General features: G+C 40.7%; 1 protein-coding gene and 1 pseudogene across 4 annotated transcripts; one reads left to right on the forward strand and one right to left on the reverse strand.

Annotated features, from left to right (window-relative positions):
* Positions 1–11414: 11414 nt before the first annotated feature.
* LOC120432727 lies at positions 11415–17453 on the forward strand (annotated as a pseudogene).
* A 3663-nt stretch (positions 17454–21116) lies between these two features.
* LOC120435523 (CMP-N-acetylneuraminate-beta-galactosamide-alpha-2,3-sialyltransferase 1-like) lies at positions 21117–29124 on the reverse strand. 4 transcript variants are annotated; one of them, XM_039605291.1, is made up of 6 exons: positions 29031–29124; positions 28382–28650; positions 27067–27266; positions 26784–26951; positions 26373–26418; positions 21117–21726 (listed from the first exon to the last, which is right to left on the reverse strand). In XM_039605291.1, the coding sequence occupies exons 2-6, from the start codon at positions 28631–28633 to the stop codon at positions 21706–21708; spliced, it is 687 nt and encodes a 228-aa protein (XP_039461225.1). In that variant the 5' UTR covers positions 28634–28650; positions 29031–29124; the 3' UTR covers positions 21117–21705. The 4 variants fall into 4 exon arrangements, with proteins under 4 accessions (XP_039461225.1, XP_039461224.1, XP_039461222.1 ...); XM_039605290.1 differs by having other exon boundaries at positions 21117–21736; XM_039605288.1 differs by lacking the exon at positions 21117–21726 and adding an exon at positions 25192–25891.
* Positions 29125–72089: the final 42965 nt, after the last annotated feature.

Below are 72089 nucleotides of genomic sequence, written 5' to 3' on the forward strand. Positions count from 1 at the left end.
TTGGATTTCGATATATTATATGTTTCATTCCATAGTGACTGTTGTGTCTTTAGTTCATTCATTCATGTTAATAACTTAGTTCAAGGAGGTATAAAGTGTTTAGTGGGTCTGACTACAGACTGCAAAAGCCTACAGAATCATTTTTCAGTTCATTTTTTTGTTAATGCTCCTATGATATTGAGTCATTCGCAGTCATTCTTCCACATTACCTTGATTCCAGTTCTCCGTGAGATATTAGCACTCATAATGTCCATACGGTGAATATACGCAGACAAAGCAAAAATCACTTTTGTCTCTTTAAATGAAAAATGTGTTTATAATATGGTGAAGAGACAAAAAAATGACGATAATCTTCGTCAGTTAAACGTGGATGTTGCCTTTCTCCAGGAAACACATCTGAAACATGGTCAGATAAAACTCAAAAAACAAAAGTGAGTTGGTTAGATTTTCCATTCCAATTTTACTGCTAAAGCCAGGGGCGCTGCGATTTTGGTACATAAAGATGTGCTTTTTCAGTCAAAGGAAATAATTTCAGACCCAGCAAGGCGTTTTGTAATAGTTCGGGGTCACTCGTTCTCAACTGCCGTTATTTTAAAATCAGTATACGCTCCAGATTGGGATGGCGAGGATTTATTTCACTAAGCTTTTCACTACTTTGTCCAGTCATAACAGTTACAACATCATAGTAGGAGGTGACTTTAATTGCGTCTTTGTATATAAACAAATGAGGCTTTTTTAACAGTTTTATGAAACGCTGTAGACATCTGAAAGTCAAAGTGATTTCTCCCAAAAATAGTTTTCTTGACAAATTAGCTTTTCCCACCGTTATAGATAATGTGGTGAAAAGTGGTCTTAATAGCTCATTTTAAAAATTATTTTATATATCTTCTTTTATTATTGTGTATGTATTTTTTTATTTGTACAATTGTGATTGTTCCATCTCTCCATGTTCTCACAGTCCTTTAACGGATTGTTGTATCCTTTATCTTTTCTTAATAATAATAATGGATGTTAGAGACCCTCAAAGTGCTTTACAATTCCACTATTCATTCATGCACTGGTGGAGGCAAGCTGCAGTTGCAGCCCTGGGGCAGACTGACAGAAGCGAGGCTGCCATATCGCATCATCGGCCCCTCTAGCCATCACCAGCAGGCAGTAGGTAGGTAGGGTGAAGGACACAACGACCAAGACAGACAGAGCTGGGGAACGAACCGGCAACCTTCCGGTTACAAGATGAGCGTCCCAACCCCCTGAACCACTGTCGCCTTTACCACTTTGGGAACACTCAACTGTAAAAGTTTTGTTCATCATTAAATAAAAACCTGAAACACACACACACACACACACACACACACACACACACACACACACACACACACACACACACACACACACACACACACACACACACACACACATACTTTAGTACAACTCGATTTTTGACTTTGGTAAAACCTGATAGTTTGAGTTCCAAGTACAGTTCTTTGATTTAGTTCATTTTGTTACATGCAATTTTGTTAACTTCTTTTAACTTGTACTTTCTAGTCAGTGTAATAAAATACAGTTTCTACCCAACTGCAAATTGGTTTCTCATGTCCTCCTTCAAATTATTACTTAAAAAAGATGATTTCTTTCAGGAAAAACCAAGGTTATATTAGGAATAACTCGAGTGGATCCACGTAGCAGATCAAACAGACACGTTTGGCAGTAGTGAAACAGATTTAATTACAGTGAAAGAATATTGCAACAATTCAATACCGGGAACAGGGGGGCAGCTGGCGGACATGCTCAAGCGTTCTACGGGGGAAGGAAAGAGAGAAGTGGCTAGTGCACGGCCACGGTGAGAGGGAAGACAATAATTACACGAGGAATAGAGTTGTAGAGCGTACTTGTTACACGTTTATTTACACGCTCGGACAGGGGTGCGTGGAGCTGGTGGCTGAGGCTACTCAAGCACCGGTTGATGGCAGTGCGGGTTGATTGCGGTGCAGGCGGACGGGGGGAGTTTTGCGGCCAGAGAAAAGGGGGCAAGCTGAAGGAAGGAAGACAGGCAAAAAGGGATCCCTTGACCGTCGTAGACTTGGACACTAAGCACAACTGACACATTAGTACTTGTGGGTGACACATAACTCCAACACCAGACGACAGCCGCGCCGCTCTGTAAATAGCCCCAGCTGATAACGCCTGATGCTGCGTCTGTGTGTCGGGGAGTCCCGAGGATCAAAGCCCCGCCCCGCTGCTCCGAAAAAAAGAAATGACAAAAAAACAACAACAACAAAACACACGCCATCCCACCTCCTGATAGATTGTGCCACAAACAGCTTGCTAGAAATATACACGCATTTATTCGTAATAAATTTATTATGTATTGTTTTTAAAACAAAGGCTCCGTTTTATGTTAGAAAAAAAACCACTGAAGTCTTCATTGCCATTTGCACGATAGTTGTAAAAGGGAAAGATGAAGAAAACAAAACAAACAAACAAAACACACACACACCAAATAAAATTAAGCAAAACGATTCCCCTCCCCAAATCCTCATCCACCCTCACCAACCCCTCTTCTTCAAAAATATGCTGAATTGAACATCTCACCTTTAAAACACGAGACTGATAATGTAACAGTCATTAACATTAACAACATTTCGAACACAAACATGGCTGAATATGACAGACAGAACCCTTTGAACAATAAAAAAAAATCTTTACACTTCACTGGAGTGTATCTTAATACAAAGAAGCTATAAAAGAAACAAAAAAAATGTAGTATTCACATGTCTCTTTGGCTGATCCAATGCTAGACTACAGACTCTAACCCTTTCTTTTTGTTTCATCTCCGCAAACAGTTCCTGCAGTACATTAAAAGGTTATTTGATCTCTCTAAGTTAGGATAGTTGAAGTTGAGAGTATACATCAAGGGGATGATCTTAACAGTTGCTAAATCATTTTAAATAGAGAAAAAGGACAGCAAATGTCTCAAAGATGCTATACCCATATAAGGAAAGATTGCCACAATAAAGTTATTAAAAATTTTTCATAATATATTCCAAAAATTGTTCAAAATAGTATGTATATTTTGCATAACTTACTTTGAAGGAAACTATGTGATATTCACCCCTGATGGACATTAAGTTTCTGTTTCACTGCCAGTATAATGTCCTCATTCAGTACATCAATGGGCAGTGCTGAAACCTCTTAACCTGTGAAGTCTGGAACTGGTGCCTTTGCCATTGAATGGAGTAAATTTTTATAACAGTTTGCATGAAGGATTACTCTTTTAAAGAAGCTATGTAAATGGAATGGTTAAATGAACTGATTCTTATATAGTGCTTTTCTACTTTCCCGGAGGGATCGAAGTTGATCCAATGTCTTAATTCACAGAATATTTGCCATGCTGGTTCATTAGAAGGAACTTTGGCTCCAATGAAAAGAGGAAGAAATCTCAGAGGGCTTCAGTTCTCATGTCCATTTCCTCCAATTGTTCTCTTGCTTGTGTAGTTGAGTGGCACAAGATGAAGATGGTTCATTTGATCAGACTACTTAAATGGAAAAGTTACAGTTGCTTCATTTAAATTGGCTAATGTAAAATATTTCTCGGCAATTAACACATGAAGACAAAGGGCAATCTTTACAGTGTTAATTTTTTTCAAAGAGGTCATGAGATATATCTGGGGAAAAACATTAACCCACACTAAAATATGACAGATTTTCTGACAACACACATTTTCTTTTTACACCAAAATGACTAGTTAATTAATTTTCTAATATTTTGGCAAGCAGACTGGAGCAGACGGGGATCGAATGACCAGCCTCGCGGTTAGTGGATGACCTCATCTATCTCTTGAAGTATAGCCACCCACTGAGTTTGAAGGTATTGCTGTTGCTTTTATTTTGGATTTTGCCATGCTCCTTATGTTGAATGCTTAAAATGAGTGGATCTCAAACTGCATCTGTTGTTGGGGAACCTGAAAAGAATAAAAGATTAATTGTTCTCACTGAGAAAGTACTTGCAAACAAAATTGAAACCATCCAAGCAGATTGAAAAAAAGCATGTAAACAAAATGAAAAGTGATATTACATCTCTTAAAGAGCCAATGAAAGACGATAAAAAATATTCAGTTAAATCACAGTTTGATGACTTAACGCACCAGTTTAAGGATGCCAGGGCATTGCATGAATCTCTGCTTTCTTTAATGTCATTTGATAAGAAATATAAGCAAAATACATTCTGGGGAGACAATAACCCAACGGACCAGTTGCAGGAACCCAAAACATGGTAGCTGTATTTTATCATGATTCATATAATACTGATGACGGATTATTGGGCTAATAGTTAGGCTAACACACTTACCTCTCATATTTTCTTTCCTCACTAAACCGATTGTTACACACCGGCCCGGGGGCGCTGGAGTGCAACACAAGAAAAATAATAAAAAGAAGTAAATCACACAGCCACAGCTTTACAATGACTAGTCGTTTTATTAACTTGACAGGTAGCGGCGTCCAGGGTGGGCATGGCCAAAACAACAAACAAAACACACTGGAAATAAATCAGAACTAACTTACCTATAGTGAGTCAACCCCAAAAGAAAAATACAAACCTCTAACCTGTCTCCCTACCGAAACAGGAGAAAAAGGTTGTAAAAGAAATGGCTTCCCACCCTACAGCTACCATGTCCAGATAAACGACTCTCTACACTGTTTTTACTGCAGCCTAGCTCTGTCACACGGCACGAAGGGCCCCAACCGCGCAGCTCACTGGAAACAGGAAGTAGGAGGAGACTGCCGGCCCAGTCAGGTCCCAATTTGTAGCTGGCCTCATTCCCTCTTCCACCAATGGTCAGCCTCCACCTGGAAACTTGCATAACACAGACATCACAGAGTACAAACAATGCCCCGCATGGTGTGACAAGTAACAGCACCACACGGCAACAATGACCTGGGTCATAACACCCCCTATCTAAAATCAAGCATCTCCACCCTTTAAGAGATGCTGAATCTAGGTCTCTACTCGGGATAGTGCATCGGCCACAATATTATCAGCCCCTCGGAGATGATGAATGTCAATGTTAAAGTCCTGCAGCAATAAGGACCAACGCATAAGGCGCTGGTTGTTATTTCGCATGCGAGAAAAGGAAGACCAGGGATTGTGGTCAGTATAAACAACAGTTGGTGCGGGGCTGGAACTGACATACACTTCAAAATGTTGGAGGGCCAAAAGTAACGCTAGAGTCTCCTTCTCAATTGTACTGTAATTCATCTGATGCTTATTGAACTTTTTGAGAAGTAGCACACTGGGTGATCAATTCCCCGGTCATCCTCCTGCAAAAGTACAGCACCTGTACCATAAGCACTGGCATCCACCTCTAACTTGAACGCGCGAGTAAAATCAGGGGCACCTAACACTGGGGCACTGCACAACAGGGCTTTGGCTGAGTCAAATGCTTCCTGACAGTCAGAGTTCCACAAAAAGAGGTGTGACGGACTTGTCAACGCAGTCAAGGGAGTAACCACTGTGGCAAAATTTTGCAGAACCCACGGTAGTAGCCACACATACCCAGAAAAGCAGCGAAGTTGACGCCGTGTTGTTGGTACTGGGAAATCCAAAATGGCCTGGACTTTGGCCGTGAGAGGGCGTACCTGCCCCTGTCCCACCTGTTTCCCCAGATAGGTAACCACAGCTTTGCCGAACTCGCACTTGGCAAGATTCACTGTCAAACAGGCATCCTTCAACCGGGCAAAAACTTCCCATAGCGTGTCCATGTGCTCTGGCCATGTTGGTGAATAAACTACAATATCATCTAAGTAAACCTCACAGCCATGGACACCCAATAGCACCGTATTCATCAGTCTTTGGAACGTGGCGGAGCATTTCTTAACCCAAACGGCATCACAGTATATTGCAGGAAGTGGTCTGGTGTCACAAAGCAGAGATCTCAGCCGCCCGTTGTGAAAGGGCACCTGCCAATAACCTTTCAAAAGATCCAGCTTTGTGACAAATCTGGCTGACCCCACCCTATCTACGCAGTCATCCATACGTGGGAGCGGAAAAGAGTCTGGTTTAGTGACGGCATTTACTTTGCGGTAATCATTACAGAAGCGTGGAGTTTGGTCAGATTTAGGCACCAAAAGGGTAGGTGAACTCCAGGGGCTGAAGCTAGGGACCGCAAAACCATTCTTCAGCAAGTATTCCACCTCCTTCTTCATAACAGCCCGCTTTACTGGGTTGACCGGTAGGCATGCTGCTTAATGGGCCTGTGGTCACCAACATCTATATCATGCTCAAGCACGGTGGTTTGAGTCGGTTTGTCACTAAAAAGCATGGTATGGCCACAAATCAGACTATATATGTCCTGCTTGTGGGGCTCATCCAAGTAAAACAAATGAGCCTTAAGATCCTCCAGGATTTTAGAATTCTCTAAGCGTGCCCCAGAACTTGGTTCCTGGTGCTCATGCAACCCATCCACCTCAGGTTGGTAGGAGGGTGATCCCACCGTCACAACAGGGGAGCCCATGTTGGTATGAGTCTTTTCACGGACCACATATTTCTTTAACATGTTGATGTGACAGACCCGGGACTTTTTCCGCCTATCTGGGGTTTTAATCAGATAATCTGTGTCACTGATTCGGCGCTCAACCTCATAAGGACCACTGAAGCGAGCTTGAAGACATGAACCCACAACTGGTAGGAAAACCAAAACATGCTCACCAGGCAGAAAGGTACGCTTGAGGGTTTTCCTATCATACCTCTCCTTCATATTACTCTGGGCATTAGAAAGCGAGCTACGTGCCAACTCACACGCAGCGTGCAACCTCTCCCTAAACGAACTCACATAATCAAGTACATTGTGCGCGGGTCTCGGCTGGTCTGCAAGCCACCTCTCCTGGAGCAGGCGTGAGGGTCCACGCACAGTGTGCCCAAAACCAACTCTGCCGGGCTAAAACCCAGGGACTCCTGTGTGGCTTCTCGAATGGCAAACAACAACAATGGCAGGCCCACATCCCATTCTGCATCAGTTTCAACACAGTACTTCCGCAACATGGCCTTTAGAGTCTGGTGGAATCGCTCCAATGCCCCTGAGTTTCTGGGTGATAAGCACTAGACACCCGGTGCTTAACAGACAGTTCAGACATAACTTGAGCAAAAACCCTAGACAGGAAATTAGATCCCTGGTCGGTTTGAATGTATTTCGGTAACCCAAATGTAGAAAAAAACTGAACTAGTGCTTTCACAACGGCCTTTGCCCTGAGCGATCGCAGGGGAATAGCTTCTGGAAACCGTGTAGCCGCACACATTATGGTAAGTACATACTGGTAACCTGCCTTGGTCTTCGGCAAGGGCCCTACACAGTCCACTATGACATGTTCGAAGGGCTCACCTATTGCAGGGATAGGATGTAAAGGGGCAGGAGGGATGACCTGATTGGGCTTGCCAGACACCTGACAAACATGACAGGACCGACAATAAAGAGCCACATCAGATTTAAGCCCTGGCCAAAAAAAATAGCGGAGCACTCTGTCATACGTTTTTCTAATCCCTAAGTGGCCTGACAGATGATGCTCATGGGCAAGACTCAAAACCTGGGGTCGGTACTCCGTCGGCACCACAACCTGAGTGACCACATCACCCTCTAACCCAGACACCGGAGTCCACTTGCGCAACAGAACCCCGTGGTCAAATTGGTGGGGACTTGGGACCAGGTGCAGCCACCTGCTGCAAGGCAGCAGAACGGCAGGCAGACAAAGTATCATCAGACTGTTGAGCCTCAACGAGCTGCTCCCTGTTCACCGCCAAACACAAGTCCTCTGATACTACACTAAAAACCTTAGATTTCTCATCGTCTACCTCCGGGGAAGGGCTATTATGTGAGTCAGAACCATCCAAGAACGTCTCAGATATGTCCACCACGTCACTAAGGAGACGAGCCTGAGCACGTGTAACCACACATGCTGGGAAAACTGTGGAGTCGCCAAGTCCAGAAGAGGGATGACACAAAATATCCGGATTAGGACATTCAGTGACTTCAGGAGTGGCCGGAAACACCTTTCCCCCAGCCAAGTCGTTTCCCAGAATAAGATCAATGCCTTCAATTGGCAGCTGATCTTGCACCCCCACCCGCACTATGCCCGATACAAAGGGCGAGGACAAGGTAACAGTATGAAGCGGCATGCGCAAAATACTCATCTTAATTCCCCACACCAACAAATCAGAGCCACAATACGACTGCTGAGAGAAAGGCACAATTCCACGCGCGGCGCCACGGAATGCTTTGCCCCGTATCCCTTAATATGGTGATTGGAACCTGGTCCGCAGGATCACCAGACAGTGACAAAGAACCCACAGAGACAAAAGGTCTGAACACCTCATCTATCGCCACCGGGAGAACCCCATCCGGCACTGGCCCAGGGCGGTCCACAGTAGAACAACACTGCACCGGCCCCACCCCAGATGTGGTTTTAGTCTGCGATACCTCCTTTGTCCTTAGCACTGGACAAAAAGCAATGAGGTGACCGAGCTCATGACAATAGAAACACCTGCGGTCCCCACCCGCCACTGTAGGACTACGCCGTGAAAGCGGGGAGATCGTGCCCCTCCACCCCAGGCAAAACTCTAGGGCCCCGACGCGGTGGAGGCGAAAAACCACTCTTGTGAGTCAAGGCAAACTCATCCGCCAGGACTGCTGCCTTTGCAAGGAGTCAACTTTCTGTTCGTTTAAATAAACAACAACCCGCTCTGGCAGGCACCCCTTAAAGTCCTCCAACAGCATCAAATCCCTCAACTGTGCAAACTCCTTAACCTTGCTAGCCTGACACCACTTATCAAAAAGCAGACCTTTCTCACGCGCGAACTCCACATAAGTCTGGCTAGCCCCTCTCTCACACTGCCGAAATTTCTGACGGCACGCTTCTGGCACCAACTCAAAAGCACGCAACACACAGTAGCCTTAACAACATCATAATCCAAACTATCAGCTGCCGAGACTAGCACACACCTCCTGAGCCCTACCCACCAGCCGACATTGCAGCAGCAAGGCCCAGACCTCCTCCGGCCATTTCAACGCAGTAGCAACACGCTCAAAAGCAGCAAAGAACGAATCCACCTCAGACTCACTAAAGGGTGGCACCAATTTAATGTGCTTACCCACATCAAAATCTCGATGTGGAGCTTGGGTGAGACCAGGTGTGGGTGGCGCAGGGTAGGGCTACGTGGCGGAGGGTGGCGTTCCAGCTCTAGCGCTCTCACCCGAAGGTGCATCGCCTCCACCTCCAACTTGCGATTACTCAACTCCACCTCCTTAATGCGGAGCATCAGCTGAAGCTCCTCAGCTGACGTCCCCACCGTAGGAATAGGAGGAGCCACAGAAGAAGAGGTTACAGGAGGAGTAGGGGAAAGAGCAGATAAAGGAGCTAGCGGCTCCACAGCAGCCTCGCCCGCCCCACTTGCAACTGCCACACCCGCCAACAGGCCCCGCTCACCTAAGGCCTCAGCGATAAGCCGCCGCAAGTCGTCCTTCTTCACCACCACTGGAGCATGCACATCAAAATGGCTGGCAAGCAGCAGCAAATCCTCCTTCCTACACCTGTTCAACTGCTGCAAGGTAGGAGCCTTAGCGAACTTATCCAAATCAAACTCCATTTGCGGCCAACAACACAAACCAGCCACCAAACAATAGGCACACAAAGCAACAAACACCCCCACGCCTACACGAACCCCACAAAACACAAACGGGCAAGGACGAGCCCCCAATTATGTTACACACCGGCCCGGGGGCGCTGGAGTGCAACACAAGAAAAAAATAATAAAAGAAGTAAATCACACAGCCACAGCTTTACAATGACTAGTCGTTTTATTAACTTGACAGGTAGCGAGCGTCAGGGTGGGCATGGCCAAAACAACAAACAAAACACACTGGAAATAAATCAGAACTAACTTACCTATAGTGAGTCAACCCCAAAAGAAAAATACAAACCTCTAACCTGTCTCCCTACCCGAAACAGGAGAAAAAGGTTGTAAAAGAAATGGCTTCCCACCCCTACAGCTACCATGTCCAGATAAACGACTCTCTACACTGTTTTTACTGCAGCCTAGCTCTGTCACACGGCACGAAGGGCCCCAACCGCGCAGCTCACTGGAAACAGGAAGTAGGAGGAGACTGCCGGCCCAGTCAGGTCCCAATTTGTAGCTGGCCTCATTCCCTCTTCCACCAATGGTCAGCCTCCACCTGGAAACTTGCATAACACAGACATCACAGAGTACAAACAATGCCCCCGCATGGTGTGACAAGTAACAGCACCACACGGCAACAATGACCTGGGTCATAACACCGATAGATCTTCAACTTCTTATAAGTGTCTCCCAGCGCAATTCTTAGCATATTTTGGTTCCTTCAACTGGTCCGTCAGGTTATTGTCTCCCCAGAAACACCTTCCTTGTGCTTTTGGAAATCTGTTTTTTCCTATTTCTGGTGTCGTTTTTCCTATTTCTGTTTTGTTTTTTTCCTATTTCCATTGTCATTTTTCCTATTTCCGTTGTGTTTTGTATGCTTTTGCAGCGTTTTTCTTATTGCTGGTGTTTTCTTAAGTTGCAGTCCGTTTGGCCTCCCAAGGCCACCGTACAGAGCAGATAAATGTTGGTTCAAAGACAGTTTTATTAGTAGATGGGAATGAGATTTGGAGAGCAGATGAATGTCAGAGGAGAATGACTGAGTCCGGAGAAGTATAGGAGATGAGTGGCTGACTGTTATCAGAGTGAACAGAGGACATACAGGCTAGGACTGGTTGATGAGGAGCAGAGGAACCAGAACAAACTGTGATCTTGAGTCACAGACAAATTAAGTTTCTTTATTTGTTTCAAATAACACAAAGAGTTGAAAAAAATAAGGTGGCTGTTGCATAGCTACCAGCGGAGTGGGTACAACAATCTGGTTAGAGTCAAGCGGACTGACACAGTACACACAAAGAAATGATAAGGAAAGAAACAGTGTTGTTTCCATTCTTTTCTCTGCATCTCACTCAATACAAGTAAACGATAGGTGTGGCTGTTACCTTCAGTTCAAGAATGTTTGTAGACATTGTCATTTAGAATATGAATAGAGTTTAATACAGGCTGAGGTTGTATTTTGAATATCATTGCAGTAAAAAAGTGTTTTGTTTTCTGAATGATAATGTGATTCTGCATGATCACGTGTTGTCACATGGGTAAATCCTGTGTTTTCTAATGTATCTACAGCATGGATCAGATCCCCATTCAAGAATATCAGGGTGCGAAGATGCTTCCAAGGAAACCATTAGTTTTCTTTGTCTTGCTATGCGTCACTACCATTGGAGTTTTTTCTAGATCTTCATGGATTCTAACTGTGTACCAGGATTCCTTCTTCCCTCAGAATGGAAGTGTTTGTGCCTGCAACAAATGTTTAATGGAACATGACCAATGGCTTAGTGAACGTACGAAAGAATCTCCTGAGCCATTTTTATCACCCACAAACAATATCTCAGAGGATACATTTAACTGGTGGAAGGTAAATGTCAACTTTAATATTTTAAAAGACGCATAATTGTGAAGTTATAATTTATATTTCAGTTGCTCTTAAGAGAAACACTTGAATTTATTGTAATTTATTTAGAATTATTTATCAGAAACATGTAATATATATATTAAATATATTTTGCTGAAAAACGCAAAAAAACTATACAATGTTTTCGAGAAGTCTGTACACGCAAATTTATTTTGCATAACAGAGTCAAACCTTTTCCAATATCATGACTGACTTCAAAGACAATAAGTGATTGTCATCTTTTTACTCTATGTACAGTGCTAATGGGAAAAATAATTTTTTTTTATAATTTATACTATCAGATTAATCTGGCATTACAAAATAGCTAATGAAATCAACAATTTAAGTAATTTCTAGGTGATGTGTTACAGTGTTTGTCATTCTATTCTACAAAGTTAAAAAACATACTTTTGTTATGTCAGCGCATACAGTATGACAGACGCAACTTCGCTTTCTACAATAAAATAGTGGACAAGGTGTTTCAGATCTTCCCAACCAAAGTCAATTTTACAAGATCCAGCCCAGACCTTTGCAGGACTTGTGCTGTGGTTGGGAATTCTGGCAATCTCAATGGATCACATTATGGACCACTGATTGACTTTCATGATATTGTCATAAGGTGAGAGTAAAACACAAACACAGTAAAAGCTTTAAACCTTTTAAAGTCTTCATGCATGCATTACCTCTAAACACCTGTAAGAATTGCTAAAACCTCAAGATATTTTCTTTCCCTACAAAGTTACCTTCACTTTATATGTATCAGAGAATACATGATGAATGTGTACAATATATTCTCTATCCTATTTAGAATAAACCGTGCCCCTACAAAAGGCTTTGAAAGAGATGTTGGAAACAAAACAACATACCATGTGATGTACCCAAACAGTTTTAGAAATTTGGACAACACCACTCATCTTTTGTTTTTTCCATTCAAAATCTATGATTTACAGTGGTTAATCCGGTTCTTTACTCAAAGGTATGTGTTTTAGAGACGAAATATGTTTATTTAGTTTTGTATTTGGATAAAAAATTCTTAAATTTAACATTTATGATTTTGACAAATACCTGTACGGGAAAATACAGCTTGAATGTACAACTGCAAGAATCTGTTTGAATCCTGAATTTTCTATACTTTTATATACATATGACCTAAAACATCAGCTGATTTTCTAAAAATAAAAATGAATGAAGAAAAGACAACCCAAAATAACCAAATGTAATATGTAATATTACATGCAGTTATGCTCACAAGTCTACAGAGAATTATACCTTTTCTTAAAAATTATTTTACCTCTGTACACCACCACAGTGAACTGAGCAGCCTCTGTCTGCAATTACATGCAGAAGTACAGAGTATGAGGCTTAATTTGAAGGGTTTAACAACAGTATTGTGTCTGTGAAGGTTCTCGGTCATCCAGGTCATCGCAGTCTAAGGAGCTTGGAAAGAAAAGCGTCTGGACTTCTTCAAGTTGCTTGAAGACATTTCACCTCTCATCCGAGAGGCTTCTTCAGTTCTAAGGTCAAATGGTGGAGAGTCCCAGATTTAAGTCCTAGGGGAGTGTCCCCCAAGAGGGTCATGAACCCCCTGTTGATCCTCTACCTAATCACATGAGCCAAGGTGTGAAAACGGGTGTAGGTCATAATCAGCCAAGGTTTCTGGTGAACCCGCTGTGAAACCTAGCCCCATCCTATCACATGATTTCCTGAGGTCAACAGGCCCAGGATGTGAGGGCCTACATACAAACCTTCTGAAATGGCCTTCCCAAATCCTGAACCTCAACCATATTGAAAATCTGTAATATGAAGCAGGTCTGTAGTTGGAAACCAATTAATTTAAATGAACTATACCCCTACTGCCAAGAAGGGTGGTCAAATGTCCAGACAAAATTATAGCAGAAGCTCGTGATTGCTGTCAAAAGCATCTGCTCATCCAACTTGCAATATTATAATACTATAATTAAAATGTTATAAATTATAATATTAGTAGGGGTGTGTTATCTAGAATTTTACCCGATATGTATTCTTTTAAAACTGTGAAATAGAGAAAATCCCAAAATAAATGTAAACTTCTGTATCTAATTCTTGTTTTTCAAAATCATTAAAGATGTATACTATACAATCATTCCACCTTGGAAAAAGAACAGTTCAGAGAAAACATTAAAAGCCCAAACTTACCATGGGATTCATGACCATGATGGGTGTGTGTAAACGAATGAGAAAACAAACAAACAAAAGGCTCCAACACATTTTGAAGTGTAGTTGTATTTTGAAGTTTGGACTTATCCCTTGGTATATTCAACAGGCAAGAAGAAACTGCTAAATCGGGTTTAAACTCTAACAAGGATTTGGTGAGTAGTATGACTTAGAATAGATTCAGATTATGATATGTTATTAAGTAAGAATAGTACTTTTTTTAACTGTCACATTGAAGTCTAATATTAACCTTTAACAGGTGATGATCCTTAGTCCAGCTTTCATGAAATATGTCCATCAGATCTGGCTAAAACAGAAGGGCAGGTATCCATCCACTGGCTTTATTACTTTGGTCCTAAGCCTGCACATGTGTGATGAGGTAGGTTCATGAAGTAGATACCATAATTCATAATTACCTGTTCATAATTAGGTCCATTGGTGTTAAATGAGAGCACAGACCTGATTTCTAACTTCAACACCCTTTCCAAAGGTTACATCTCACACTCTTGTAATAAGTCATTTCCTATTATAAAAACAGCAGTGAATGGGATTGAAACTGACTGGGAAACTGAACTACAAATCAACATTCTGTATGCTTTCTGGAAAGAGACTCTGAGTGCTGTTAATTTGTACTTCAGTTGTGCCAGACTCTTTTAAAAAACAGTTTACATATGGCATTATTTTTGTGTCTCTATTCTGAGCGCACGTAAAAAAAATTTGCAATAGCAAATCTTGAATTTTGAAGCGAAAATTATTCCCAAATTATCCATTTTCGGTTATTATGTTTAATTATTTTATTGTAAAATCAACACGTTCTCACTCCCAAAGCGTAACATTTTATGCTAGGTGACAAATCGTCAACATATTACGTTTTCGGGCACCCAACGCGTTCCTACGTGACGACATCGGAAAACTGCGGACACATGAGAACCGTTTGGAATCACTCTACAGATCTTTGCTTTTTCCCTTAAAATCGCTTGGGAAAACACTCTTTCACGTCATTAAAGTGCTGGTTAAGGTTAGGAATAAGGTTATGGTTAGGTTTAGGGATAAGGTTAGGTTTAGGTTTAGGGATACGGTTATGGTTAGGTTTAGGGATAAGGTTATGGTTAGGTTTAGGGATAAGGTTAGGTTTAGGCGTAGGGATACGGTTATGGTTAAGGTTAGGAATAAGGTTATGGTTAAGGTTACAAATAAGATTATGGTTAGGCTTAGAGATAAGGTTAGGTTAGGTTTATGGCTGCAATACAGGGCTGGAACCCGCCGCGTACCATAACAACGTGGAAGGTCACCTTTCGCGTTCCTCAGGAACGCCGCGGGACGTGACAAAACGTCGGGATGTTACGCCTCGGGAGTGAGAACAGGCTCTGTAAAATATATACTTTTTCAAGACCACTGTTGGTTTTAATCTCGTTTAAACCAAACCACTCCACTGGATTTAGCAACATTCTGGACAGTGTTTCCAGAATGCAGTAGCTAGTGAGCTGATTGGAGACCATAACAGCCAATCAGAATTTTTGAATCAGAATACAAGTCTGTGATTGGTTGGCTTTGTGGTACACTTATAACGGTGTACAGAGAGTTGAGCGTGCGTGGAGCAGAGATGTTTTGAGCACAAACGACACACTGAGAGCAGGTCCACAGATGTCTGTCAGCTTGCAAAATTTTTCTTTTTAATTTTTCTTTTATAAATTTTTCAAATTTATTTCTGACATTTTGGGCTCAGTCTATCTCCTGACATAATTTTGGTATGTCCCCTGGTGAACTACATACATCCATTCAGAATAATATTATTACCTTTCCCTCTCTGATAGCTCAGAGGACTTTGTTTATTTATTTATGTTCTTGTGGAAATCATCTCTGCCTCCCTTACCGCTTGGTTGCATGACATTTTATTTCTATTGAATTGAGTTAGAGGCTGCTCCTGTCAATTATTTTATTGTCACTGGAGCCCTCTGCTTAACTACTTCAACCAGCTACCCTCTAGTGAGTTGGCTGCACAATGTCATTTCGTTGCTCACCTAATCATGGCCTGGTATACTGATTACACAGATGCACACATCAGAGCTACAAAAATGGAAGCATCTGAGGAAAGCACGTTGGTAGGAATGATCGGAGGCAAATTTCATTTCAAAAGACTACCCGACGGAAGCCTTGATAGAAGCATGGTTTGTGCAAACTGTGCAAAAAGGAGTTTGCATACCACCGAAGTACTTCAACCTCACGGTACCATCTAAATGCAAAATATGTTGGAGCGAGCACAGAAACTGTGGGAGCTGTTAGCGCTAGCAGTCCCAGTCGGCAGCTCAAACTTGATGAAATGATTGGCTTCAGGACCAAAATTAGTAAGTCAAGAGTGGAATTTGATGCTGGATATGGTTTCTTGTCTACTAAAGAATCAAGAGGCTGTTTTTTCTGCTTTAGACAAACAAAAGCACAAGCTAGTCATTTTAACTCCATCAGAGCTGGTAAAACTCCAAAAGATGGCGACTGTCTTTGAGCCATGCAGGTAAATAAAACTATTTTTTAACTTATTGTTACTGTTTCTTCAAAAAGCTCTATAGTTGACAGTTATTGTGTAGATTAATAATTACTTTCTTGAACTGTCTACTACAGGTTTGTGACTGAGCTTCTTGCAGGTGAGACATATGTCTCATTTGGTTTTACCTGCTTTCTGCCACCTGCATCACACCATGGAGGTCTCAATGACTCAAACTACATGGTGAAATTTAAGACTGCCTTCACAAAGGACCTATCCCAACATGTGGCTCAAGATAGCAACTGTGCTTGAACTACACTTTAAGGATTTAAAGTATTTTGCAAGGGGTTTAGACCAGCCTTGAGGCCTGCTGCAGGAACAGTGTAAAGATGCCACCACAAAGGAGCCAGCAAAGACAAAGAGCCTCCTCCTCTCTTCATTGTCTTTAGACTCAGAATTAGATGAGGAAGCCCTGTGTAACAGGGCCCTGAGTTTGTACAGAGCAGAATCCACCATCAGCGAGAAAGACTGCCTGCTGCAGTGGTGGGTCCAGTCGAGCAGGGACCCACCCACAGGTGTCTGCCCTGGCCCACAAGTATTTACAATATTACAATAGTATTACAATATTTTTATTTCTCTGTTTTGAATTGAAATGCAGTTTAACTGCTTTTTATTTTTTTCCAGAAATTAAAATAGCTTGAGTTTACAATATTCATGCCCATGTCTATTATTTGATTCTGTCGCACACTAAAACCCTTTAATAAAAATAAAAAAAATTTTAAAAAACCATTTGCGATTAATTGAGATCAATTAATTACAAAGCCTGTAATTAATTATTGTATAATTAATTCATGTTGTATTAATTATTTTTTAAATCGAGTCCCACCCCTAATATTTATGTGTGTGTGTGTGTGTGTGTGTGTGTGTGTGTGTGTGAAAAAAAAATCACCAACACTACATTAAGGTAAAGCATAGTAATGAAATCTATAGTGCCTATAATCTATAATGATTATTAAGCTAAAGAGATCCGAGATTAATTATCTTCTTTTGTGCGTCTCCAGGTTAGTGTGTTTGGATTTGGAGCAGACAAGAATGGAAACTGGAACCATTACTATGAGCCATTAAGAAACAAGCGTCTGCGAACTGGACAACATCCCGGAAAGCTGGAATATCAGTTCATTGTGAAACTTCATGAGCAACAGAAAATTAATTTTTTCAGAGGATGGTAATCGTTCCTCTTTTTTATCTCTCTCAGGAGCATTAAGATAAGCAGTCCTCAAAACTTTAGAATTAAAATACTTTAGAATAGTAGATGTATATGTCTCTTCTTTGGTTGTTTGTTGAGCATCAGAGATGACTTATTTCTGGAAGTGTTTGCAGAGAATAAAGTCTTGTCACTACACTACCACACAAAACATGTTGTCCATTCTGTTTAGAAAATGTTTTTTCTCTTGTCTGTTAAGTTATTCTTTAACATTCTTTGTCCAGTATATCCACTATCTCTCCTCTGCACCTGTTCAAATGATTTCAATCTTGCCTCTCTAACTGCTCTACCTGAACTGTCCCTCTCATATACTCAGTTCTAATCCTGCCCTACTGTGTTTCTCCCAACATCATCCTAACATTTGAAGCTGGAGTACCCGGACAGAACCCATGGTATACATGGGAAGAACATACACTCCACACAAAAGCACAGTGGGCCACATGGTGACATGGTGGTTAGCAATTTGCCCAAAAACATGAAGATTGAAGCATAAAGGGCTTGAATCCATCTGGCCTGGGCCTTTCTTTGTGGAATTTGCACGATTCAGTAAAGACAGTGGAAAATCACACTGCCACTCCATACACCCAGACAATGAAAGATTTTGAATTAATAAAAAATATCCTTTTATTCTGCAAACTCACCACAGAGCATCATGTACCCCCAACACACTCTGTCAAGTGTAAAGTGCTGGGTTGTTTTTCAGGAATTAGGCTTGGTCCTTTAGTTCCAATGAAAGGAACTCTTGATATTTTAGCATACCAAGACACTTTGGACAATTTCATGCTTCCAAACTTTGGGGATGGCCCCTTTCTGTTCCAAAATGAATGTGCAAGCCAGTCAACCTCTTCTACACAAAACTAAGTCTTTATGGAACTTGTTTTGTGCACAGACTGCTGACCCCAACAAACACCTTTGGTGTTTTTCCAGGGGAATCAGAATGGGGACTGCAAGCTAGGCCTTCATCTCCAACATCAGTATCTCACCTCACAAATGTGTTTCTGGAAAAATGGTCAACAGTTCCCCAAAAGATACCCCTAAACCTTGTGAAAAGCCTTTTCAGAAGAATGGGATGTCACTCAAGTTCATATGCATGTGAAGGCAGACGAGTGGACAGGGAGTGTATGTAGTGTATGTTTTTATTATATTGCTTTTCATTGTTCAGTCATACATTTTGGGCTGTATAGTGTAACCATATTTTGAAAAATGTTATAAAAATAAACATTTTTAGTGTTGTACCCTACTGAAAGCATTATGTTAATACTTAGCAGACTCATCTTTGGAAGTAAAGTCCGTATGCTTTCCCCACATTTGTCATTACCGGTAGGTGAAATGAAAACATGTTCCTTTTATTGTATACTTGTTATGAGGCAATGACTCTGTTATCTTACAAGCCGAGCAATAACAAATAATCACACACACATAAAAGCAACAAACACAATTTTCTTATACAAAATAACTAAAATAACTAATAATTTAAGTGACTTAAATATATAAAGTACATTCCCGGGTCCATCTATGTCAGAGATGATTAAGATGGGTGGCTAATATGTATTCCACCATCCAGCTGGGGCCTTTCGTGCAGAATTCTTCCTCAAACATTGACATCAGTATGCTTTCAAAAATAACGTTGTGGAGATCTTGAGCGAGCTTGTTGGTTTTACACATCATGAAATGTTTGTGTGACACATTGGTAATGAGACACCTTGTCAAAGAATCGTTTCCAGCAAGCAAAGAAAGACACAACTCAAACATGTATATACATGGGTGATCTCAGTGGAGACTCACACTGAGACATCAGTCCCCTCTGTATTTATACACTGATTCTTCCTAAAATATGTCAGGTCGGTGCCCCTTGTGTGTAAAACAACTCCTTACAAGGTGATAAGCATGAAACATATGTTCAAACAGTTAAAAATAGGAACTGGTCAAGCTTATCTCAGCAAACTCAGCAAGGGTGGAGGCACCTGTGGTATTTCCTCATGCAAGCTTTGTCATGAAACACAATGTATGCAGGAGTTTAAATGAAGCTAAACAACTAGGGATTTTTAACTACAATAGAGCAGAATACATATAAAAATCCTTTAACATTCCCTCCTGTTTTAGCTCATTTAAACATGTTTCACACTTTGTTTCAGAACTTGCATCTAGCATTTTCAAACATGTCATCATTATGTGTTACTTATATTGCAATCTAGCTTTACAGGTCGTCTTTAAGATTTTCTTCTTACACATAGACATCTTCGTCTTCAAAGTTATCTTCACTGTTACTCAGATCATTTTTGTCATCCATCGGTACAGTAACATAAGCTGTCAATGATGTGGAAATCATTTTAGAAATCATCTTCCTGAGACAGGGGAGAATACATGTGGAGAATACACAGAATAATATAAGTAAGAGTCCTATGAATATTAGACCTTTATACAGCAAAACAGTCCACGAGCCACTTAGCAATCATTTCAACCAATCTGTACCTCTGTCTACATATTCCTTTTGACTGCACATTCTGAAGCTGTTTTAGAACTTTTAATGCATCCGTCATGTTACTAGAATGTATGTTGTCAGGTATGTAAGTGCAACAGGTGGTGTTAAAAAGCACACATAATCCTCCTTTTTCAGCCAGCACAATATCAAGTGCTACTTGATGTTGCATGATCATTATTCGCAGGGCATCTATCTCCTCGTTCTGCTGGTCGTTGATTTGACATGATGCGTTCAGGAACAGCCCAAACCGGTAGTTCAATGTCTCGATCCTCAGCGCATTTTTTCCTGTGCCCACCCACGGAAAGAGTGAGTGCAGCACTTTCTGTCCTGTAGTCCAAAGCTTGAATTCCTGTGGGATGTCAAATCAAATCAAATCAAATCACCTTTATTGTCACGTCACATGTGCAGGTACACTGGTACAGTACATGCGAGTGAAATTCTTGTGTGCGAGCTTCACAAGCAACAGAGTTGTGCAAAATACAATAACGTGCGACAGCAAAATATAAAAATGGTTAATCTAAAAAGTAATAAATATATGTACCATATATAAAGGTATATACATTACTGAATGTGTGTACTAAATATGTTTTTCTACGTGTGTGTGTGTGTGTGTGAGTGTGTATATACATGTTTTACAAATGAAATAGAGTAAACAATAAAATAAGATATATAAAATATAAAATATACAGAGGTAGGTATGTGCAAAACAGTGGCATTAATGTACAGTATGGAGTGCATAATGTTGAAGTTCCAGTAGTGAGGGTGAGGTGTCTATGACGTGTTCAGCAGTCTGATGGCCTGGTGGAAAAAGCTGTCTCTCAGTCTGCTGGTACGGGACCGGATGCTGCAGAACCTCCTTCCTGATGGAAGTAGTCTGAAGAGTTTATGACTGGGGTGACTGGAGTCCTTGATGATCCTCCCGCTTTCCTCAGGCACCGCTTCCTGTAGATGTCTTGGAGGAGGAAGCTCACCTCCAATTATCCGTTCAGCACACCGCACTACTCTCTGGAGAGCTTTGCGGTTGTAAGCGGTGCTGTTGCCATACCAGGTGGTGATGCATCCGGTGAGGATGCTCTCAATGGCACAGCGATAGAAGGTCCTGAGGATGCGGGGGCTCATGCCGAATCTTTTCAGTCTCCTGAGAAAGAAGAGGCGCTGCTGCGCCTTCTTCACTGTCTTGTTTGTCAGAGCCCCATATTGGGTCATGTGCTGTTAGAGCTGATAAGCTGGTTGACCTCTTCCTTCTTGCGTATGATTGGTTGTCGGTTGGTTATCTTGAATGTGTGATCGGATATGAAGATTGGAGCACACATACCTGTCCAATTCTTGGGGAGAGTGAAATAGGCCCGCTGTCCACATAGCCAGGCCATTCCCTGCACCCAATAGGTGCCATTGGAAATGTCATTGTGTAGTGGTGTGAGTTATCATGCGTCCAAGCTTTCTTCTGGTGATGCTTTTGGTCCATATTGAATAGCATCCTGCTGCCAGTACTGCCAGGGTCAGTGAGATCAGGAGCAGCTTCATGGTGACCTGGCGCACCTGACCCCTCTGATAAGTAGACCAAAGGCAAGAAGCAAAGGGTGGGATGTACCCGATCAGCCCTTCCTCCACCTTTCGGATCACCAAAGGGCAGGGGTGTCGGCGTCTAGCTAGTCTATGCTCTCACTCACTTTCTTACAGTGGCTTTGATGAATCCAGGATGGTCTTTCTGCAATCTTGCATGCAGTAGGCGTGGTTAGGAGCACCTGGTATGGCCCTGCAAGATACTGGAGAACAGTCACACGGCAATTTGTTGTTCAACACAATTTCTTTATTTTCTAGTAGCTTTGCCATCCACTCTGCTAGAGTGGTCTCTCTAGCTGATTTGTTTACTGGTTCATTCGTTATTGGTAGTGGAAAGGTCTTCCATGAATTATTTCAAAACAGCATCAAGTTTTGGGAACCTTGTGTTAATCTCATCCACATTTTTACTAGACCTATACATTCAGGCCACGGTCTCCCCGTCTCTTCCATGCATTTCCTTAATCTTTGTTTGATAGTGCCATTTGTTCTTTCCACTAGCCCTGCACTTTATGGATGGTAGGCACAGTGATTTTTTTATACTAAATCCCAATGCTTCGGAGATCTTGCTAATCACATCATTTACAAAATGTGTTCCATTGTCTGATCTTATCAGGGACGGTATGCCATGTGTTGGGACAAAATGGTTGCATAGGCATTTTGCTACAGAGATTGCATCTGCCTTTTTTACAGGATAAATTTCTGGCCATTTTGAGAACACATCTATAATCACTAAGGCGTATTTTGAACCTTGGCTTTCATTTAGCTCAATAAAATCCATGTGAATAGTATGAAATGAGTGAGGTGGTGCAGGAAAATGACCTCTTTTTGGTCTTAGGTTACCTTGTGTATTATGCTTTTGACAAATCATGCATGTCCTTATAAATCCTTTTGCCAAAGTTTCGAAATTTAATGTATAGAAGTGTGTTTTTAACTAATTATACTCCCTCCTGTTGACACATGAGTAACTCCATGTGTCACAAGAGCTGCTGTTTTGTGTAAAGACTTTGGTAGTATTGGTTTCCCATCACATATCATCAGATCATCCTGTAGGATTGCTCCGCACCTCAACCATTTCTTTTGCTCTAATAATGGTGCCGATTTTTGTTCATCTCTTAAGACATCCAGTGGAATTGGTGTGGGGGTGTCAAGTGTCAGTGTGTCCACTTTTTGTTTTGCAGCTACTTTGTCTGCAAAGTTGTTAGTATAGGTTTGCTCTTCATCTTAACAAAGTCTCATCTAGGATGACAGGATTTCAATCAGGTCAAGCGCCTCTATGCACCTGATTAGTTTAGGTATTTTCTTTATTTTCTTCATCTCATATACCATTGAACTGAGTTTGAGCAAACCTTAAGCTTGATTCAGACTACCTTCAACAATTATCCACCTTACATCATAACTGAATAAGATGCTTCTTCTCATTAATATTATGTCACTATTAATATTATTATTAATATTATTATCTCTTAATTATTTTCTCTTATTTCTATATAACATCAATAGTATATTACAATATACTACTATACTCCAAATATACAATAGTCTATTATAATATTTCATATATATTTTATTATGTATCCATCAGGGCTGGGGGTGAGCTGCAGTTTCACCCTTACCCAAGCTGGAGACACACTTTCCTTGGCTGAACAATGACACAGCCTTAATATACCTTATGCATCTCTCTTTTTTATTTGATATAATTTCGTGTGAATTATCTGGTTTCATTTACTCTATTCATTCTAGGCACGTTCGTCATGCCAACTATATTTCATTGTTAATACCAGTTTACAGGTTGTTATCCTGCCTGTTGTTAGTTTGAACACATTGGATAAGCTCTAATTTAATTTAACCTTTTGTTTATTCCACTTCATTCCTCTTGTATTTATTTCTGTTTGGAGGGTTTCTTATAGTTGCGTTAGTGCGGAGGGACTACATTTGCCTTCCCACGTGGGACATTTAGTTTTCTTTGGATTCCTCCATCTACATGCACTAATTTGTCCGGCGCCTGGACATTTTTTCTCTAGCCACTGCTCGTCAGCAGTGAGTTTTGTAGCTTTATTACCCATTACAACAAAACTGCAGAGCCGTCTCTGGTATTAGAGTCAGGAGTGGTAACTAACACACCCTTCTACTCCTACGCTATTCGTGGAGCGGTGTAAGTTTTACGTGATGAACACAACCTTTCTCCTCTACTCACCAGTACTTTGGCTACTGACAGGAAATAAAATGACAGAACAAAAGAGTAATCCAGCAGCGTACTGTGCTGTTAAAAATGATTTACTCTTCACACACAGAAAACACAAATATATAATATACAGTCGCGCAGATCCTTTCAGCGGATCAGTCTACCAGCCCGTACGGTGGGCAAGCCCTAACTTTTCTACCAGCCCGTGCGGTGGGCAAGCCCTAAATTTCAAATCCTTTCGGCGGATTAGTCCTATTTGAGATCCGTGCAGTGGATCAGACTCTCCAACCCTTTCGGCGGGTGAAACCTATCTTCGTTTTACGCGAGTGTATATGTGTGGGTTTCTTTACCTTACTGAAACGTCGCTGCAGCCGGTTTCGTTAGATCGTTCCACTGAATCCCACCGCCGTGGACCACTGATAAAAAACACTGGCCAAGACCCGAATTTTTTACGCTCTTGGGCTTTCACCTCTACCTAGAGAGGGCTGTCGACAGACTTCAGTGCGGGCTCCCCACAGCGTCGGGAATCAGTGTAGATCTCTGCTTTGGAGTCACAACAAAACAGTTGTTATTTCTCATCCGGCTCAGAAGGACCAAAAATTATGTCAAAGAATCGTTTCCAGCAAGCAAAGAAAGACACAACTCAAACATGTATATACATGGGTGATCTCAGTGGAGACTCACACTGAGACATCAGTCCCCTCTGTATTTATACACTGATTCTTCCTAAAATATGTCAGGTCGGTGCCCCTTGTGTGTAAAACAACTCCTTACAAGGTGATAAGCATGAAACATATGTTCAAACAGTTAAAAATAGGAACTGGTCAAGCTTATCTCAGCAAACTCAGCAAGGGTGGAGGCACCTGTGGTATTTCCTCATGCAAGCTTTGTCATGAAACACAATGTATGCAGGAGTTTAAATGAAGCTAAACAACTAGGGATTTTTAACTACAATAGAGCAGAATACATATAAAAATCCTTTAACACACCTTTTTATAGTTTACGAGTTGGAACTGAACCAGCTGATTTTAATTTGCACTAAGTGGCAGGATTTCCAATTACTGATAGATTTCATCTGGTGTCATGACTTCATGATTATTTTTTTAATACATTTGGGAGAATTTCAAGCAAACTTTTTCACTTTGTCATTATATTGTGCATATTGTGTGTGAAATTCTGAAAAATGAGTTGGGAATAATAACAAATGAAGGGCCGTGATACTTTCCAAACAGCCTGTATATTTTGGTATGAAATAATGTTTTAATGTTTAGATTGAGTTAATGTTAATTTTCAAGGTGTAAGTGATCATCATACTTGTTACTTTAGCAGACCTATTGCCTACAGATTATATTCAGACATTTAAATATATTCAGCCAAACTGTTAGATGTTAAATAAAATATTTTATTAGAACTGAAAAAATATACACATCAAACATAAACTAAGGAAATTTCTGAATGTAGTAACCCTTGATTTTTAAATGTCAACTTAATTTTATTTATATAATACATTTAAACAGAAGCTGACACAAAAATTGCTTTTCAGGCAAACAAACACATTCAGCTCAAAAATCATGTTACACTGTTCTCGCCAAGTTAAAACTAATTGTTGAATCTGTTTGACTCCAACACTGGCCCTGTACTTGGCATTGGATCAGTACCAAGTTTGGCATTTTTACACATTGCTATTCAAGAGTTATGTAAAACTTCTTTCAGCTGCTCTGTTGACACAAGCAGGTAGGCTCTACATGTTCGATTTGGCAAAACTTTTAACACTTGTTATCCCTCATGGTACCACCTTTAAACACAACCCTAAAAGAGGATGTGTCTTTAGCTAGCGTACTTGCTGCCTTTGGTTTGCAGGTAAATGTGTCAACCATCGGATGTCCACTCTTCTTGACTCTTCTTGAAATAACCATAGATACATTTCTGTTTTAGTCATGTAGTCTAAGGCAGATTTTGTTCTCGACTTTCCTGGTAATTCAGTGTTTTCTCAGTGTTTAACTACCATCACTGTCAGTCAGATGCATAATGTACAAATTGTTTAAAGTGAACATACCTCATCACACATCACTAGGCTGAGAACCACAGCAAGAAAGCCAGTGGATGCATAAGCACCCTTCTTTCCCAGCCATACTTGATGAACATATTTCATGAAAGCCGGATGGAGGATCAAGATCTATTATGAATCAGACATAGCCTTAAATCTGAGTTTTATGAACTATTACTTTCTGAAATGAATTCACAAAATACTTTAAATTAGCACCACTGTAGCTAAAAGAAGCCAGTATTTGTTTTTGGTGGTATGGCTTTGTTCATTGACCTGCATGACCTTCCAGACACATAAATGCCAAGATGAGAGAGTGGGAAAACCATAACAATACCCAATACAGAGCAGAGTAAACACCAAATACTACAACAAAGAAAAAGCTGAGGTGCAGTGACTTGTGAAATGGCTTCCACATCTGTAGCAATGGTGGATAAGCTAAATCAGGTTAATAGTAAAACCTACTGTATATGAGATTTGCCAGTTCAGTGTGTAAAATCAGCTGACTTTGTCGCCTGCCTGAATTAAGGGTAGCTTAAATTTATTACTTATTATTATACTTCTTAGATATCATTATATGCCAGTTTTGTTCATGTAAACCTAAAATACTCACCAAATCTTTGTTAGCTATCTTCTTTAAGTTTGGAGCACCATTTTCCCTGTTAAAAAGATGAAATGTGTTTTTGAATTTGAAAGAGAACTGACTGTTTACATAAATAAATGCTAATAATTACCTAAGACTAGCACATCACAACAAAAGATTAAGTTGTTCATATAACAATTCATATAACTTTCTGCACTTTTTGCTGTTTAAAAAAAGAAAGGCTGACCTCTGGTGGGTTGTCTCAAAAACTGTTTTGTTTAATTTGGTTGTTCTAACAAAAAAAAAACCTAGACTGCATTTTTCCTTACAATTAGCTAAAACTATGTTGCAAAGCAGTTAAAATGTGATGTTCAGAGCAAAACAGTTGCAATACAATTTCTAGCAACATAGGTTTTAAGACAGTAGCCATGTTTAGCCTACCCTCGATTTAAGTCCTTCATGAGCCACAAAAAGTCATGTGTTTTGAAAGGAAAAAACAAGAGATGAGTGGTATTGTCCAGTCTAGTAGAACTCTCTGGATACATGACATGATGAGTTGTTTTGGTTCCAACATCTGTTTCATAGCCTTTGGTACGCCCCCGATTGATTCTGTATAATTGATATTATATTACATTATATTATATTACATTATATTATATTATATTATATTTTTTGTCTTGCAAGAACATTGTTTATATTAGAGTTTGTGTTAAATGATTATTACCTTATTACGATATCATGGAAATCAATCAGAGGTCCATAATGCGATCCTCTCAAATTTCCAGAATTCCCCACCACAGCACAACTCCTGCAGTGATCAGGGCGAGGTTCTCCAACATCTGCAATTGGTGTTATTGTCTGAAATAGCCTCTCTAGAGTTTTATTGTACAAAGTCAAGTTTTGAAGTCTTGCCCCCTGTAAGTTCTGACAAAGAGGAGAAAGTTATTGAAAAAAATCAAACTTTCCCACAGAACAAAAATATTATACGATTTCCGAATGATTACAAGTTCATGAGTCACCAGTAAGTCTGGAAAAGACCCTTTCAAACATACACTCCTCTTGATTAAGCTCACAGCTCACAGTTAGATCTTGTCTAAATGCCCACCCCTGTGACTTTTTCCATATCAGCATCAATATTATGATGCACCATTTACAACAAGTGTGAAAGATCACTGAAACTCATGAGTAAAAATGCATACTGATTTAGGCAAAAAAATGTTATTAGGCCTGAAGTTTATGCCACTACTTTCATTTGATAGTTAGAATTGTTCTGAAAAGTTTAAGACTGATCTGCAAGATACAACATCAGCATTAATCTGTAAGTTTCTTCAAGCATATGAGTTGTGCACATTTATGCAATGATAGATTATGAATAGTACTTACACAAACATATACTGTAGATTCAAATAATATTTTTTGTGTTTCAATTTAGATAGAGTCACAGTTTTACCTCAGAGCTCTAAGTTATCTTTAGTGAGAACCTCAACCCCTGGGCCTGAACCCTACCCCTTTCTTGAGAGAAACAAAAAAAAAAATACTCATTGCCATATTAAGCCATTTCTTTTGACAGAAGTTATATCCAGAAAAACTCCATAAAAGGTTGCAGACCAAAACAATTGCCTTACTGATTGTCTTACTGATGAGTGGGAATTCGCTCACATGCTATTTTGCCCCATTTAGTAAATCTGGCCCTTTAAAAAAAAAAATGCCAATAATCCAGTTTTATGCCTAGGGAGGCACTTTCATATTGTGATATTGCAACTTTCACTAAAGGAACTAAAAAAGTTTTCCAGAACTCGTCATTGCAGGTAAATGGTAAGGATTTTACCATTCTTCAGGTAGAAATACAGGAGGGTGAAGAGTGCAGTATATTTAAAAGAATAAAAGATAGGGAGGACAATATGTACTACCTACAGCAGCAATATGTTGTTAAATGTCATGACATACTTGAATATACTGCTCTTTAATAATAATAATAATACCTTTAACATCACCACAGTAGCCAAAAAAGTGATATGTTGATTTTTTTTATTATTTACCTTCCACCAGAGGAAATCTTCCTCTGAAGGTATATGTTTCTGTGACAGAAAGGGTTCAGGAGCTTCATTGATGATGTCATTAAACCAAGGATCACTGTCTCTTAGACATTTCTGACAGCCACAAAGACTCGGCTCGCGATGACAGAAGGTATATCCAGAAAAACTCCATAAAAGATTGGAGACCAAAACAATTGCTGTGATACTCAGTAGTGGGAAAATGCGAACTCTGGATCTTCCCCATTTGAAATACATCTTGGCAGAGTTCCAATCTGAGAACAAATATATGTGTGAATGTGAAAAATAGGACTAAGCCTTTAGAATACAGTAACAGAAACAATAGCTCTTTACTTATAAATATTTATAGTTTGCAGCATATTAACAGCATTGCACTGGAATGCACAAAATCGGATAAGTATAAAAAGTTGGTTAGTGTCCTCTTGTATTGATGGCATTTGAACAGATAGCATTTATCAGCATAAATCACCTCCCACGTTATTAGTTCATGTAAGTAACAACATCTGTTGTTAGAAGTTGAATAAAACAGTATGACACCCAACAGAAAGGAAAACACAGAGTACAAAATATTTCCAGATCTTGGTCAGATTCTTCATTTGCATGAATTGTTTATCTCATTGTTTTCTCTGCTTACCTCTGTTGCTGTTGAAAAACTCCTGTTCAGTTAAACTTTCATCGTGGTTCTGGTGCTGATTAACCTAAAATGAAGTAACATAGCAACAAAAACAACACAATGATTAAAAAACAAAACAATTCAAAATGGCACTCATTAAAATTATCCCATTTGCTTCTGAAGAATTTGACTACACAATATGAGGCCACTCTATCTGAGGCAGAACAAGATAAATTGCTAAACTGTTAAAAAAAATAGGAAAAAAAGAAATCTGGGAAATGCATACTAAATAAATGCAAACACACTACACTACAGATCAGTGTGAGATAAGACAGTGTAAATTCAATGCATCTTACCAAAAACACATTAAAAAACCAGGAATATGAGTAAAGAAGAACTTGTAGGATATATCTATTAAGCTATCTATGTAGCTATCAAGTAATGAGCAACTGTTCAGTGGGAGAGGAAGGGAGGGAGGGAGTGGTTGTTGACTATGTGCAAATAACTATAGAGGTTGTGTCTGTTGCAGCTTCAAGGCAGGGATGACTCCGGGAGTTGCTTTCTCACTGCATGTGCTTTATTTCACAATCGGATAAATGACAAAAACATACAGCAGCTCCTCTTCAACTCCTAGCCCTTTGCTGCGGTGGAAAAAGAACGACTCCAAAACCCCCTCAAGGAACATACGTACACAAGAGTTTTCCTGACACACCCATGAGGCGTTCAATGCCATCTTGTAAATATGAGTGCTCTGGCAGAATAACAGTTCAAACTAGAAAGCGAAAATTTCAGAAGAAATTTTATGTGTGCCTATGCCACTGCTAATCACTGTAGTTTGCCATTCATACGGCTACAGAGAGCAAAACTCAGAAGAGCACCCATTCTCCACCATGAACTATGGTAAAAACAAACACCACTCACGCTTCACAGATGACAGCTTACAGTTTTGTGTAAAGATGAAGTTACTTTGTACAGCGCCGATTTGCAGACGCTGTGCACACAGGTTCATGAGCAGAAGTCCCATTGTACCACGGCAGACCCGACAATGTTTGCATGAACACACTTTGAAGCATTACATTATAGACCACTTTTCACACATGCATTCACTTTTTGTTTTTTGTTATTTTTACACAGTGTTCTGAATTATGAACAATGGTCTACAGCCAATCCTGTGTATTATTATACAAACTTTGGTTGTGAGATTCAGATAACTATTTAATAAAAGCTAAATATTTTATATGAGAATAAGAAAGAAAAGTATATCTTTGTGTCCACCTTTCTCTGTTAATGCCCTAGCTCCCCCCAAAAGCTTTGCTAGATCCGCCCCTGCACAGTTACCAGCTGTCAGCTACACAAAAAGGAGCTTGGTCTTTGTCTCTCAGAAACAACTCATAACTTCCCTTCAACTCATTCATGTCACCTAAAGTGTAAACCTGTTTCTCCATCACCAGTTCAGCTCTGATGATTCAGTAAGGACATCTCCTGATTTCATCTTCATGCTCCAGCAAACATCAGCTGATACTAGAAATTAAAATCAAAGAATTCTAACAACAGCTGATCAAGCTTAAACGTGCTGCTGTTGTTTAGCGCGATAAATAAAGAGCGAAAAGCCGATCATTGATCAGTTTCATGATTGACGTTTCAACACGCGAGAGAATGACAGGGAGGCTTCGTAACGACAGAATAAATCATAATGTTTTCTCTGAATGTGGGGCGATTCCATTTTATGCGGCACGGCAACTCTATGAACTAACCCTAATGAATAAAATAAAGTCCAACGTCAGTAACTTAGTGCGCACACAGCTGTATATAAACTCCCGTGGCATTACGATTGTAAAAGGTCAACGAAAATAAATTACACCTAAACTCGGTTTATATCTGACCCAAATAGAGTGCAGTTCATAACTTCTTACCTGAAATTCAGTTCACCTCACGCTCCTGCCTTCGGTTTCCAGCATCATCGGCCCATATAAACGAAAAATAAATCCAGCTAAAACACATACTGTCGGCGAGCGACCGGGTGCTGACACGAGTTTCACCCGCCTCAATATAAGCCAAGCCTGGGTGCTTTTTCACGAAGGGTCGCTAGCGGCGCGAGCTAACTATGCTAGCGGCGCTAGCTAGCTAGCCGACTATCAGCAACACATAAGAGAACTGCTGCTAAATAAACTACACCTAAACTCGGTTTATATCTGACCCAAATAGAGTGCAGGTCATAACTTCTTACCTGAAATTCAGTTCACCTCACGCTCCTGCCTTCGCTTTCCCTGATCCACGATTGACCTCGCGTTAGCAAACACCGGTCGATCGGGCGGTCGTGACATGTCCTTTCTGTCATACACGGTGGATAGCTGCCCACTGTTGTAGCTCCGCATTATAGCACCACCAAACAACTCAGTTATTTTTTCCACATCCAGCTGTAACTCCGATTCTGTGCGAGCATTTGCGAGAGACCGGGAGGTGAAAGGAGAGAGAGAGAGTCCCTCGCTGTGCATTTGCAGCCAAGTGCGGCAGCTAGCTAGGTAGGTAGCCGGCTAGCTGTCAGGCAGGACCGAGGTCGTCAGAGCATTGTCGCTAATATGGGATGTCTTGATAAAACAAGCAGATATTTGAAGTTTACACACCTACATTCTCGCCTGAAAATGTCTTAAAAGTTTATTTTGTGACCTAGAAACACTAATAAAAGACATATAAAACGAAGTGGTGGCCGCCATTGTTTAACTCGGCAGAGGTGTGGTATGAATTGTGGGATATGGAGTTTTCCACCAAGCATAGAAGCCATTGTGTTTACCGTAACTATTCAATGGTTCGCGCAACCTTAAAACCTCCAATGGTTCCTGAAAGCAGCGAGGCTGTGCGCGCCATTAATATTGTCATCATTACGGTATCCAAATAAGGGTAGACAGGCTGTACCACTCCCGGCATACCACTAGAGAGAGCCAACACACCACAAATGAAGTTTGAAATTTGTTTCAATGGGACCAAAAGATGGCGCCAACACACCACAAATGAAGTCTGTTTATTTGGCGCCAAAAGATGAATTGGCCTAAATTTGCACTAAAATATTAATATTTAAAAAACTATAAAAGTCATGAACACCAAAAGTCATGACATAATAGTCCAGCTCCAGCCGCACAAAATGATCTAACATATGTAACCCTAATGTCAAAACTGTTCGGCAGAGGAGCGCGGGAAAATTTTCACTAAAATATTAATATTTAAAAAACTATAAAATTCATAAACACCAAAAGTCATAGCACACCATTCCACATCCGGCCGCACAAAATGAGGTAACATATATGAAGCTTGTCTCAAAACTGCGGGGCGAGATTCGCTGCAAAATTTCAGGCGGAAACTGGAGAATAATAATAACTAGAAAAATTTGCATTTCCTGCGAAAATGCTGTGTGGATGCCTTAACGCTGAAGCTGTCTGCTGAAAAGCTGAAAAAGATGAAAAGTTGCAAAAAGTTGTATGGTGGTGAAGAGACTGAAAATTCCGCTGAAAACAAGTGAAGAAGGAGAGATTTTTGCTTAAAAGTGGTGAAAAGCAAAAAATTCTACTGCAAAGGGGTAAAGACGGCGAAATTTTGCTAAAAAGTGGTGAAAGAAACCCTCCTATGTTGCCATGAGCAGGATTCGAACCCGGCCCTCCTGGTCTCAAGGCAGCTACTCATCTCACTGAGCCAAACTCATTCTCCCAATGAAGAGGTGGAGAGACTGACACTTTTGCTGAAATGAGCAGAAGCTGCTGAGAATTGTGCTGATAAGAGGAGAAAAGGCTGAAAATTTTGCAGAAAAGAGGTGAATCAGCAGAATTTCTGCAGAAAAGAGGTAAAGAAGCAGAAAGTTGCACTGAAAAGAGATGAATCAGCAGAATTTCTGCTCAAAAGTGTTTTTTCTGAAAACAGCTGAGATTTGTGCTAATAAGAGGTGAAAAGGCTGAAAATTTTGCAGAAGAGGTGAATAAGCAGAATTTTCAGCAGAATTCTGCCGAAAAGATGTTTTTGCTGAAAATACCTGAAAAAGCAGGGACTTGTGCTGAAAAGTGGTGAAAAAAAAATACTGCCGTGAGCAGAATTTGAAACTTGCCCTCCTGGTCTCAAGGAAGCCACTCATCTCACTGAGCCAAACTCACTCTTGCAAGGAAGAGGTGGAGAGACTCATAATTCTGCTGAAATGAGCAGAAGCTGCTCAAACTTCTGCAGAAAAGAGGTGAATCAGCAGAATTTCTGCTGAAAAGAGGTAAAACAACCTGTTTCTGCTCAAATTCACTAATCAGAGGTACTGCCTCTGTCTGCTTCATCAGGTGGGTACTTGTATGTATTTCTGCCATGGAGCATTAACAAGAATCTGAGGTCCATATTAGAAAAGCTGCTAAAATCATAAAACGTGCGCTGAAAAGAGATGAATCAGCAGAGTTTCTGCTGAAAAGAAAAGAGTTTTTTTTCTGAATACAGCCAAAAAGGCTGGAATTTGTGCTGAAAAGGGGTGAAAAAATGAAAATTTTGCTGAAAAGGGGTGAAGAAGCTAAAGTATACCAAATCAAAGTATTTGTGCCAAAACATAGTGTTTCTGCCATATTGTGGTACTACTACATTACAACATGAATACGGATTAAAGATGAAAGAAACTGGCAACAAATTCCTCCACTACAAACCAGTCTGATACCACTTCTTTGCAGTGTTCACATTTACTAAGGCACTATCCAAAAGGCGCCACAAGAGGGCACTCCAACACAACAGATGACCTATGTACACTGATGCACTTAGTAACAGTCAGCCTCCTTGAATTGGCAGAAATACTGTGATTTAGTAGTAATACTATAACATAACAGATATACTGTGATGTTGCAGACAGACATAGTATGTTTTTGCACTACTCATTTGTAGTGAAAGAAATTAGCAATATAAATTAGAGGTCTGTGATAGTGTATAAATTTGTAGGGAAAAAAATGTTGACCAAGGTGGGATTGAGCATACGACCTTTGAACTGCAGAGACGTGTCATTACTTACTCTGCTGAAATTAGCAGAAGCTGTTGAGAATTGTGCTGATAAGAGGTGAAAAGGCTGAAAATTTTGCAGAAAAGAGGTGAATCAGCAGAATTTCTGCAGAAAAGAGGCAAAGGAGCAGAAACTTGCGCTGAAAAGAGATGAATCAGCAGAGTTTCTCCTTAAAAGAGTTTTTTTTTCTGAAAACAGCCCCAAAAATGGAATTTGTGCTGAAAAGGGTGAAAAAATGAAAATTTTGCTGAAAAGGGGTGAAGAAGCTAAAGTATACCAAATCAAAGTATTTGTGCCAAAACATAGTGTTTCTGCCATATTGTGGTATTTGTGCCACAAAAGTTACTACATTACAACATGAATACGGATTAAAGATGAAAGAAACTGGCAACAAATTCCTCCACTACAAACCAGTCTGATACCACTTCTTTGCAGTGTTCACGTTTACTAAGGCACTACCCAAAAGGCGCACAAGAGGGCACTCCAACACAAGAGATGAGGTGAATGAGCAGAACTTCTGCAGAAAAGAGGCATAACAAAAAGAAAACTGAAAACAGCTTTTGCCATGACCGGGATTTGAACCTGGCCCTTCTGGTCTCAAGGTAGCTGCTCATCTCACTGAACCAAACTCATTCTCACAAAAGCAAGAGATGGAGCAACTGACAATTTTGCTAAATGAGCAGAAGCTGCTGAGAACTGTGCTGAGAAGAAGTGAAAAGGCTGAAAATTTTGCAGAAAAGAGGTGAATCAGCAGAATTTCTGCAGAAAAGAGAGGTAAAGAAGCAATAAGTTGTGCTGAAAAGAGATGAATCAGCAGAATTTCTGCTCAAAAGTTTTTTTTCTGAAAACAGCTGAGATTTGTGCTGATAAGAGGTGAAAAGGCTGAACATTTTGCAGAAAAGAGGTGAATCAGCAGAATTTCTGCAGAAAAGAGCTAAAGAAGCAATAAGTTGCGCTGAAAAGAGATGAATCAGCAGAGTTTCTGCTCAAAAGAGTTTTGTTTTTCTGAAAACAGCCAAAAAGCTGGAATTTGTGCTGAAAAGGGGGTGAAAAAATTTTGCCTACAGGGGTGAAGAAGCTAAAGTATACCAAATCAAAGTATTTGTGCCAAAACATAGTGTTTCTGCCATATTGTGGTACTACTACATTACAACATGAATACGGATTAAAGATGAAAGAAACTGGCAACAAATTCCTCCACTACAAACCAGTCTGATACCACTTCTTTGCAGTGTTCACGTTTACTAAGGCACTACCCAAAAGGCGCCACAAGAGGGCACTCCAACACAAGAGATGACCTATGTACACTGATGCACTTAGTAACAGTCAGCCTCCTACTTAGCCATTACGTAATACAGCGATATTACAGTGTACAAATTCACATAAATTTGCAGGGGAAAAAACAAAGCAGGAACAAGCCCAAAACAATAAAATAACTGGGCTGCCATAGCTATTGCTAACTAGCGCATACGCTAAAGGTAACTAAAACCAATACCAACCAATGTTTTTGCAGAAACACTGTAATTTCACTCAAATACTATGAAATAGCAGTAATACTATGATTTGGCAGAAATACTATGTCTTTGCAGAAACACTGTAATTTCACTCAAATAATATGAAATAGCAGTAATACTATGATTTGGCACAAATACTATGTTTCAGTACAAATACTATGACAAAGCAGAAATACTATGACTTAGAAGTAATACTATAACAAAAGGGATTCCTCAAAATACTATGAAATTGCAGTAATTCTATGATTTGGCAGAAATACTGTACCATTACAAATACAATGCTTTGGTACAAATACTATATTTTGATTTCAATACTATGATTTGGCACGAGTAGTATGATTTAGTACAAATACTACGAATTGGCAGAAATACTGTGACTTAGTAGTAATACTATAACATAACAGATATACTATGATTTTGCAGACAGTCTATGTTTTTGCACAACTAGCACAATATGGCAGAAATACTATGATTTGGCACAAGTACTATGATTTAGTACAAATACTCTTATTGGCACAAATACTATGTTTCAGTACAAATACTACGATTTGGCAATAATACTGGGTTTTAGCACAACTACTGAGATTTGGGTGAAATACCATGATTTAGAAGAAATACTATGACTTCATTACAAATACAATGTTTTGGTTCAAATAATATGATTTGCAAAAATACTATGATTTGGCACAAGTACCATGATTTAGTACAAATACTACAGTTTCGCTCAAATACTATGAAATTGCAGTGATACTATGATTTTGAAGGAATACTATGATTTGGTAGAAATACTATGCCTTAGTAGTAATACTATAACATAGCAGATATAATGTGATTTTGCAGACATAGTATGTTTTTGCACAAATACTACGATTTCGCTCAAATACTATGGAATTGCAGTAATACTATGATTTGGAATACTATGATTTGATAGGAATACTATGCCTTAGTAGTAATACTATAACATAACAGATATACTATGATTTTGCAGAAATTCTATGTTTTTGCACAAATACTACAATTTGGCAGAAATACTATGTTTGGGCAGTAATACTATGATTTGCTATAAATACTATGATTTGGCACATATACTATAATCAGCAGATATACTATAACATAACAGAAATTCTACGACTTAGTAGTAACACTATAATATAACAGAAATTTTAACTGGACACAAATAACATGATTTGCCCCAAAACCATGATTTGGCAAAAAAAAATACCATGATTTGGCACAAATACGATGATATTGCAGAAATACTATGATTGGGTACAAATACTATGATTTGGCACAAGTACTATGAATAAGTACAAATACTATGATTTGGCAGAAATACTATGACTTAGCAGAAATACTATGTTTTAACATAAATAATATCTTTTGACAGAAATTTCTGCTAAAGGTACTATTTCTGCTTTTAGCAGAAATACTGTAATTTTGCATAAACACTATGATTTGGGATAAATACTATGATTTGGCAGATATACTATATTCAGCAAATATACTATAACATAACAGACATTCCTCCACTTAGTAGTAATCTCATAACATAAAATAAATATTATGGTTCTGCCCCAAAACCATGATTTGGCACAAATACCATGATTTGTCAAAATACTATGATTTAGCAGAAATACTATGATTGAGCAGAAGTACTAAGATGTAGTAGAAGTACTTTGATTTAGCACAAATACTATTATGGAGGAGTAATACTTTAACATGGGAGAAATATTGATACTCACACACACATACACAGAGAGCAAAGTGTACAGTGGCTGTTAAGAGTCTGTGCTTGGTATATCTAGGTCAGCTAAATTGGCTGCACCTGCTGTAATCAGCACTTACACACACAGACACAGAGAGAGGTATAAGTTTTCTGCAGTGCATTTCTCACATTCAGGATTCCCCTTGAACAAATGGCCATAATTTCCTAACCGTAGGAGCTAGAACGGTCATTCTGACACCGTTTTGTTCAGAAGAGATGGGGAATCTGCAGGTCTTCATAATTCAGAGATAAAATATAAATTATTGAAGATATATGACTTGTAACACACTGTAACTGAGTAGAGGCAAAGCAAAACTGCCTTGACTTGCCCTCAAACAACGTTTTGTAACTCTAAATCTATATGGAGCATCAAAATCATTCTTTCACCGTAAGAAACAGCAGGCTTTGGTGAACAGTCATGGAAATTTTCAGGTCTCTGTTGAAATCCATCAAAAAGATATGACGAGAGAAAAAAGTGCCTCATTTCCAGAGTTTGAAATCTGAAGAGATCTGAGCAAGGCATGAATTTCCTACCCTCAAACAAGTGTAACTCATCTCAAAACGGTAATAGGTGGGAAAAAAATTCTTGAATTGTGAGCATCAGGGATGTCTGAAGATATATGGGCACAAGCCTCATGTCTCAACTTTGTTTCGTTAAGGAGATATGACGATTTGAAAATGCCTCTCATTAGAGAATTCCAGCGCTGATTTTGAAGAAACTCTCCATTGAGTTTCTATGGAGAGTTTTGAGACTTTATGTTACTCTGAGGAGATTTGCAAAAATCTATAAGTCCCACAACAATGATGGTGACATTTTCTGAAAGCCAGCAAAAATACCTACGTTTTGATGTATAATTTGTGGGGTTGAGTGGAAATTGAGCGAGTAGCAAGAAGTCGTTCAGACATGAAGAGAAAATTCAGAAAGGACGAGTGCACACTCTGAGTTAATTGCATAGCAACCATAACAACGCATGTATTTTCTGAAAAATCCCAATTTTGCAACTGAAAACTTAAAGAGGTATAAAATTAAAACGGTAGAAGATCTGAAAAAGCTGAATCACACAGCAATAGCCCAATAGTCTGAGAACATTTTAAAGTTTGAATGGAGTTTCTAGGTGAAAGTATGACAAAGTAGTTAAGTTTCAAAAAAACAAGCAAGTTTTAGCAGAATTTCTGAAGATTTCCATTCGTTTCAATGGGACAAATTAAAGGAAAAAGTGTAATATTTTAAAAAGTATAACAGTAGTAAACACCAAAAGTCATAGCAAACATTAGCAGAAAGAGCAGAACAGTATAGAGTTTGAACGGAGAAAATCGGCTGAAAACTGAGGCAGTAGTTAAACGGCAAAAAACGTACGGAAGCAACTTGAAGAATAACTAGAAAAATTTGCATTTCCTGCGAAAATGCAGTGTGGATGCTGTAATGCTGAAGCTGTCTGCTGAAACAAGCAGAAAAAGCTGAAAAGTTGCAGAATTTGTAAAAACTTTGCAGAAGAAAAGGAACTTTGCTAAAATGTAGTAACTTAGCAGAACTGCAATATCTTAGAGGAAACATAATACTTGGCAGAAATACAATAGCATAGCAGAACTTAGCAGAAATATTGTAACTTACCAGAAACACGATAACTTCTCAAAAATACAAGAATTTAGGAGAAATAGTATAAGATAACAGAAAGAATATATTTAGGCAAACATTCTTAAACATTACAGAAATACTATGATTTAGAAAAACAGTACAACATAGCAGAAATGCTGCGATTTACCAGAGACACTGTAATTTACTATTAATATTGAATTTTTTTTTTAAAAATACTATGTTTTAGCAAAAATACTGTAATTTGACAGAAATACTATCATTCGGCAGAAATACTATGTTTCAGCAGAAATACTCTGGTTTAGCACAAATATTATAACATAGCAGTAATACAATTATATAGCAGAAATGCTATATTTAGAAAGAAAAATATAATATAGTAGAAATCCTATGATTTAGCAGAAATACTGTAATCAGCACATATACTGTAACATGACAGAAATTCCTCCACTTAGTAGTAATACTGTAACATAAAACAAATGTTATGATTTGGCACAAAAACCATAATTTGGCAAAATACTATGATTTAGCAGAAATACTATGATTGAGCAGAAGTACTAAGATGTAGTAAAAGTACTTTGATTTAACAGAAAATACAATTATGGAGGAGTAATACTTTAAAATGGGAGAAATATTGACACACACACATACACAGAGCCTAAAGGGAAGAGTATTTGTGCCATGGAGTGTTAACAAGAATCTGAGGTCCATATTAGAAAAGCTGCTAAAATCATAAAAGTTTGCAGAATTGTAATAAATGATGAATATCAATTACTGGTCTGTGATAGTGTATTAATTTGTAGGAAAAAAAAACATGTTGCCCAAGGTGTAATTGAACCCACGACCTTTTGGTTGCAGACCTGTGTCATTACCAACTGCGCCACTGGGAAAGAGAGCGGCGCCTGGAAAACAGGGTGATGAGCAGTCAGAATTAGATTGCGGTGAGAGGCAAAAAGACAGTTTTTGGAGTTACAAAACGTCGTGTAACTCAAAAACTAGGTGGACTAGAAGCATAATTCTTGTACTGGGTGAATCAGCGTACTTTCGTGTACTTTGACTGTGATTTGCATTGCTCTTTGTACATCTGTCGCTGAGATATGACGAGAGAAGAAAGGGCAGACCTCAGATATGATTGGCTGGCTGGGAAGCCGTGCAGGCCCTGATATGTAAATTTTATATGTATCAGTCCTCACAGAGGATTAGCTGCCTGGGGTCCTGGCAGAAATATATACAAATAGTATGATTAAGCATAAATACTACATTTAGTAGAAATACTATGTTTTAGCACAAATACTATAAAATGGCAGAAATACTATAATTAAGCAGAAATACTATATTTGGCAGAAACACTATATTTAGTACAAATCTTATGAAATAGCAGAAATAGTATGATTTAGCAGAAATGCTGTATTTAGCACAAATCTCATAAAATAGCAGACATAGTATGATTTTGCAGAAATGCTATATTTAGCACAAATACTGAAAAGCAGCAGAAATGATATGACTCAACAAAATAGTAATAACTTAAATAGAAAAATTGGAAAAGCAAAATGGACAGCTGAAAGAATCCTGAACATGCTAAGGGTCCCTCAAATGTAATTGTTAAATGAAAAAATCAGCAAAAAAGTATAACAGTGACACAATCACAAATATGGACACATATGGAAACACACATGCACAGAGAGACACACAGAGGATCAAATTCAGTCAACCAGTCTAAATATATTGAATTTAAATCATACAATAAGATGCTCCCATAAAACTCTCTCTCGCCCCTCTCTCTCTCTCTCTCTCTCTCACACACACACACACACACACACACACACACACACACACACACACACACACACACAGGAGAGAAAATCAAGTTTCTAGGTCAGTCAAGCAGCCTGGGAGCTGCTAAATTTGAATCCACCAATCAGAGAGGCTGTGTACTTTTTCCCGCCAAAACAGGTGCAGCCGTTTTACACACACAGAGCACAGAGACAGGATTTATGCAGTGAATTTCTCATAGTGAGGATTCCTCTCAAACAAATGGCCATAATTTCCTAACCGTAGGGGCTAGAACAGTCATTCTTACACCGTTTTGTTCAGAAGAGATGGGGAATCTTAAAGTGTTGACACTTTATCATTAAAATATGAATTATTGAAGATATTTGACTTCTAATGCACCATAACTGAGTAGAGGCAAGCAAAATCTGCCTTGACTTGCCCTCAAACAACGCTTTCTAACTCTAAATCTATTTGGAGTATCGATATCATTCTTTCACCGTAAGAGACAGCAGGCTTTGGTGAACAATCATGGAAATTTTCAGGTCTCTGTGGAAATCCATTAAAAGATATGACAAGAGAAAAAAGTGGTTCATTTCCAGAGTTTGAAATCTGAAGAAATCTGAGCAAAGGACGAATTTCCTACCCTCAAACAAGTCTAACTCATTTCAGAACGGTAATAGGTGAGAAAGAAATTCTTGAATTGTGAGCATCAGGAGTGTCTGAAGATATACGGGACAAGCCTCATGTTTTAACTTCGCCGTTAAGGAGATATGACGATTCGAATATGCCTCTCATTAGAGAAATCAGCGATGATTTTGAACAAGCTCTCCATTGACTTTCTATGGAGAGTTTTCTGACTTTGTGTTGGTCTGAGGTGATTTGCCAAAATTCTATAAATCTCACAACAATGATAGTAACATTTTCTGAAAGCCAGCAAAAATACCTACGTTTTGATGTATAATTTGTGTGGGTTAAGTGAAAATTGAGCGAGTAGCAAGAAGTTGTTCGGACATGAAGAGAAAATTGCCAAAGGTACAGTGGCTCACTTAGAACCAACTGCATAGCAACCATAACAACGCATGTATTTTGTGAAAAATCACAAAGATGAAACTCAAAACTTAGAGAGGGATACGATGAAAACGGTAACAGATATGAAAAAGCTGAATCATTCATGAATAGCCCAATAATTTGTGAACATTTTAAAATTTGAATGGTTGTTCTAGGCGAAAGTATGAGAACGTAGTTAAGTTTCAAAAAGAGTAAGTTTTAGCAGAATTGCGGAAGTTTCCCATTCATTTCAATGGGACAAATTAAAGGAAAAAACGTAATATTTTAAAAAGTATAAGAGTTAAAAATACCAAAAGTCATAGCAATCATTAGCAGAAATAGCAGAATAGTTTAAAATTTGAACGGTGAAAATCGGCTGAAAATTGTGGAAGTAGAAAAGTGCCAAAAAAGCGTCACGGAAGCAACTGGAATAATAATAATAATAATAATAATAATAAAGTATAAAGAATAAAGAGAAACAGGAACTCAATAGTGTGGATGCCTCCAGCATCCACACAATAATAAAGAAGAAAGAGAAACAGGATCTCAATAGTGTGGAAGCCCTTTTAGGGCATCCACACAATAACTAGAAAGCGAAAATTTCAGAAGAAATTTTATGTGTGCCTATGCCGCTGCTAATCAGTGTAGTTTGCCATTCATACGGCTACAGAGAGCAAAACTCAGCAGAGCAGCCATTCTCCACCATGAATTATGATAAAACAAACACCGCTCGCGCCTCACAGATGACAGCTTACAGTTTTGGGTAAAGATGAGGTGACTTCAGTACAGCCCCGATTTGCAGGCGCTGTGCACAGAGGTTCATGAGCAGAAGTCCCATTGTATCACGGCAGACCCCGACAATGTTTGCATGAACATGCTTTGAAGCATTACGTTATGGACCACTTTTCACACATGGTTGGTGTACCCACACAGGCAGCCGTAGCTTTTCAACTCATAGCCCAACACACACCCAAAAACAGCCAAGAGAGCACAGACTTTACACCCGTGGGTCCACCTCCCCTGCAGCGGCACTGCAGACCACGCCCGACACACATCAAACACATAAAATAAATATGTATGCACTTTCGCATTCACTTTTTGTTTTTGTTATTTTACATAGTGTTCTGAATGATGAACAATGGTCTACAGCCAATCTTGTGTATTATTATACAAACTTTGGTTGTAAGATTCAGATAACTATTTAATAAAAGCTAAATATTTTATACAGGAGTGCAGAATTATTAGGCAAATGAGTATTTTGTCCACATCATCCTCTTCATGCATGTTGTCTTACTCCAAGCTGTATAGGCTCGAAAGCCTACTACCAATTAAGCATATTAGGTGATGTGCATCTCTGTAATGAGAAGGGTATGGTCTAATGACATCAACACCCTATATCAGGTGTGCATAATTATTAGGCAACTTCCTGTCCTTTGGCAAAATGGGTCAAAAGAAGGACTTGACAGGCTCAGAAAAGTCAAAAATAGTGAGATATCTTGCAGAGGCATGCAGCAGTCTTAAAATTGCAAAGCTTCAAGCGTGATCATCGAACAATCAAGCGTTTCATTCAAAATAGTCAACAGGGTCGCAAGAAGCGTGTGGAAAAACCAAGGCGCAAAATAACTGCCCATGAACTGAGAAAAGTCAAGCGTGCAGCTGCCAAGATGCCACTTGCCACCAGTTTGGCCATATTTCAGAGCTGCAACATCACTGGAGTGCCCAAAAGCACAAGGTGTGCAATACTCAGAGACATGGCCAAGGTAAGAAAGGCTGAAAGACGACCACCACTGAACAAGACACACAAGCTGAAACGTCAAGACTGGGCCAAGAAATATCTCAAGACTGATTTTTCTAAGGTTTTATGGACTGATGAAATGAGAGTGAGTCTTGATGGGCCAGATGGATGGGCCCGTGGCTGGATTGGTAAAGGGCAGAGAGCTCCAGTCCGACTCAGACGCCAGCAAGGTGGAGGTGGAGTACTGGTTTGGGCTGGTATCATCAAAGGTGAGCTTGTGGGGCCTTTTCGGGTTGAGGATGGCGTCAAGCTCAACTCCCAGTCCTACTGCAAGTTTCTGGAAGACACCTTCTTCAAGCAGTGGTACAGGAAAAGTCTGCATCCTTCAAGAAAAACATGATTTTCATGCAGGACAATGCTCCATCACACGCGTCCAAGTACTCCACAGCGTGGCTGGCAAGAAAGGGTATAAAAAGAAAAAACTAATGACGTGGCCTCCTTGTTCACCTGATCTGAACCCCATTGAGAACCTGTGGTCCATCATCAAATGTGAGATTTACAAGGAGGAAAACAGTACACCTCTCTGAACAGTGTCTGGGAGGCTGTGGTTGCTGCTGCACGCAATGTTGATGGTGAACAGATCAAAACACTGACAGAATCCATGGATGGCAGGCTTTTGAGTGTCCTTGCAAAGAAAGGTGGCTATATTGGTCGCTGATTTGTTTTTGTTTTGTTTTTGAATGTCAGAAATGTATATTTGTGAATGTGGAGATGTTATATTGGTTTCACTGGTAAAAATAAATAATTGAAATGGGTATATATTTGTTTTTTGTTAAGTTGCCTAATAATTATGCACAGTAATAGTCACCTGCACACACAGATATCCCCCTAAAATAGCTAAAACTAAACACAAACTAAAAACTACTTCCGAAAACATTCAGCTTTGATATTAATGTGTTTTTGGGTTCATTGAGAACATGGTTGTTGTTCAATAATAAAATTATTCCTCAAAAATACAACTTGCCTAATAATTCTGCACTCCCTGTATGAGAGTAAGAAAGAAAAGTATATCTTTGTGTCCACCTTTCTCTGTTAATGCCCTACCTGGCCCCCTGGCAAAAGCTTTGCTAGATCCGCCCCTGCACAGTTACCAGCTGTCAGCTAAATAAAAAAAGGAGCTTGGTGTTTATTTCTCTCAGAAACAGTTCATAACTTCCTTCAACTCATTCATGTCACCTAAAAAAAAGGTAAACCTGTTTCTCCATCACCAGTTCAGCTCTGATGATTCAGTAAGGTCATCTCCTGGTTTCGACCAGCCGCTTCTACAGCTGTGGCTCCCGCAAACATCAGCTGATACTAGAAATTAAAATCAAATGAATTCTAACAACAGCTGATCAAGCTTAAACGTGCTGCTGTTGTTTAGCGCGATAAACAAACAAGAGAGAAAAGCCGATCATTGATCAGTTTCATGACTGAAGTTTGAACAGGCGAGAGAATGACAGGGGAGGCTGTCATAAACTCCATCGTGCTAGCTACCACGCAGTACGAGTTATTATAACTGATTGTAAAAAGTCAGCACAACAAAATAAACTACACCTAAACTCGGTTTATATCTGACCCAAATAGAGTGCAGGTCATAACTTCTTACCTGAAATTCAGTTCACCTCACGCTCCGACCGGCAGCCGCCTGCTTCTCCTGCCTTCGGTTTCCCTGATCCACGATCTACCACCGGTCGATCGGGCGGTCGCCTCGCCGCCTCGTTCCCGCATGTTCTTTCTGACACACACGGTGGATAGCTGCCCTCGGTTGTAGCTCCGGCGTCAGCGACTACCAAACAACTCAGTTATTTTTTCCACATCGACCAGCATCTGGACAATCCACCGCCTTTCACTGTTTGTACCGTTACTAAAAAAACCCTCATCGGCTCATAAAACGAAAAATAAGTCCAGCTATGACCCTGAGTCAAAAGACAGCCAGCTCGGGTTAGCTAGCTACCTGTCTAGCTCTTTGCAGGCACCGAAAACATCAGAGCTAATATGGGATGTCTTGGTAACACGAGCAGATATTTGAAGTTTACATCTGGCCAATCCACCACCTTTCACTGTTTATACCATTACTAAAATGAATAAATAAATAAATCATCGGTCCATATAAACGAAAAATAAGTCCAGCTAAAACACATACTGTCGGCGAGCGACCGGGTGCTGACACGAGTTTCACCCGCCTCAATATAAGCCAAGCCTGGGTGCTTTTTTTCACGAAGGGTCGCTAGCGGTGCTAGCTAACTATGCTAGCGGCACTAGCTAGCTAGCCGGCTATCAGCAACACATAAGAGAACTGCTGCTAAATAAACTACACCTAAACTCGGTTTATATCTGACCCAAATAGAGTGCAGGTCATAACTTCTTACCTGAAATTCAGTTCACCTCACGCTCCTGCCTTCGCTTTCCCTGATCCACGATTGACCTCCCGCGTTAGCAAACGCCGGTCGATCGGGCGGTAGCCTCACCGCCTTGTATGTCTCGTTCGCGGCATGTCCTTTCTGTCACACACCGGTGGATAGCTGCCCTCTGTTGTAGCTCCACCACCAAACAACTCAGTTATTTTTCCACATCCAGCTGTAACTCCGATTCTATGCGGGCATTTGCGAGAGACCGGGGAGGTGAAACGACAGACAGAGTCCCTCGCTATCCATTTGCAGCCAAGCGCGGCAGCTAGCTAGGTAGCCGGCTAGCTGTCAGGCAGGACCGACGTAGTCAGAGCACTGTCGCTAAATATGGGATGTCTTGATAAAACAAGCAGATATTTGAAGTTTACACACCTACATTCTCGCCTGAAAAAATCTTAAAAGCTTATTTTGTGACCTAGAAACACGAATAAAAGACATATAAAACGAAGTGGTGGCCGCCATTGTTCACTCTGTAGAGGCGTGCTATGAATTGTGGGATATTGAGTTTACCACCAAGCATTACCGTAACTTTTGAATGATTTGCGCAACCTTAAAAATTCCAATGGCTCCTGAAAGCAGCGACGCTGTGCGCACCGCTGAAATTGTCATCATTACGGTAATCCAAATAAGGGTAGACAGGCTGTACCACTCCCGGCATACCACTAGAGAGAGCCAAGACACCACAAATGAAGTCTGTTTATTTGGCGCCAAAAGATGAATTGGCCTAAATTTGCACTAAAATATTAATATTTAAAAAACTATAAAAGTTATGAACACCAAAAGTCATGACATAATAGTCCAGCTCCAGCCGCACAAAATGATCTAACATATGTAACCCTAATGTCAAAACTGTTCGGCAGAGGAGCGCGGGAAAATTTTCACTAAAATATTAATATTTAAAAAACTATAAAATTCATAAACACCAAAAGTCATAGCACACCATTCCACATCCGGCCGCACAAAATGAGGTAACATATATGAAGCTTGTCTCAAAACTGCGGGGCGAGATTCGCTGCAAAATTTCAGGCGGAAACTGGAGAATAATAATAATAATAAATCCGAGGAATAGTAATATGTGTGCCTCTTGTCATAGGCACACATAATAATAATAATAAATCCGACGAATAGTAATATGTGTGCCTCTTGGCATAGGCACACATAAGGAAAAATACACCAGAACAAACAAGCAAAAACAGTGTGGGGTACCTTTGAACCAATGAACAAAGCATAACAATTTATACTTTTTAATATAACCCGACCCCATCAATATCTGTATCTCTCACATGTCTGACTTGTGCATTGCCACACAGAGAAGTTGTGGCACTAAATTTTATTTTATTATGACAACCCACAAAACCGACACACATGCAAACACATATAGATATACATAAATACATTTAAATATATATTCTATTAGCCTCTTACTCAGCACAATACAGCTGATATTTGAGTCCATGTTTTACACCATAACATTTAACGCATAACTCGTACTAGAGGTTCTTTCTTATTAGCTGAAAACTTAAGATTCCACCCTCATATATGGTCATATCTTTAAAACCTCTATCTCTAAAACACTATGCAACATGGTAGCTACAAATACTAACACTGACCATTCATTGAGGCTACTAAGAACACAAATGAACAAGTAACAAAGTAATAGAAAACCCAACATAAGTTGTCTAAATAATGCTGCCAAGACAGCCTCGAGAGGATAGTGTCATTGATATTTGGGCAGGACCCCTTCACATGTCATTGTCTGATGTCATTTTTTGTGTCCTTTGCTGCTAGTATTACCATGCAAAGGACATAATAACTGTAACAAAAAATGAATGGAGAACCTTTATCGTTGTGTAATATCCAGTGTATAATGTGAAAAAGTGTTTCAATAATTATAATAATAATAATAATAATAACTAGAAAGCGAAAATTTCAGAAGAAATTTTATGTGTGCCTATGCCGCTGCTAATCACTGTAGTTGCCATTCATACGGCTACAGACAGCAAAACTCAGAAGAGCAGCCATTCTCCACCATGAACTATGGTAAAACAAACACCGCTCACGCTTCACAGATGACAGCTTACAGTTTTGTGTAAAGATGAAGTTACTTCATTACAGCGCCGATTTGCAGACGCTGTGCACACAGGTTCATGAGCAGAAGTCCCATTGTACCACGGCAGACCCGACAATGTTTGCATGAACACGCTTTGAAGCATTACATTATAGACCACTTTTCACACATGCATTCACTTTTTGTTTTTGTTATTTCTACACAGTGTTCTGAATTATGAACAATGGTCTACAGCCAATCTTGTGTATTATTATACAAACTTTGGTTGTGAGATTCAGATAACTATTTAATAAAAGCTAAATATTTTATATGAGAGTAAGAAAGAAAAGTATATCTTTATGTCCACCTTTCTCTGTTAATGCCCTACCTGGCCCCTGGCAAAAGCTTTGCTAGATCCGCCCCTGCACAGTTACCAGCTGTCAGCTACACAAAAAAGGAGCTTGGTGTTTACAGGGAGTGCAGAATTATTAGGCAAATGAGTATTTTGTCCACATCATCCTCTTCATGCATGTTGTCTTACTCCAAGCTGTATAGGCTCGAAAGCCTACTACCAATTAAGCATATTAGGTGATGTGCATCTCTGTAATGAGAAGGGGTGTGGTCTAATGACATCAACACCCTATATCAGGTGTGCATAATTATTAGGCAACTTCCTTTCCTTTGGCAAAATGGGTCAAAAGAAGGACTTGACAGGCTCAGAAAAGTCAAAAATAGTGAGATATCTTGCAGAGGGATGCAGCAGTCTTAAAATTGCAACGCTTCTGAAGCATGATCATCGAACAATCAAGCGTTCATTCAAAATAGTCAACAGGGTCGCAAGAAGCGTGTGGAAAACCAAGGCGCAAAATAACTGCCCATGAACTGAGAAAAGTCAAGCGTGCAGCTGCCAAGATGCCACTTGCCACCAGTTTGGCCATATTTCAGAGCTGCAACATCACTGGAGTGCCCAAAAGCACAAGGTGTGCAATACTCAGAGACACGGCCAAGGTAAGAAAGGCTGAAAGACGACCACCACTGAACAAGACACACAAGCTGAAACGTCAAGACTGGGCCAAGAAATATCTCAAGACTGATTTTTCTAAGGTTTTATGGACTGATGAAATGAGAGTGAGTCTTGATGGGCCAGATGGATGGGCCCGTGGCTGGATTGGTAAAGGGCAGAGAGCTCCAGTCCCACTCAGACGCCAGCAAGGTGGAGGTGGAGTACTGGTTTGGGCTGGTATCATCAAAGATGAGCTTGTGGGGCCTTTTCGGGTTGAGGATGGAGTCAAGCTCAACTCCCAGTCCTACTGCCAGTTTCTGGAAGACACCTTCTTCAAGCAGTGGTACAGGAAGAAGTCTGCATCCTTCAAGAAAAACATGATTTTCATGCAGGACAATGCTCCATCACCGCGTCCAAGTACTCCACAGCGTGGCTGGCAAGAAAGGGTATAAAAGAAGGAAAAACTAATGACATGGCCTCCTTGTTCACCTGATCTGAACCCCATTGAGAACCTGTGGTCCATCATCAAATGTGAGATTTACAAGGAGGGAAAACAGTACACCTCTCTGAACAGTGTCTGGGAGGCTGTGGTTGCTGCTGCATGCAATGTTGATGGTGAACAGATCAAAACACTGACAGAATCCATGGATGGCAGGCTTTTGAGCGTCCTTGCAAAGAAAGGTGGCTATATTGGTCGCTGATTTGTTTTTGTTTTGTTTTTGAATGTCAGAAATGTATATTTGTGAATGTGGAGATGTTATATTGGTTTCACTGGTAAAAATAAATAATTGAAATGGGTATATATTTGTTTTTGTTAAGTTGCCTAATAATTATGCACAGTAATAGTCACCTGCACACACAGATATCCCCTAAAATAGCTAAAACTATAAACTACTTCCAAAAACATTCAGCTTTGATATTAATGAGTTTTTGGGTTCATTGAGAACATGGTTGTTGTTCAATAATAAAATAATTCCTCAAAATACAACTTGCCTAATAATTCTGCACTCCCTGTATGAGAGTAAGAAAGAAAAGTATATCTTTGTGTCCACCTTTCTCTGTTAATGCCCTACCTGGCCCCCTGGCCTGGCAAAAGCTTTGCTAGATCTGCCCCTGCACAGTTACCAGCTGTCAGCTACACAAAAAAATGAGCTTGGTGTTTGTCTCTCAGAAACAGTTCATAACTTCCTTCAACTCATTCATGTCACCTAAGGGTAAACCTGTTTCTCCATCACCTGTTCAGCTCTGATGATTCAGTAAGGATATCTGGTTTGGAACAGCCGTTTTACAGCTGTGGCTGCAGCAAACATCAGCTGATACTAGAAATTAAAAGCAAATGAATTCTAACAACAGCTGATCAAGCTTAAACGTGCTGCTGTTGTTTAGCGCGATAAACAAACAAGAGAGAAAAGCCGATCATTGATCAGTTTCATGACTGAAGTTTCAACAGGCGAGAGAATGACAGGGAGGCTGTCATAAAGTTCAACATCGGTAACATCGGTAACTTAGCGCCGCACACAGCTGTATACAAACTCCGTAGTGCTAGCTAGCACGCAGTACGAGTTATTGTAAGTGATTGAAAAAGTCAGCACAACGAAAATAAACTACACCTAAACTCGGTTTATATCTGACCCAAATAGAGTGCAGGCCATAACTTCTTACCTGAAATTCAGTTCACCTCACGCCCTGCCTTCGCTTTCCTGATCCACGATTGACCTCCGCGTTAGCAAACACCGGTCGATCGGCGGTACCCTCACCGCCTTGTATGTCTCGTTCGCGGCATGTCCTTTCTGTCACACACCGGTGGATAGCTGCCCTCTGTTGTAGCTCCACCACCAAACAACTCAGTTATTTTTTCCACATCGACCAGCATCATCGGCCCATATAAACGAAAAATAAGTCCAGCTAAGACACAGACCCTTGCCGAGCGATCAGGCGATTAAACAAATTTTAGCCACCTCACTATCAGCCAAGCCTGGGTGGTTTTTCACGAAGGGTCGCTAGCCGCGCTAGCTAGCTAAGCTAGCAGCGCTAGCTAGCTAGCCAGCCGGCTATCAGCAACACCTAAGAGAACTGTTGCTAAATAAACTACACCTAAACTCGGTTTATATCTGACCCAAATAGAGTGCAGGTCATAACTTACCTGAAATTCAGTTCACCTCACGCTCCTGCCTTCGCTTTCCCTGATCCACGATTGACCTCCGCGTTAGCAAACACCGGACGATCGGCGGTAGCCTCACCGCCTTGTATGTCTCGTTCGCGGCATGTCCTTTCTGTCACACACCGGTGGATAGCTGCCCTCTGTTGTAGCTCCACCACCAAACAACTCAGTTATTTTTCCACATCGACCAGCATCATCGGCCCATATAAACGAAAAATAAGTCCAGCTAAGACACAGACCCTTGCCGAGCGATCGGGCAATTAAACAAATTTTAGCCACCTCACTATCAGCCAAGCCTGGGTGGTTTTTCACGAAGGCGCTAGCTAGCTAAGCTAAGCGGCGCTAGCTAGTAACCGGCTATCAGCAACACTTAAGAGAATTGTCGCTAATATGGGATGTCTTGATAAAACGAGCAGATATTTGAAGTTTACACACCTACATTCTCGCCTGAAAATATCTTAAAAGTGTATTTTGTGACCTAGAAACACGAATAAAAGACATATAAAACGAAGTGGTATCCGCCATTGTTTAACTCGGAAGAGGGGTGCTATGAATTATGGGATATGGAGTTTTGTAACAAGCATACAGATTTTCAGCCGTACTACTCCCGGTATACCACTAGAGAGAGCCAACCCACCACAAATAAAGTCTGTTTCTATGGAAATTGGCCTAAATTTGCACAAAAATCTAAATATTTCAAAAACTATAAAAGTTATAAACACCAAAAGTGTATACCATACTAGTCCAGCTCCAGCCGCACAAAATGATCTAACATATGTAACCCTATTTTCAAAACTGTTTGGCAGAGAAGCGCCGGGAAAATTTTCACTAAAATATTAATATTTAAAAACTATAATAGTTATAAACACCAAAAGTCATAGCACACCACCATTCCTGATCCAGCCGCACAAAATGCGGTAATATATATGAAGCTTGTCTCAAAACTGCGGGCGAGTTTCGCTGCAAAATTTCAGGCGGAAACTGAAGAATAATAATAATAATAACTAGAAAGCGAAAATTTCAGAAGAAATTTTATGTGTGCCTATGCCGCTGCTAATCACTGTAGTTGCCATTCATATGGCTACAGACAGCAAAACTCAGAAGAGCAGCCATTCTCCACCATGAACTATGGTAAAACAAACACCGCCACGCTTCACAGATGACAGCTTACAGTTTTGTGTAAAGATGAAGTTACTTCAGTACAGCGCCGATTTGCAGACGCTGTGCACACAGGTTCATGAGCAGAAGTCCCATTGTACCACGGCAGACCCGACAATGTTTGCATGAACACGCTTTGAAGCATTACATTATAGACCACTTTTCACACATGCATTCACTTTTTGTTTTTTGTTATTTCTACACAGTGTTCTGAATTATGAACAATGGTCTACAGCCAATCTTGTGTATTATTATACAAACTTTGGTTGTGAGATTCAGATAACTATTTAATAAAAGCTAAATATTTTATATGAGAGTAAGAAAGAAAAGTATATCTTTATGTCCACCTTTCTCTGTTAATGCCCTACCTGGCCCCTGGCAAAAGCTTTGCTAGATCCGCCCCTGCACAGTTACCAGCTGTCAGCTACACAAAAAAGGAGCTTGGTGTTTACAGGAGTGCAGAATTATTAGGCAAATCAGTATTTTGTCCACATCATCCTCTTCATGCATGTTGTCTTACTCCAAGCTGTATAGGCTCGAAAGCCTACTACCAATTAAGCATATTAGGTGATGTGCATCTCTGTAATGAGAAGGGGTGTGGTCTAATGACATCAACACCCCTATATCAGGTGTGCATAATTATTAGGCAACCTCCTTTCCTTTGGCAAAATGGGTCAAAAGAAGGACTTGACAGGCTCAGAAAAGTCAAAAATAGTGAGATATCTTGCAGAGGGATGCAGCAGTCTTAAAATTGCAAAGCTTCTGAAGCGTGACCATCGAACAATCAAGCGTTTCATTCAAAATAGTCAACAGGGTCGCAAGAAGCGTGTGGAAAACCAAGGCGCAAAATAACTGCCCATGAACTGAGAAAAGTCAAGCGTGCAGCTGCCAAGATGCCACTTGCCACCAGTTTGGCCATATTTCAGAGCTGCAACATCACTGGAGTGCCCAAAAGCACAAGGTGTGCAATACTCAGAGACACGGCCAAGGTAAGAAAGGCTGAAAGATGACCACCACTGAACAAGACACACAAGCTGAAACGTCAAGACTGGGCCAAGAAATATCTCAAGACTGATTTTTCTAAGGTTTTATGGACTGATGAAATGAGAGTGAGTCTTGATGGGCCAGATGGATGGGCCCGTGGCTGGATTGGTAAAGGGCAGAGAGCTCCAGTCCGACTCAGACGCCAGCAAGGTGGAGGTGGAGTACTGGTTTGGGCTGGTATCATCAAAGATGAGCTTGTGGGGCCTTTTTCGGGTTGAGGATGGAGTCAAGCTCAACTCCCAGTCCTACTGCCAGTTTCTGGAAGACACCTTCTTCAAGCAGTGGTACAGGAAGAAGTCTGCATCCTTCAAGAAAAACATGATTTTCATGCAGGACAATGCTCCATCACACGCGTCCAAGTACTCCACAGCGTGGCTGGCAAGAAAGGGTATAAAAGAAGGAAAAACTAATGACATGGCCTCCTTGTTCACCTGATCTGAACCCCATTGAGAACCTGTGGTCCATCATCAAATGTGAGATTTACAAGGAGGGAAAACAGTACACCTCTCTGAACAGTGTCTGGGAGGCTGTGGTTGCTGCTGCATGCAATGTTGATGGTGAACAGATCAAAACACTGACAGAATCCATGGATGGCAGGCTTTTGAGCGTCCTTGCAAAGAAAGGTGGCTATATTGGTCGCCGATTTGTTTTTGTTTTGTTTTTGAATGTCAGAAATGTATATTTGTGAATGTGGAGATGTTATATTGGTTTCACTGGTAAAAATAAATAATTGAAATGGGTATATATTTGTTTTTTAAGTTGCCTAATAATTATGCACAGGAAGTGTCACCTGCACACACAGATATCCCCCTAAAATAGCTAAAACTATAAACTACTTCCAAAAACATTCAGCTTTGATATTAATGAGTTTTTTGGGTTCATTGAGAACATGGTTCATTGAGAACATGGTTGTTGTTCAATAATAAAATTATTCCTCAAAAATACAACTTGCCTAATAATTCTGCACTCCCTGTATGAGAGTAAGAAAGAAAAGTATATCTTTGTGTCCACCTTTCTCTGTTAATGCCCTACCTGGCCCCCTGGCAAAAGCTTTGCTAGATCCGCCCCTGCACAGTTACCAGCTGTCAGCTACACAAAAAAATGAGCTTGGTGTTTGTCTCTCAGAAACAGTTCATAACTTCCCTTCAACTCATTCATGTCACCTAAGGGTAAACCTGTTTCTCCATCACCTGTTCAGCTCTGATGATTCAGTAAGGATATCTGGTTTGGAACAGCCGTTTTTACAGCTGTGGCTGCAGCAAACATCAGCTGATACTAGAAATTAAAAGCAAATGAATTCTAACAACAGCTGATCAAGCTTAAACGTGCTGCTGTTGTTTAGCGCGATAAACAAACAAGAGCGAAAAGCCGATCATTGATCAGTTTCATGACTGAAGTTTCAACAGGCGAGAGAATGACAGGGGAGGCTTCGTAACGACAGAATAAATCGTAATATTTTCTCTGAATGTGGCACGATTCCGTTTGTACGGCAACTCTACGAACTAACCATTATGAATAAAATAAAGTCCAACGTCAGTAACTTAGCGCGCACACAGCTGTATATAAACTCCCGTCGTGCTAGCTAGCACGCAGTACGATTGTAAAAAGTCAGCACAACGAAAATAAACTACACCTAAACTCTGTTTATATCTGACCCAAATAGAGTGCAGGTCATAACTTCCTACCTGAAATTCAGTTCACCTCACGCTCCTGCCTTCGCTTTCCCTGATCCATGATTCTAACAACAGCTGATCAAGCTTAAACGTGCTGCTGTTGTTTAGCGCGATAAACAAACAAGAGAGAAAAGCCGATCATTGATCAGTTTCATGACTGAAGTTTCAACAGGCGAGAGAATGACAGGGGAGGCTTCGTAACGACAGAATAAATCGTAATATTTTCTCTGAATGTGGCACGATTCCGTTTGTACGGCAACTCTACGAACTAACCATTATGAATAAAATAAAGTCCAACGTCAGTAACTTAGCGCACACAGCTGTATATAAACTCCCGTCGTGCTAGCTAGCACGCAGTACGATTGTAAAAAGTCAGCACAACGAAAATAAACTACACCTAAACTCTGTTTATATCTGACCCAAATAGAGTGCAGGTCATAACTTACCTGAAATTCAGTTCACCTCACGCTCCTGCCTTCGCTTTCCCTGATCCATGATTGACCACCGCGTTAGCAATCGCCTGCCCGGCCTCATATGTCTCGTTGGCGGCATGTCCTTTCTGTCACACACGGTGGGTAGCTGCCCTCTGTTGTAGCTCCACCACCAAACAAGTCAGTTATTTTTTCCACATCCAGCTGTAACTCCGATTCTATGCGAGCATTTGCGAGAGACCAGGGAGGTGAAACGACAGAGAGAGTCCCTCGCTATCCATTTGCAGCCAAGCGCGGCAGCTAGCTAGGTAGCCAGCTAGGTAGCCGGCTAGCTGTCAGGCAGGACCGACGTAGTCAGAGCACTGTCGCTAAATATGGGATGTCTTGATAAAACAAGCAGATATTTGAAGTTTACACACCTACATTCTCGCCTGAAAATATCTTAAAAGCTTATTTTGTGACCTAGAAACACGAATAAAAGACATATAAAACGAAGTGGTGGCCGCCATTGTTCACTCTGTAGAGGCGTGCTATGAATTGTGGGATATTGAGTTTTCCACCAAGCATTACCGTAACTTTTGAATGATTTGCGCAACCTTAAAAATTCCAAGGGCTCCTGAAAGCAGCGACGCTGTGCCCACCGTTGAAATTGTCATCATTACGGTAATCCAAATAAGGGTACACAGGCTGTACCACTCCCGGCATACCACTAGAGAGAGCCAAGACACCACAAATGAAGTCTGTTTATTTGGCGCCAAAAGATGAATTGGCCTAAATTTGCACTAAAATATTAATATTTAAAAACTATAAAAGTTATAAACACCAAAAGTCATAACATAATAGTCCAGCTCCAGCCGCACAAAATGATCTAACATATGTAACCCTAATGTCAAAACTGTTTGGCAGAGGAGCGCGGGAAAATTTTCACTAAAATATTAATATTTAAAAACTATAAAATTCATAAACACCAAAAGTCATAGCACACCATTCCAGATCCGGCCGCACAAAATGAGGTAACATATATGAAGCTTGTCTCAAAACTGCGAGGCGAGATTCGCTGCAAAATTTCAGGCGGAAACTGGAGAATAATAATAATAATAATAATAAATCCGACGAATAGTAATATGTGTGCCTCTTGTCATAGGCACACATAATAAATCCGACGAATAGTAATATGTGTGCCTCTTGTCATAGGCACACATAATAACTAGAAAGCGAAAATTTCAGAAGAAATTTTATGTGTGCCTATGCCGCTGCTAATCAGTGTAGTTTGCCATTCATACGGCTACAGAGAGCAAAACTCAGCAGAGCAGCCATTCTCCACCATGAATTATGATAAAAACAAACACCGCTCGCGCCTCACAGATGACAGCTTACAGTTTTGGGTAAAGATGAGGTGACTTCGTACAGCCCCGATTTGCAGACGCTGTGCACACAGGTTCATGAGCAGAAGTCCCATTGTACCACGGCAGACCCAACAATGTTTGCATGAACACGCTTTGAAGCATTATGTTATGGACCACTTTTCACACATGGTTGGTGTACCCACACAGGCAGCTGTAGCTTTTCAACTCATAGCCCAACACACACCCAAAAACAGCCAAGAGAGCACAGACTTTACACCCGTGGGTCCACCTCCCCTGCAGCGGCACTGCAGACCACGCCCGACACACACATCAAACACATAAAATAAATATATATGCACTTTTGCATTCACTTTTTGTTTTTGTTATTTTTACACAGTGTTCTGAATGATGAACAATGGTCTACAGCCAACCTTGTGTATTATTATACAAACTTTGGTTGTAAGATTCGGATAAGCATTTAATAAAAGCTAAATATTTTATATGAGAGTAAGAAAGAAAAGTATATCTTTATGTCCACCTTTCTCTGTTAATGCCCTACCTGGCCCCCTGGCAAAAGCTTTGCTAGATCCGCCCCTGCACAGTTACCAGCTGTCAGCTACACAAAAAAGGAGCTTGGTGTTTACAGGAGTGCAGAATTATTAGGCAAATGAGTATTTTGTTCACATCATCCTCTTCATGCATGTTGTCTTACTCCAAGCTGTATAGGCTCGAAAGCCTACTACCAATTAAGCATATTAGGTGATGTGCATCTCTGTAATGAGAAGGGGTGTGGTCTAATGACATCAACACCCTATATCAGGTGTGCATAATTATTAGGCAACTTCCTCTCCTTTGGCAAAATGGGTCAAAAGAAGGACTTGACAGGCTCAGAAAAGTCAAAAATAGTGAGATATCTTGCAGAGGGATGCAGCAGTCTTAAAATTGCAAAGCTTCTGAAGCGTGATCATCGAACAATCAAGCGTTTCATTCAAAATAGTCAACAGGGTCGCAAGAAGCGTGTGGAAAAACCAAGGCGCAAAATAACTGCCCATGAACTGAGAAAAGTCAAGCGTGCAGCTGCCAAGATGCCACTTGCCACCAGTTTGGCCATATTTCAGAGCTGCAACATCACTGGAGTGCCCAAAAGCACAAGGTGTGCAATACTCAGAGACATGGCCAAGGTAAGAAAGGCTGAAAGACGACCACCACTGAACAAGACACACAAGCTGAAACGTCAAGACTGGGCCAAGAAATATCTCAAGACTGATTTTTCTAAGGTTTTATGGACTGATGAAATGAGAGTGAGTCTTGATGGGCCAGATGGATGGGCCCGTGGCTGGATTGGTAAAGGGCAGAGAGCTCCAGTCCCACTCAGATGCCCGCAAGGTGGAGGTGGAGTACTGGTTTGGGCTGGTATCATCAAAGATGAGCTTGTGGGGCCTTTTCGGGTTGAGGATGGAGTCAAGCTCAACTCACAGTGCTACTGCCAGTTTCTGGAAGACACCTTCTTCAAGCAGTGGTACAGGAAGAAGTCTGCATCCTTCAAGAAAACATGATTTTCATGCAGGACAATGCTCCATCACACGCGTCCAAGTACTCCACAGCGTGGCTGGCAAGAAAGGGTATAAAAGAAGAAAAACTAATGACATGGCCTCCTTGTTCACCTGATCTGAACCCATTGAGAACCTGTGGTCCATCATCAAATGTGAGATTTACAAGGAGGGAAAACAATACACCTCTCTGAACAGTGTCTGGGAGGCTGTGGTTGCTGCTGCACGCAATGTTGATGGTGAACAGATCAAAACACTGACAGAATCCATGGATGGCAGGCTTTTGAGTGTCCTTGCAAAGAAAGGTGGCTATATTGGTCGCTGATTTGCTTTGGTTTTGTTTTTGAATGTCAGAAATGTATATTTGTGAATGTGGAGATGTTATATTGGTTTCACTGGTAAAAATAAATAATTGAAATGGGTATATATTTGTTTTTGTTAAGTTGCCTAATAATTATGCACAGTAATAGTCACCTGCACACACAGATATCCCCTAAAATAGCTAAAACTAAAACTACTTCCAAAAACTTTCAGCTTTGATATTAATGAGTTTTTGGGTTCATTTAGAACATGGTTGTTGTTCAATAATAAAATTATTCCTCAAAAATACAACTTGCCTAATAATTCTGCACTCCCTGTATTTGTCTGTCAAAAATAGTTCATAACTTCCCTTCAACTTATTATGTCACCTAAAGAGTAAACCTGTTTCTCCATCACCAGTTCAGCTCTGATGATTCAGTAAGGACATCTGCCGTTTTACAGCTGTAGCTCCAGCAAACATCAGCTGATACCAGAAATTAAAAGCAAAGGAATTTTAACAACAGCTGATCAAGCTTAAACGTGCTGCTGTTGTTTGGCGCGATAAACAAACAAGAGAGAAACGCCGATCATTGATCAGTTTCATGACTGAAGTTTCAACAGGCGAGAGAATGACAGGGGAGGCTGTCATAAAGTTCAACATGCGCACACAGCTGTATAGAAACTCCGTCGTGCTAGCTAGAACGCAGTACGAGTTATTGTAAGTGATTGAAAAAAAGTCAGCACAACGAAAATAAACTACACCTAAACTCGGTTTATATCTGACCGAAATAGAGTGCAGTTCATAACTTCTTACCTGAAATTCAGTTCACCTCACGCTCCTGCCTTCGCTTTCCCTGATCCATGATTGACCACCGCGTTAGCAATCGCCTGCCCGGCCTCGTATGTCTCGTTGGCGGCATGTCCTTTCTGTCACACACCGGTGGATAGCTGCCCTCTGTTGTAACTCCACCACCAAACAACTCAGTTATTTTTTCCACATCGACCAGCATCATCGGCCCATATAAACGAAAAATAAGTCCAGCTAAGACACAGACCCTTGCCGAGCGATCAGGCGATTAAACAAATTTTAGCCACCTCACTATCAGCCAAGCCTGGGTGGTTTTTCACGAAGGGTCGCTAGCTGGCGCTAGCTAGCTAAGCTAGCGGCGCTAGCTAGCTAGCCAGCCGGCTATCAGCATCACGTAAGAGAACTGTTGCTAAATAAACTACACCTAAACTCGGTTTATATCTGACCCAAATAGAGTGCAGGTCATAACTTCTTACCTGAAATTCAGTTCACCTCACGCTCCTGCCTTCGCTTTCCCTGATCCACGATTGACCTCCGCGTTAGCAAACACCGGTCGCCTGCCTCGTATGTCTCATTCGCGGCATGTCCTTTCTGTCACACACCGGTGGGTAGCTGCCCTCTGTTGTAGCTCCACCACCAAACAACTCAGTTATTTTTTCCACATCCAGCTGTAACTCCGATTCTATGCGAGCATTTGCGAGAGACCGGGGAGGTCAAAGGAGAGAGAGAGAGTCCCCTCGCTATCCATTTGCAGCCAAGTGCGGCAGCTAGCTAGGTAGCCGGCTAGCTGTCAGGCAGGACCGACGTAGTCAGAGCACTGTCGCTAAATATGGGATGTCTTGATAAAACAAGCAGATATTTGAAGTTTACACACCTACATTCTCGCCTGAAAATATCTTAAAAGCTTATTTTGTGACCTAGAAACACGAATAAAAGACATATAAAACGAAGTGGTGGCCGCCATTGTTCACTCTGTAGAGGCGTGCTATGAATTGTGGGATATTGAGTTTTCCACCAAGCATTACCGTAACTTTTGAATGATTTGCGCAACCTTAAAAATTCCAATGGCTCCTGAAAGCAGCGACGCTGTGCGCACCGTTGAAATTGTCATCATTACGGTAATCCAAATAAGGGTACACAGGCTGTACCACTCCCGGCATACCACTAGAGAGAGCCAACACACCACAAATGAAGTCTGTTTATTTGGCGCCAAAAGATGAATTGGCCTAAATTTGCACTAAAATATTAATATTTAAAAACTATAAAAGTCATGAACACCAAAAGTCATGACATAATAGTCCAGCTCCAGCCGCACAAAATGATCTAACATATGTAACCCTAATGTCAAAGCTGTTCGGCAGAGGAGCGCGGGAAAATTTTCACTAAAATATTAATATTTAAAAAACTATAAAATTCACAAAGACCAAAAGTCATAGCACACCATTCCAGATCCGGCCGCACAAAATGAGGTAACATATATGAAGCTTGTCTCAAAACTGCGGGGCGAGATTCGCTGCAAAATTTCAGGCGGAAACTGGAGAATAATAATAACTAGAAAGCGAAAATTTCAGAAGAAATTTTATGTGTGCCTATGCCGCTGCTAATCACTGTAGTTTGCCATTCATACAGCTACAGAGAGCAAAACTCAGAAGAGCAGCCATTCTCCACCATGAACTATGGTAAAACAAACACCGCTCACGCTTCACAGATGACAGCTTACAGTTTTGTGTAAAGATGAAGTTACTTCCGTACAGCGCCGATTTGCAGACGCTGTGCACACAGGTTCATGAGCAGAAGTCCCATTGTACCACGGCAGACCCGACAATTTTTGCATGAACACGCTTTGAAGCATTACATTATGGACCACTTTTCACACATGGTTGGTTTACCCACACAGCCGGCTGTGCATTCACTTTTGTTTTTGTTATTTTTACACAGTGTTCTGAATGATTAACAATGGTCTACAGCCAATCTTGTGTATTATTATACAAACTGTGGTTGTAAGATGCAGATAACTATTTAATAAAAAGCTAAATATTTTATATGAGAGTAAGAAAGAAAAGTATATCTTTGTGTCCCCTTTCCTGTTAATGCCCTACCTGGCCCCTGGCAAAAGCTTTGCTAGATCCACCCCTGCACAGTTACCAGCTGTCAGCTACACAAAAACAGGAGCTTGGTGTATATTTGTCTGTCAGAAACAGTTCATAACTTCCTTCAACTCATTCATGTCACCTAAAGGGTAAACCTGTTTCTCCATCACCAGTTCAGCTCTGATGATTCAGTAAGGACATCTCCTGGTTTGGACCAGCCGCTTCTACAGCTGTGCCCCAGCAAACATCAGCTGATACTAAGATAAGATAAGATAACCTTTATTAGTCCCACATGTGGGAAATTTGTTTTGTCACAGCAGGAAGTGGACAGTGCAAAAGTTATGAAGCAAAAATTAGAATAAAATAAAATAAGAATAAATACAGTACACAACTGTACAGAATAGAATAAAATAAAATACTATATACAGTAGAATAAAATAGAATAAAATATACAATAAGATAAAAATAGAATACAAATGCTATATACAACTGAGTAAAAAATACAACGATGCCAGGAAGATTATTGCACTTAGTGTTATTGCACATGTGTGTGTTTGATCAGTTAAAGTCTTTGTTGTGGAGTCTGACAGCAGTGGGGAGGAAAGACCTGCGAAATCTCTCCATCCCACACCGTGGGTGCCGCAGTCTCCCACTGAAGGAGCTGCTAGAAATTAAAATCAAATGAATTCTAACAACAGCTGATCAAGCTTAAACGTGCTGCTGTTCTTTAGCGCGATAAACAAGAGCTTAAAAGCCGATCGTTGATCAGTTTCATGAGTGAAGTTGCAACTGGCGAGAGAATGACAGGGAGGCTTCGTAACGACAGAATAAATCGTAATGTTTTCTCTGAATGTGGGACGATTCCGTTTGTCACGGCAACTCTGACGAACCAACCCTTATGAATATAATAAAGTTCAACATCAGTAACTTACATCACAAGACACAGCTGTCGTGCTAGCTAGCATGCAGTCACGATTGTAAAAGGTCAGCACAACGAAAATAAACTACACCTAAACTCTGTTTATATCTGACCCAAATAGAGTGCAGTTCATAACTTCTTACCTGAAATTCAGTTCACCCTCAGCTCCTGCCTTCGCTTTCCCTGATCCACGATTGACCTCCAGGTTAGCAACCACCTTCGCTTTCCCTGATCCACGATTGACCTCCAGGTTAGCAACCACCGGTCGATCGGCGGTGGCCTGCCCCACCTCCTATGTGTGGTTCGCGGCATGTCCTTTCTGTCACACACCGGTGGATAGCTGCCCTCTGTTGTAGCTCCGGCTAGCTCCACCACCAAACAACTCAGTTATTTTTTCCACATCGACCACCATCATCGGCCCATATAAGCGAAAAATGAGTCCAGCTAAAACACAGACTTGGCGGCGATCGGGTGTTGCAACAAATTTTAGCGGCGTCACTATAAGCCCAGCCTGGGTGCTTTGAGGGTCGCTAGCAGCGCTTAGCTAGCTATGCTAGCGGCGCTATGCTATGGCGCTATGCTAGCCGGCTGGCTATCAGCAACACATAAGACAACTCTTGCTAATATGGGATGTCTTGATAAAACGAGCAGATATTTGAAGTTTACACACCTATATTCTCGCCTGAAAATGTCTTAAAAGTTTAGTTTGTGACCTAGAAACACGAATAAAAGACATAGAAAACGAAGTGGTGGCCGCCATTGTTTGACTCGGTAGAGGCCTCTGTAGAGGCGTGCTATGAATTGTGGGATATGGAGTTTTGGGCCAAGGATAGATCTTTTCGCCTGTACTACTCCGGGTATACCACTAGAGAGAGCCAAGACACCACAAATGAAGTCTGTTTCTATGGCGCCAAAAGTAGAATCTTTCTAAATTTGCACTAAAATATTAATATTTAAAAACTATAAAAGTCATGAACACCAAAAGTCGTACCATAGTAGTCCAGCTCCAGCCGCACAAAATGATCTAACATATGTAACCCTATTGTCAAAACTGTTTGGCAGAGGAGCGCGGGAAAATTTTCACTAAAATATTAATATTTCAAAAACTATAATAGTCATAAACACCAAAAGTCATAGCACACCATTCCAGATCCAGCCGCACAAAATGAGGTAACATATATGAAGCTTGTCTGAAAACTGCGGGGCGAGATTCGCTGCAAAATTTCAGGCGGAAACTGAAGAATAATAATAATAAATCCGAGGAATAGTAATATGTGTGCCTCTTGGCATAGGCACACATAATAACTAGAAAGCGAAAATTTCTGAAGAAATTTTATGTGTGCCTATGCCGCTGCTAATCTGTGTAGTTTGCCATTCTTACGGCTACAGAGAGCAAAACTCAGCAGAGCAGCCATTCTCCACCATGAATTATGATAAAAACAAACACCGCTCGCGCCTCACAGATGACAGCTTACAGTTTTGGGTAAAGATGAAGTGACTTTGTACAGCCCCGATTTGCAGACGCTGTGCACACAGGTTCATGAGCAGAAGTCCCATTGTACCACGGCAGACCCAACAATGTTTGCATGAACATGCTTTGAAGCATTACGTTATGGACCACTTTTCACACATGGTTGGTGTACCCACACAGGCAGCCGTAGCTTTTCAACTCATAGCCCAACACACACCCAAAAAACAGCCAAGAGAGCACAGACTTTACACCCGTGGGTCCACCTCCCCTGCAGCGGCACTGCAGACCACGCCCCGACACACATCAAACACATAAAATAAATATGTATGCACTTTCGCATTCACTTTTTGTTTTTTGTTATTTTTACATAGTGTTCTGAATGATGAACAATGGTCTACAGCCAATCTTGTGTATTATTATACAAACTTTAGTTGTAAGATTCAGATAACTATTTAATAAAAGCTAAATATTTTATACAGGAGTGCAGAATTATTAGGCAAATGAGTATTTTGTCCACATCATCCTCTTCATGCATGTTGTCTTACTCCAAGCTGTATAGGCTCGAAAGCCTACTACCAATTAAGCATATTAGGTGATGTGCATCTCTGTAATGAGAAGGGGTATGGTCTAATGACATCAACACCCTATATCAGGTGTGCATAATTATTAGGCAACTTCCTTTCCTTTGGCAAAATGGGTCAAAAGAAGGACTTGACAGGCTCAGAAAAGTCAAAAATAGTGAGATATCTTGCAGAGGCATGCAGCAGTCTTAAAATTGCAAAGCTTCTGAAGCGTGATCATCGAACAATCAAGCGTTTCATTCAAAATAGTCAACAGGGTCGCAAGAAGCGTGTGGAAAAACCAAGGCGCAAAATAACTGCCCATGAACTGAGAAAAGTCAAGCGTGCAGCTGCCAAGATGCCACTTGCCACCAGTTTGGCCATATTTCAGAGCTGCAACATCACTGGAGTGCCCAAAAGCACAAGGTGTGCAATACTCAGAGACATGGCCAAGGTAAGAAAGGCTGAAAGACGACCACCACTGAACAAGACACACAAGCTGAAACGTCAAGACTGGGCCAAGAAATATCTCAAGACTGATTTTTCTAATTTTATGGACTGATGAAATGAGAGTGAGTCTTGATGGGCCAGATGGATGGGCCCGTGGCTGGATTGGTAAAGGGCAGAGAGCTCCAGTCCCACTCAGACGCCAGCAAGGTGGAGGTGGAGTACTGGTTTGGGCTGGTATCATCAAAGGTGAGCTTGTGGGGCCTTTTTGGGTTGAGGATGGCGTCAAGCTCAACTCCCAGTCCTACTGCAAGTTTCTGGAAGACACCTTCTTCAAGCAGTGGTACAGGAAAAAGTCTGCATCCTTCAAGAAAAACATGATTTTCATGCAGGACAATGCTCCATCACACGCGCGTCCAAGTACTCCACAGCGTGGCTGGCAAGAAAGGGTTTAAAAGAAGAAAAACTAATGACATGGCCTCCTTGTTCACCTGATCTGAACCCCATTGAGAACCTGTGGTCCATCATCAAATGTGAGATTTACAAGGAGGAAAACAGTACACCTCTCTGAACAGTGTCTGGGAGGCTGTGGTTGCTGCTGCGCAATGTTGATGGTGAACAGATCAAAACACTGACAGAATCCATGGATGGCAGGCTTTTGAGTGTCCTTGCAAAGAAAGGTGGCTATATTGGTCGCTGATTTGTTTTGGTTTTGTTTTTGAATGTCAGAAATGTATATTTGTGAATGTGGAGATGTTATATTGGTTTCACTGGTAAAATAAATAATTGAAATGGGTATATATTTGTTTTTGTTAAGTTGCCTAATAATTATGCACAGTAATAGTCACCTGCACACACAGATATCCCCTAAAATAGCTAAAACTAAACACAAACTAAAAACTACTTCCGAAAACATTCAGCTTTGATATTAATGTGTTTTTGGGTTCATTGAGAACATGGTTGTTGTTCAATAATAAAATTATTCCTCAAAAATACAACTTGCCTAATAATTCTGCACTCCTGTATGAGAGTAAGAAAGAAAAGTATATCTTTGTGTCCACCTTTCTCTGTTAATGCCCTACCTGGCCCCTGGCAAAAGCTTTGCTAGATCCGCCCCTGCACAGTTACCAGCTGTCAGCTAAATAAAAAAGGAGCTTGGTGTTTATTTCTCTCAGAAACAGTTCATAACTTCCTTCAACTCATTCATGTCACCTAAAAAAAGGTAAACCTGTTTCTCCATCACCAGTTCAGCTCTGATGATTCAGTAAGGTCATCTCCTGGTTTCGACCAGCCGCTTCTACAGCTGTGGCTCCAGCAAACATCAGCTGATACTAGAAATTAAAATCAAATGAATTCTAACAACAGCTGATCAAGCTTAAACGTGCTGCTGTTGTTTAGCGCGATAAACAAACAAGAGAGAAAAGCCGATCATTGATCAGTTTCATGACTGAAGTTTGAACAGGCGAGAGAATGACAGGGAGGCTGTCATAAACTCCATCGTGCTAGCTACCACGCAGTACGAGTTATTATAACTGATTGTAAAAGTCAGCACAACAAAAATAAACTACACCTAAACTCGGTTTATATCTGACCCAAATAGAGTGCAGGTCATAACTTCTTACCTGAAATTCAGTTCACCTCACGCTCCGACCGGCAGCCGCCTGCTTCTCCTGCCTTCGGTTTCCTGATCCACGATCTACCACCGGTCGATCGGCGGTCGCCTCGCCGCCTCGTTCCCCGCATGTTCTTTCTGACACACACCGGTGGATAGCTGCCCTCGGTTGTAGCTCCGCGTCAGCGACTACCAAACAACTCAGTTATTTTTTCCACATCGACCAGCATCTGGACAATCCACCGCCTTTCACTGTTTGTACCGTTACTAAAAAAAAAAACCCTCATCGGCTCATAAAACGAAAAATAAGTCCAGCTATGACCCTGAGTCAAAAGACAGCCAGCTCGGGTTAGCTAGCTACCTGTCTAGCTCTTTGCAGGCACCGAAAACATCAGAGCTAATATGGGATGTCTTGGTAACACGAGCAGATATTTGAAGTTTACATCTGGCCAATCCACCACCTTTCACTGTTTATACCGTTACTAAAATGAATAAATAAATAAATCATCGGTCCATATAAGCGAAAAATAAGTCCAGCTAAAACACATACTGTCGGCGGCGACCGGGTGCTGACACGAGTTTCACCCGCCTCAATATAAGCCAAGCCTGGGTGCTTTTTCACGAAGGGTCGCTAGCGGTGCTAGCTAACTATGCTAGCGGCACTAGCTAGCTAGCCGGCTATCAGCAACACATAAGAGAACTGCTGCTAAATAAACTACACCTAAACTCGGTTTATATCTGACCCAAATAGAGTGCAGGTCATAACTTCTTACCTGAAATTCAGTTCACCTCACGCTCCTGCCTTCGCTTTCCTGATCCACGATTGACCTCGCGTTAGCAAACACCGGTCGATCGGGCGGTCGCGGCATGTCCTTTCTGTCATACACCGGTGGATAGCTGCCCACTGTTGTAGCTCCGCGTTATAGCACCACCAAACAACTCAGTTATTTTTTCCACATCCAGCTGTAACTCCGATTCTGTGCGAGCATTTGCGAGAGACCGGGAGGTGAAAGCGACAGAGAGAGTCCCCTCGCTATCCATTTGCAGCCAAGTGCGGCAGCTAGCTAGGTAGCCGGCTAGCTGTCAGGCAGGACCGACGTCGTCAGAGCACTGTCGCTAAATATGGGATGTCTTGATAAAACAAGCAGATATTTGAAGTTTACACACCTACATTCTCGCCTGAAAATATCTTAAAAGTTTATTTTGTGACCTAGAAACATGAATAAAAGACATATAAAACGAAGTGGTGGCCGCCATTGTTCACTCTGTAGAGGCGTGCTATGAATTGTGGGATATGGAGTTTTCAACACAAGGATAAATCTTTTCGGCTGTACTACTCCCGGTATACCACTAGAGAGAGCCAAGACACCACAAATGAAGTCTGTTTATTTGGCGCCAAAAGATGAATTGGCCTAAATTTGTACTAAAATATTAATATTTAAAAACTATAAAAGTCATAAACACCAAAAGTCACAACATAATAGTCCAGCTCCAGCCGCACAAAATGATCTAACATATGTAATCCTAATGTCAAAACTGTTTGGCAGAGGAGCGCTGGGAAAATTTTCACTAAAATATTAATATTTTAAAAACTATAAAATTCATAAACACCAAAAGTCATAGCACACCATTCCAGATCCGGCCGCACAAAATGAGGTAACATATATGAAGCTTGTCTCAAAACTGCGGGCGTGATACGTGCAAAATTTAGGCGGAAGATGGAGAATAATAATAATAATAATAATAATAAGAATAATAAATCCGACGAATAGTAATATGTGTGCCTCTTGTCATAGGCACACATAATAACTAGAAAGCGAAAATTTCAGAAGAAATTTTATGTGTGCCTATGCCGCTAGTAATCAGTGTAGTTTGCCATTCATATAGCTACAGAGAGCAAAACTCAGAAGAGCAGCCATTCTCCACCATGAACTATGGTAAAAACAAACACCGCTCACGCTTCACAGATGACAGCTTACAGTTTTGTGTAAAGATGAAGTTACTTTGTACAGCGCCGATTTGCAGACGCTGTGCACACAGGTTCATGAGCAGAAGTCCCATTGTACCACGGCAGACCCGACAATGTTTGCATGAACACGCTTTGAAGCATTACATTATGGACCACTTTTCACACATGCATTCACTTTTTGTTTTTTGTTATTTTTACACAGTGTTCTGAAATATGAACAATGGTCTACAGCCAATCTTGTGTATTATTATACAAACTTTGGTTGTGAGATTCAGATAACTATTTAATAAAAGCTAAATATTTTATATGAGAGTAAGAAAAAGAAAAGTATATCTTTGTGTCCACCTTTCTCTGTTAATGCCCTAGCTGCCCCCCAAAAGCTTTGCTAGATCCGCCCCTGCACAGTTACCAGCTGTCAGCTACACAAAAAAGGAGCTTGGTCTTTGTCTCTCAGAAACAACTCATAACTTCCCTTCAACGCATTCATGTCACCTAAAGTGTAAACCTGTTTCTCCATCACCAGTTCAGCTCTGATGATTCAGTAAGGACATCTCCTGATTTCATCTTCATGCTCCAGCAAACATCAGCTGATACTAGAAATTAAAATCAAAAGAATTCTAACAACAGCTGATCAAGCTTAAACGTGCTGCTGTTGTTTAGCGCGATAAATAAGAGCGAACAGCCGATCATTGATCAGTTTCATGATTGACGTTTCAACACGCGAGAGAATGACAGGGGAGGCTTCGTAACGACAGAATAAATCATAATGTTTTCTTTGAATGTGGGACGATTCCGTTTGTGCGGCACGGCAACTCTATGAACTAACCTAATGAATAAAATAAAGTCCAACGTCAGTAACTTAGTGCGCACACAGCTGTATATAAACTCCGTGGCAGTACGATTGTAAAGGTCAGCGAAAATAAATTACACCTAAACTCGGTTTATATCTGACCCAAATAGAGTGCAGTTCATAACTTCTTACCTGAAATTCAGTTCACCTCACGCTCCTGCCTTCGGTTTCCAGCATCATCGGCCCATATAAAGCGAAAAATAACTCCAGCTAAAACACATACTGTCGGCGAGCGACCGGTGCTGACACGAGTTTCACCCGCCTCAATATAAGCCAAGCCTGGGTGCTTTTTTCACGAAGGGTCGCTAGCGGTGCTAGCTAACTATGCTAGCGGGCGCTAGCTAGCTAGCCGACTATCAGCAACACATAAGAGAACTGCTGCTAAATAAACTACACCTAAACTCGGTTTATATCTGACCCAAATAGAGTGCAGGTCATAACTTCTTACCTGAAATTCAGTTCACCTCACGCTCCTGCCTTCGCTTTCCCTGATCCACGATTGACCTCCGCGTTAGCAAACACCGGTCGATCGGCGGTCGCGACATGTCCTTTCTGTCATACACGGTGGATAGCTGCCCACTGTTGTAGCTCCGCATTATAGCACCACCAAACAACTCAGTTATTTTTTCCACATCCAGCTGTAACTCCGATTCTGTGCGAGCATTTGCGAGAGACCGGGAGGTGAAAGGAGAGAGAGTCCCTCGCTGTCCATTTGCAGCCAAGTGGCGCGGCAGCTAGCTAGGTAGCCGGCTAGCTGTCAGGCAGGACCGAGGTCGTCAGAGCACTGTCGCTAATAATGGGATGTCTTGATAAAACAAGCAGATATTTGAAGTTTACACACCTACATTCTCGCTTGAAAATATCTTAAAAGTTTATTTTGTGACCTAGAAACACTAATAAAAGACATATAAAACGAAGTGGTGGCCGCCATTGTTTAACTCGGCAGAGGTGTGCTATGAATTGTGGGATATGGAGTTTTCCACCAAGCATAGAAGCCATTGTGTTTACCGTAACTATTCAATGGTTCGCGCAACCTTAAAGCCCAATGGTTCCTGAAAGCAGCGAGGCTGTGCGGCGCCATTGATATTGTCATCATTACGGTATCCAAATAAGGGTAGACAGGCTGTACCACTCCCGGCATACCACTAGAGAGAACCAACACACCACAAATGAAGTTTGAAATTTGTTTCAATGGGACCAAAAGATGGCGCCAACACACCACAAATGAAGTCTGTTTATTTGGCGCCAAAAGATGAATTGGCCTAAATTTGCACTAAAATATTAATATTTAAAAACTATAAAAGTCATAAACACCAAAAGTCATGACATAATAGTCCAGCTCCAGCCGCATAAAATGATCTAACATATGTAACCCTAATGTCAAAACTGTTTGGCAGAGGAGCGCTGGAAAATTTTCACTAAAATATTAATATTTAAAAACTATAAAATTCATAAACACCAAAAGTCATAGCACACCATTCCAGATCCGGCCGCACAAAATGAGGTAACATATATGAAGCTTGTCTCAAAACTGCGGGCGAGATTCGCTGCAAAATTTCAGGCGGAAACTGGAGAATAATAATAATAACTAGAAAGCGAAAATTTCAGAAGAAATTTTATGTGTGCCTATGCCGCTGCTAATCACTGTAGTTTCCCATTCATACGGCTACAGAGAGCAAAACTCAGAAGAGCAGCCATTCTCCACCATGAACTATGGTAAAACAAACACCGCTCACGCTTCACAGATGACAGCTTACAGTTTTGTGTAAAGATGAAGTTACCATTACAGCGCCGATTTGCAGGCGCTGTGCACACAGGTTCATGAGCAGAAGTCCCATTGTACCACGGCAGACCTGACAATGTTTGCATGAACACGCTTTGAAGCATTACGTTATGGACCACTTTTCACACATGGTTGGTGTACCCAAACAGCCGGCTGTAGCTTTTCAACTCACAGCCCGACACACACCCAAAAACAGCCGAGAGCACAGACTACGCCTGAGAGGCGTGATTGCAGGTGCCGCTCAGGTGGGTCCACCTCCCCTGCAGCGGCACTGCAGACCACGCCCGCCACACACATCAAACACGTAAAATAAATATTTATGCACTTTTGCATTCACTTTTTGTTTTTGTTATTTTACACAGTGTTCTGAATGATGAACAATGGTCTACAGCCAATCTTGTGTATTATTATACAAACTTTGGTTGTAAGATTCAGATAACTATTTAATAAAAGCTAAATATTTTATATGAGAGTAAGAAAGAAAAGTATATCTTTATGTCCACCTTTCTCTGTTAATGCCCTACCTGGCCCCCTGGCAAAAGCTTTGCTAGATCCGCCCCTGCACAGTTACCAGCTGTCAGCTACACAAAAAAAGGAGCTTGGTGCATATTTGTCTGTCAGAAACAGTTCATAACTTCCCTTCAACTCATTCATGTCACCTAAGGGTAAACCTGTTTCTCCATCACCAGTTCAGCTCTGATGATTCAGTAAGGACATCTCCTGATTTCATCTTCATGCTCCAGCAAACATCAGCTGATACTAGAAATTAAAATCAAAAGAATTCTAACAACAGCTGATCAAGCTTAAACGTGCTGCTGTTGTTTAGCGCGATAAACAAACAAGAGAGAAAAGCCGATCATTGATCAGTTTCATGACTGAAGTTTCAACAGGCGAGAGAATGACAGGGGAGGCTGTCATAAAGTTCAACATTGGTAACATCGGTAACTTAGCGCGCACACAGCTGTATACAAACTCCGT

The sequence above is a fragment of the Oreochromis aureus genome, linkage group 22 (genome assembly GCF_013358895.1).
Source record: "Oreochromis aureus strain Israel breed Guangdong linkage group 22, ZZ_aureus, whole genome shotgun sequence".
In the NCBI taxonomy this organism is placed as follows: Eukaryota; Metazoa; Chordata; class Actinopteri; order Cichliformes; family Cichlidae; genus Oreochromis; species Oreochromis aureus.

Bases quoted from the DNA above. Each gene is read 5' to 3' on its own strand.
- LOC120435523 (XM_039605288.1), bottom strand. From the start codon at position 28,633: ATGTATTTCAAATGGGGAAGATCCAGAGTTCGCATTTTCCCACTACTG. The intron at 27,267-28,381 runs GTAAATAATAAA...CCTCTTTGTCAG, and splicing joins AAGATTTCCTCTGGTGGAAG to AACTTACAGGGGGCAAGACT. The intron at 26,419-26,783 runs GTAGGCTAAACA...TCTTTTTAACAG, and splicing joins ATGAAGGACTTAAATCGAGG to GGAAAATGGTGCTCCAAACT.